We start from the raw sequence: 72,089 nt of genomic DNA, 5'->3' as shown, positions 1-72,089 counted from the left end.
GTTTATAAACACAGTTACACTTAAGCCCTCGTCCACTCTGCTTAAACTGGAGCAGAAATAGACCAGGGAACCAAAAACACACGGATTGAAGAGACAATCTACCACCAGGCCAAATCCTTCCAGATTGGGAAGGACTTTAGACATCATCTGGACCAGAGGCTTCACCCTGGAGGTCCATGGGCTGATTTCAGCACACAGATGTGTTGAGTTTGGCTCATTTTGTGTTTCTGAAAAATTTTGTGCCAACATTTAAGAATTGGAAGCTTTCACATAAAAATCCAGATTTTCCACATCTTTTGGAAAAAAGCCCTCATTCCCATATAATAATCAGCTGGAGGGACTTCCCTGGTGGTCCAGTGGTTAAGACTGAGCTCCCAGTGCAGGGGGCCCAGGTTCAATCTTTGGTCAGGGAACTAGATCCCACATGCCACAAAAAAAAAAATTCCTTAAAACAAAAATCAACTGAAGATGAATTATAGCTTCTTTCTCTGTCTCAGGGACCCTTCCGTATTGGCCATTATGGTCACTACTCCTGATTGTCTTACAGCAAATACCTGCATCACTTACTTTCTGTACTTGTCTAACCCTTGAAGAAATTTGTCTGCCATCCTTCCCTAAATCAAAACATCCACTTACAGGAGAAGAAATTGAGTCTCATAATCCAGATGTGACTTGTCTAAAATTTCCAGACATTCCAGAGACAGCTTTAGACTTCCTTGGCCCATGAAGTAGAATGTGGGGAGGGTGGGGAGGGTGAGCAATGTTGCCTATATTCTGAGTGCCTGAGAGACTTGGGATTAGATGAGAGGGTGACATATTTGACTCTTGGCCTATAACAAATTGCAAATGTCCATTCATTCATGCAGCAAACTTTTACTGCTCTCACCAACTACTCTAGGCTCTGGAGATACCAAGATACTAAATCTTGATTCTGGGCCTCAAGAGCTTTCAGTCAAGCAGAGAAAAACAGACATGTAAGCACAGGAATTCCGACAGCCGTCCTCCTAGCCTCTTAGTCAGATCTGCAGGTGGAAAGCAGTACAGTGCAGTTAAGTGTGAGACAGTAGAAAGTATGTGTTGGTCTCTGCCCCTGGCTGCTGGCACAGAGCTCCTGAAACTCTTGTAATTTCCTAAGTGATAAATGCACTAGGAACATCCTTTGTTCTAATGTTTGTCTCTGACCGCAGTTCCTGAAACAGCACTCTTGAAACCCTTGTAATCTGCTGGGTGATAAGGTCATCTTTTGTTCAAATGAGGTGACTTTTGGGTCCACTCCTGGATGAGGGCTGGTCACAAGCAACAGCAAGCCACCATTAGAAGCTTGGAATTTTCAGCCACATCTTCCATTCTCTTGATAAAGGAGAAGGGCTGAAAATGGAGTTAATGATTGATCATATGTATGTGATGAGTCTTCCATAAAATTTCAGCCATATGGGGTTCTGAGAGCAGCCAGGTTGTTGAACAGGTGGAGGTGCAAGGAGAGTGGTACACCCGAGAGGTCATGGGAGCTCCACCCACCTCCGCTCACACCTTGCCCCATACATCTCTTCCATCTGGTTGTTCATCTGTTTCCTTTATCATATCCTTTTGGAATAAACTGGTAAGCCTAAATAAATGTTTCCCTGAGTTCTGTGAGCCACTCTAGCAAATTAGTCAGATCTAAGGAAGAAGAAGTCATGAGATTTCACGGGCTTCCCTGGTGGCTTCCCAGGCTTCCATGATGGCTCAGACAGTAAAGAATCCACCTGCAATGTGGGAGACCTGGGTTCGATCCCTGGGTTGGGAAGACCCCCTAAAGGAGGGCATGGCAATCCACTCCAGTATTCTTGGCTAGAGAATGCCCATGAACAGAGGAGCCTGGCGGGCTGCAGTCCACAGGGTAAAAAAGAGTTGGAAATGATTGAGTGACTAAGCACAGCACAGCACAGCACAGCACAAGGGGGAAGAAGTCATGAGAACCTCTGATTTGTAGCCAAACAGGACAGAGGTTGTAGGTGACGTGGAGACCTACTACTTGAGGTTGGCATCTGAAGTGGGTGTCGGTCTCAGAGAGCTGAACCCTGAACCTGTGGGATCTGACACTCTCCAGGTAGGCAGTGTCGGAACTGAATTAAATTAGAGGATATCCAGCCAATGTCAGAGAATTGCTTGGTGCAGGAAATACCCACACACGTTTGGTGACCAGAGTGTTAGAGATGCAGAAATCCATGTGCGTGATAAAGAAAGACACGTGAGAGATGGACAGGACTGGGTTGTTTTGTTTTGTGAGGGTATGGAGGGTTTGTTTTTTGTTTTTAACACATTAAGGTGACAGGCTGACTTGCCAACTTGGATTCCAATACTGGTCCTGTTCCTTCTTTTTTTAAAAAAAAAATTATTTATTTTTTAATTGAAGGATAATTGCTTAACAGAATTTTGTTGTCTTCTGTCAAACATCAACATGAATCAGCCATAGGTATACCCATGTTGCCTCCTCCCTCCTGAACCTCCCTCCCATCCCACCCTTCTAGATTGTCACAGAACCCCTGTTTGAGTTCCCTGAGCCATACAGCTAATTCCCATTGGCTATCTATTTTACATGTAACTTGAACAAGATGGTTTCCATCTCAGTCTTGGTTTTCACACTGATATAAAGTAATTAAATGCCTATCACCTGCAGTTCTTGTGCAAAACATTTAAAAACCTCCTTGAACAGCATTCAGTGATTTGTGAATTCAATAGTTCTAGAAAGCTTTTTCCTCCTCCTTTGTTACTTATTCTTCTTTTCCCCCCACTTTGATCTCTTTCAGTCTAGCTTGTTCTGGATGTTGCTTTAAATTTTTAAGATCTCCAAATATTTTCTGGCATCACAAGTCACTGGGTGATGGACAGAACTTATAATGAGAAGTGCCAGCACTTATTAAAATGAACTCACGTGAACCCACATGGCCTTGATGCTCAGAAGCAGCACACTGTTTGTGTTACTTCTTTGAAGGGCAGAAAATTACTAAGGAGTGAATCCTTAATTATTTGGTCTCTCACTTGCAAAGGATCTTTTGATGGTCCTGCTCTGGGGTTCTCACACACACAAAAAATTCTTCTGGGCCTTGAACATTCCAGACTCAAAAGTGAAACAAAGGACCAAGAACAAGAAAATCATACCTTTTAATCCCAGGACAGATGCTGTTTCCCTTGTTGGCCATGGGTGAATTACTTCCCCCCACTACTTTCCCATCAGCAATGCAGAAATCAATTATTTCCTTGTCTCACTTGAGGGCTGAGAGACTTAATTAAGCTTTTGGAAGATGGTTGTTAGTTAACCTAATTCTCTCTGTAAACTAACAATCCTTTGCTTTCCTAATTGTACCTCCCAAAATTTTCATAAATTAGTCCCCTTTTCTTAAAGTAGAATCTAGGATGACTGTTATTTTTACACCTGGTCACTTCTATACTCGTGTGTGGGGGCTGCGTGCTCAGTCATGCCCAACTCTTTGTTACCCTGTGGACTGTAGCCTCCCAGGTCCCTCAGTCCCCAGAATTTTCCAGGCAAGAATACTGGAGTGGGTTGCCATTTCCTCCTCCAGGAGATCTTCCCCGCCCAGGGACTGAACCTCTGTCCCTTGCATTTCCTGCACTGGCAAGCAGATTCTTTACCACTGCGCCACCTGGGAAGCCCATTAACTTCTATAAATGGTTTTCAATGATGTTATTATCTCTTTCCCGTAATAGGCCCAAGATAGGAAAAATCTATGGAGAGAGAGCATCTCAGGCATGACCAAGACCAAAGGTGCTAGTGAGAGAAGTACCCTTCTCCAGAAGGGAAACGCCCTCTGGTCCTTGTGGGCCAAACAGAGAATTGCATAGAGAGGAGATTAAACTTGCTTCTTTTGCAGTAGCTTGAATCATGAGTCCTTCCTGGCATAAGGAAAAGTCTCTGAGAGTTTTGGAGGTATGATTAGGAAAGCTGTTTCAGACACAGGTTCAACCTTGGCTCCAACACCTCCTAGTTGAGAAATGCTGAGCCTTGATTTGCGTAATTTACAACCTCTTTATCTGTAAATAACAAAAGATAAAATCTTCTCCACAGGCTTATTGTAAGGAAGAAGTGAAGCCACGTGAATTTCCCTCTTCATATTTCCTTGTACATCTGATCAGTTTCTACAACTAGATTATAATAAACCCCTTGAGGACAAGGATTGCTCAAGTGTATGCAGCCTGTCTCAAAAGAGGTTCCACAAGAGAACTAAACTCCATGGAACATTGTGTGAGTGACTATTCTCTCAATTCTCCTAAGGAAGATGTAGAACTTGTACCAGTTTAGATGCACAAGAGAGATTAATTCATTCCCTACAATGGATGCCTTAGGGCATTAGGTCTCAATTCTTTCCTACAACCTGGTTAAGAAGTGCTGATAACACTAATCTGCGTAAAAGGTAAACTCCAAACTTCCAGTGGTATAATGTAATAGAAATACATGTCTAAGGGTGTTCCAAACTGGCAGGAATAAAATAATTCAGAGCTTTCAAGCTCTCCATGCTTATCTGCATTAAAGGGAAAGAGCAGGAAGCAAAAGGTTTTCTAGTCACATTCCATTAGCTAGACCACAGGCATGGAGTACAAGGCAGGTTGGGAAATGTAGTCCAGCCGTGGAGCCAGGGAGAAGAATGCTAGTAGGTCTCGGCCAAATACAAGGATTCTCCTCCTGTATTTAGGCTTTCTTGTAGTATCACACAATAGGTGATACTGTTCAGTAAAAGACTGTGAAATTTAAGTGTGAATGAGTGAGTCAGTCATTCACATTTAATCAGTCCTCACCTGCTGGATTCCTTCCTTTACCCTACATCCTCCTTCCCTCTGTACCCTTTCTCCAGTCAGATGCCACAGTAAGACCCAGATAAATTGATCTGCAGTGTTAAACAGTGTTTGGAAGCATCACTTGGCCTCAACTTCCAAAGCCTTGGACTTGAGTCTCAGTTGGATCAATTACCAGCTGGGTGACCTGGGACCAGTTGCAGTTTACCTATCAATACAGACAGACATTACATGCTCCTTTGTCTGTAGTGGAAACAATGGCTCATGGCCCAACTCATGGTTTTGGAGGAAACCATAGGGCTTAATATAAGCTAAGGTACTTTGGGAAATGCCATATAAATATAAATGCTATTGATATTCATTCATCTATGTTGTTATTAACTGGAAATCCTCCAGGCATTTCTCCTAAAAGGGCACCTGTATTAGAAGAGAAAACTGATGAGACTTCTAATGGTGAAATATCAGGCACTTCCCTGAAAAGCCATGCTTCCCACCCAATGGTCCTGAGTCCCAGTAGTGGCATAAGACTCTCCATAATTGCCATCTCAGGGGAACCAGAGTATGGGGCTATTGTTTGGATCTTTAATGATGGTGTGCTCCAGGACAAGGAGGGATGTGAAAACTTGAGACAGTTATGTCAATTTAATTCAAATCAGCATGGGACATGGAAAGAAGAAAAGAAGGGAGGGAGGCGAGGAGCAGGCAGAGATGGGGTACCACCCCCACCGTTGTTGCATCTCTGGCAACACAAGTGAGCATCGGTTGGCTCAACTGGATTATTTCTGCCAAAGGAAAGGATTATAGAGAATCAAGGGAAAAGTCGAGGTTCATAGACTCTTTGAAATGGGGCAAAAGAAAAAAATCCTTTGTCATTTGCCTGGAAACAGGTCTAGGTAGGTAAATTCTATATTAAGTTATTCATCATCTGTGGAATAAGGGTTTGAGGGCAACCTGCTGTCAGAGACCTCTTCTCAGGAGGGGGAGGGATATGGTGTTATAGAAAAGATACAGATTAGAGAGCAAAGTAGAGCTGGGTTCAGATTTTTGCTCTGCCGTTATTTCTAGTATGACTTTGGGAAAACCTCTCTGCCTTTCTGAAAAACGGTAATTCCTATGCCAAAGGTTTGCCATAAAGACTAGATACAACAAAATGTTGTCAGCCTGCCTACCACAAAGTAGGCTTTCAATACATGTAGGTTGTTATTCGGAGAAGGCAATGGCACCCCGCTCCAGTACTCTTGCCTGGAAAATCCCATAGACGGAGGAGCCTGGTAGGCTGTAGTCCATGGGATCGTGAAGAGTCCAACATGACTGAGCGACTTCACTTTCACTTTTCACTTTCATGCATTGGAGAAGGAAATGGCAACCCACTCCAGTGTTCTTGCCTGGAGAATCCCAGGAACGGGTGAACCTGGTGGGCTGCCGTCTATGGGGTCGCACAGAGTCGGACACGACTGAAGTGACTTAGCAGCAGCAGGTTGTTATTATTATTAAAACAGACCAAAGCATCCACTGCCTCAGTGATGTAGTGATTGACATGCTCATTTCTGGACATCCAAGAAATCACAAAGATTGAAAGGGGGCTAAGTATCACTGCCTCTGGGGGAGAGGGGTCTTTCCTGACCATTCTACCCAGAGTAAATTCTCTCAGCGACTCCATAACTGGGCAAGCATTTGTGTACTTGGGTTTTGTCTATCTTTTCATCCAAAGGTAAGCTCAAAGAGGGCAGAGAGCTTGTCTGTCTTGTCCATGGTGCTTCAGTGTAGGATACATTCTGGAATGCCATGCGCTCAATAATGGCTGCTGGAGGGAAAGCAGGGAAGGAAGCAGGGCCGCCTGAATGATTAGTGAACATTTTAACACTGACAACCCTCGCATCCCACAGAGAGTGCTGCATCCTGAAATGCAGATACCCCTGGGAAAGGCAGCAGTTGGCTGAAATGCATCCTAATGTGTAAAGGACTCCTAGGAGATCCCTGCCTGGGAAAGAGTCTCCAGAAAAGGTGGCAGGGGAGATGGGGGCAGGCAAAGAGCTTGTCTGGCTGTCACCTGGGCACCTGAATCCAGGTGTGCATGTGGGTCAGGAGGAAGCCCTCCCCAACCCAACCTGCCCATGCAGAACCCAATTTGCATGCATCACCCACACTCTTGGTGTACCATCCATCTTCCTTTTCATCAGTGCTTGTGGGGCAAGGGAAAAAAATACCTTTCAAGACCAGACATGAATCTTGCAAGTAAACAAGCTTTACTCTGCCCTGTTGTGTGGGTTTTAACCTTTGATAATACCCAAAGGGCAGGTGGAAATGCTGAAGAAACGCACTGTAAAGCTTCTGTGCTGGGTGCGGGAAACTCTAGCCGTGAAAAATAAACAAAGGAAAAAGCATGAAAGCTACCATGAAGTCTTTTCTTCCAAAAAGAGGCATGCAGACACACGTTCTGTGTTTGGTAGACCCCTTCTCCGTTCTCTTAATCCCCGCTTCCCGCCCATCTCTGCTCTTCCCTCTCTCCTTCCTCCTTTCCTCCATCTCCTCCTTCCCTTTCATCTCCTTCATCCCTCTTCTCTTCCTACTCTCTCTTATCTCTCTCTCTCTCTGTCTGTGAATGAGACTGAGTTTCATACTAGGTGGGGCAAGGGAGGCAATGACTTGCCATTTATGAAACACCTGCTACGCGCCGGTCACTGTGCTGGCAACACCTACACGTGTTATTTCATTGAACCGTCCTCACAGCCACAGGGCAGCCACTCTCCCCACCGTGTGACCCTCAGCAGTTAGCTTGTCTGAGACCACACAGCTAATCAGATCTCTGTCGGACTTCACCAGATACACTACTTAGATATTTTGAATTTCATTCAAACTGAGGAATGTTTCTCGTAAATGCACACGCTATGCTCTTTCGTCCATCAGTATCATTTCCTGTGGAAATAAAAGATGTAGACAAAGAGGCAACAATGAGACCATTGACTATAACATTGCTTTGGGTGGAAAAAAATTATCCAATAGTTGGGGTTGGTCAACTAAATTATGGGATACCTGTGTATAAGAAGGCTCATAGATACTGTGATTTTTCATTTATTGCCCTAGAAACATGATGTTGCTGATTTATTATTACGAGGAAGGGACTCTTTCGTGGCACCTTGGAGGCAGTCCGCTGCCTCAGAATAAAGCTGAACATCTCTTCCCTGGCCACTGGCTGCTGGAAGCTCATTGAAGTGGACAATGAACAAAAACTTCACATCTTCTATAAGAAGCATATGGCCACAGAAGTTGCCGCTGATCCTCTGGGTGAAGAATGGAAGGGATATGTGTATCTGAATTAGCGGCAGTAACAACAAACAGGGCTTCCCCAGGAAGCAGTGTGTCTTGACCCATGGCCAAGTCCACTTGCTGCTGAGTAAGGGGCATTCCTATTACAGACCAAGAAGGACAGGAGAAAGAAAGACCTAATCTGTTCAGGGTTGCATTGTGGATACCAATCTGAGTGTTGACAATTTGGTCATCCTCAAAAAAGGGGATAAGGATATTCCTGGACTCACTAATACTACTATGCCTCATCACCTGGGGTCCAAAAGAGCTTCCAGAATCCATAAACCTTTCAGTCTCTCTAAAGAAGATGGCATCCACCTAGATGTTGTAAGAAAGCCCCTAAACAAAGAAGGTAAGAAACCCAGGACCAGAGCGTCCAAGATTCAGTGTCTTGTTACTGCAGGTGTTCTGGGCATATTGTGCTGAAGAAACAGCATACTGAGAAAAATAATGAAGAGGCTGCAGAACATGCTAAACTTTTGGCCAAGAGAATAAAGAGGCAAAAGAAAAATGCCAGGAGTAAATCGCCAAGAGACGAAGGCTGTCCTCTCTAAGAGCTTCTACTTCTAAGTCTCAGTTTAGTTCAGTTCAATCACTCAGTCATGTCCGACTCTTGGCGACCCCATGAACTGCAGCACTCCAGGCCTCCCTGTCCATCATCAACTCCCAGAGTTCACTCAGACTCATGTCCATCGAGTTGGTGATGCCATCCAGCCATCTCATCCTCTGTCGTCCCCTTCTCCTCCTGCCACCAATCCCTCCCAGCATCAGAGTCTTTTCCAATGAGTCAACTCTTCGCATGAGGTGGCCAAAGTACTGGAGTTTCAGCTTTAGCATCAGTCCTTATAAACAAGATCAGACCTCAAAAAAAAAAAAAAAAAAGAGAGAGAGAAGGGTAAAGACAGGTTTCAAACAATATGTAAAATACCATCTGGGGCACTTACCTGGAGATCCAGTAGTTAAGACTCGGCCCTTCCAATGCAGATCCCTAGTTGGGGAACAAAGATCCTACATGCTGTGCTACAGCAAAAAGAAAGAAAGAAAACAAAAAACAAACAAAAATTTTTAAATAAAATATTATTTGGGGAAAAATATATATAAGTAAACATATGCAATAAAAATTCAAAAAGAATGTAAACAAAGTAACACTTTATCTTTGAATAGAAGGATTTTAGGTAATTTTTATCTTATTTTGCTTCTGTGTAGTCTTTACATGCTTTTTTTTATGATCAGCCTGCATCTCTTGAGCAATTAGTTTGTTCTAGTTTTTTCTTCTTAAGAGTAATTTTTAGAATGATTAGAAAGCTGCTTTCTAAAGCATTTTGCTGGAGGGCCCAGAATTTGGAAATGTCTCTATATCTTTTGTTGCTACTACTAAAAGGAGAAATAAAAACCCTAGCCAAATCCTGACATTTGGCCAATATAGTTTCTTTTTTTAATTACATTGTCAGCCGCTGATTAAAATGTAAGTGCCTGAAAACAGAAAACATGTCCTTTTTTCCTCTTTAATCCATGTCCCTTTGTGATGTTCAGTGACTATTCATGGTTCTTTGATTTATTCCAGTTACTTCTTTGGTTTTAGGTTGGGTTTTTTTTTTTTTTTTTCCTATTTTATACCAGAAGCTTATTCATTTGGACTCTTTTAAAATCTAGTTTTTGAAAAATGAAAATGAAGACAAGATTGAAACTTACTTTTTTTCTTTGAATAAAATTCAAGATTGTTGATTGAAGTATCCACATAAGCAAATGAGGCAGGAGGGGTATATTTAACCTACATGGGAAAACACTTCTGAACTCTTTACAACATCCTTTGTGCCCAGCTAATTAATGGACTGATTATGAATGATTATAACTCATTGAGTCGATTTGGCAGAATTTTCTCCTGGCAGCACTGCATCTCCTATTAGTTTGTGTTACTTGTCAGTATTGAAAATGAGACATCTACCTTCCTGACAAATGGCACGGATATTCACTCACTCAGAACCTGTTTAGTAACCTGAGTGGGTCTTCATATTCTAATTTTTCAGAGTTTACTGCGTTATGGAACTGAGCAGATCCCTCTTTAAAATAAAACTGTGCTTTTAAAAATGGAAAAGTTTTTCCTTCTTGAAAAATACAGCTATAGCATCCAGGGTATATATGGAAGTGTTCATTACACTCATGGAATAAAAAAATAAGGTAAACTGGGACTTCCTCGGTGGTCCAGTGGTTAAGATTACAATCTTCCAATGCAGGAGGCTCTGGTCTGTGGTCCAGGAACTAAGCTCCCTGGTTGAGGAACTAAAATCTCGCATCCCACATCATCTTCCCAACCCAGGGATGAAACCCACGTCTCTTGAGTCTCCTGCATTGGCAGGTGGATTTTTTACCACTAGTGCCGTGAGGGAAGCCCAGATACCTTTTATTCTGGTTCCTATTGCTATGAAACCAGTCCTCCCATACTTAGTGTCTTAAAGCAACAACAATCATTGTTACCTCTTTAGATTGCGGAGGCTGGGCTGGGTGAGGTGGTTCTTGGGTCTGTGTTGGCTGCAATGGTGGCCAGGCCTGCAATCAGCCTCCTTTCTCCAGTATTGGCAGCTGATGTGACTGTCAGCTGGGACCCGTCCTGGAGGAAACAGTAATACCTCTCACTTCTCAGAAGCTGGCCTGGGAAGCTGCATCAATCATCACATTCCCTCCATTACTCAAGAGGAGAAAGAACAGACAGCCCCTCCAATCAGAAGGATAGCCCGCCTCACATTTGGAAGGCATGGGATGGGTCAGCTTGGGAATTACCATCTGCTGCACCTTCTCAGGGCAGACCAAGGGTCCACTGTCAGGTCCCTACCCTCCTGGTCACTGGGTCACAGGTGGAAGCACCAGCTGGGAATTGATCATGTTAAAGAATAACTAATTGCATAACTTCCACAGTGCTTTTTTTCTACCAAAGCACAAATTCTAAATCTATATTGTGCCATGGATCCCTTCGGCAATGGGGTGAAATCTTTGGACTCCTCAGGGTAATGTCTCCAAAGTGCATAAAATGAAAACATAGGATGTCAAAGGAAATCAGTTATATGGAAACACAGTTACCAAAATAGTTAAATAACCATTTAGTAATAGCTATCAGCAGGTCTAGTACTGTAGTGTCAAAGTTCTGGTGAATCTTAATGATATTTTGAGATATCTGTAACAATTATATACATGTGATATGGAAATATCTATGAGTTCTGTTAATGACACTTTCACAAGTTCTGCTGAAACTTTTGTGGTTGGTTACCTACATTCATAATTAAAGGAAATGCTAAATCTGCATTAAAGGCTAGTGACAATAAGGATATGATCTTCTTTCTCATCCAGCTTTGCCAGTCCCTGACTCTGCCCTGCTGAAGAGCCACAGGAGGGAGGCTACAGCAAGGCAAGAGGAAGAGCTATGAGTACAGACTTGGCTCAGGGTGGGCAGAGGGTGAGAAAGCAGGGGCTGAACTGCTCAGGGAGAGAAAGGAACAGGAATTTGGGTAGAGAAGAAAAAGTTTCTGGAAGGACAGAAAGCGAGAGAGGATGCTCAAAGGCAGGCCTGAGGAAAAAAATTCCCCTAGTGAGGAAATTTTCTCTGGCTAGGATGACCAAGGACATGTTTGCCCTTCCCCACCCAACAAATTGGAACTCCCTCCCCTGGATAGCAGTGATGCAAAATGGAATTCCATGCTGGAGTGATTGCATCTGAGGATGGAGAGGGCTGTCTGGACTAAGCCGTTTATATCAGGGACTTGGGCATCGGGATTCTGGCATTCACAGAAAGCAAATCCCCCAGGGATACTGAGGGTCAACTGTACTTGATCTTGCCTGCCCAGCCAGCCCCAGCCAAAGACATGAAATGACTTACTGTGGCCACATTGAGCTACCTCCTTTCCCTGCCAGGCTAGGCTTTCTTCCAACACATCCAAGCAGGTTGTTGCCACGACATCTTCCTGGAGGTACTGGTCCAGTCCCTTCTGTGTGGGCCGAGGGAACTAATTAACTACACTGCTCTCCACTCTCTCCAATTCTCAATCAAATGAGAGAGCCAGGAATGAGGAGATGGATATCAAAACATCTGCTTTGTTGCTACTAAAATCTGGATTGCAGGGTAGGACTTAAATGTGGGATTCCTCCTTCTGCTGCCTCTACTCCTGCACACCCCATTTTAAAGCTGGGTATGGGCAGGGGGAGGGTGAGTCTATAGAACAGATGTCTGGTGAAGGATGGCTGCCTGGCATTGGTCTAGGGCAGGATGGTGAAGGGTGAGGAGGGCAGAGAGAGCTGCAAACACACACGTGTGTGTGTTAGTCACTCAGCTGTGTCTGACCCTTTGTGATCCCATGGACTATAGCCTGCCAAACGCTGTCCATGGGATTCTGCAGACAAGAATACTAGAGTGGGTTGACATTCCCTTCTCCAGGGGTTCTTCCCAACCCTGGGATCGAACCTAGGTCTCCTGCATTGCAGGCAGATTCTTTTCCAGCTGAGCCACTAGGGAAGCCCTGCATAGCATTGGTCCATGTTTTTTGGTGGAGTGGAACCAACCCAATGAGAAAACTAGAGGCACACACGTACACACCTCTAGTTTCCTCATTGAGTTTGTTCCTCCCCATCGAAAAACATGGACCAATGACTATCACTCACGAGCCAGGTGAATCACTCCACCTCCAAGGGGAAGATTGAGGGGTGTGGCAAGAGACCAGGAGCACTCAAAGAAAACTCTTAGTGGAATCCGAGAGCTGGAGAAGTAGCCCCCTCAGCACCTACATCCCAAACTGTCTTCTCCAAGTATAAATAATAATTTTATTTTATTTTATTATCATTGTTGTTATTTTTTATTATTATAAAAAGAGTAGGTCAAGAGGACTCCCTACCTTGTGACAGGGTCTAGACATTTTGATGTTTGGCAAAACTAATACAATTATGTAAAGTTTAAAAATAAAATAAAATTAATTTAAAAAAGAAAAATTTTAATACATAATCTCATATAATTCTCACAACAACCTTCTATCAGAGGTGGTCAACTCATCTGAAATTGTCAACTTGGGGCTTACGAAAGTGGTAATTTTGGGTGCTTTGACCTCAGGGCTCCTCCATTTGATAGATGACATCACTATTTATTTACAGAAGTAAAGTGACTTGCCAAGCTTGCAAGTGAACCATCGGGAAATTGCATTCAAGCCTGACTCAGGAGCCCATGGCTTTAACCTCTGCAGTAAGACAGAGGTGAGCCGTGAATGTGGAGATGCTCCTGGAGGGTTCTGAGACTCATTTCATAGTACAGCAACACCCAGCTTCTCTCTCTCAGGCCTGTGCCAGAGACTGAGCATAGACAGACAAATAATGTACAGGTTGTGCCTCTGGTGGTGCCTTACATAGCATAGGTGTTCAGTAATACATTTTTAAAAAACTTTTTGTTTGTGCCACCTGGCATGTGAGCTCTTAGCTTACTCACACAGGGATCAAAGCCACACCCCTTGCACTGGCAGCACAGAGTTTTAACCACAGGACTTCCAGGGAAGTCCTCCATCATATATTTTTAATAGGCTAAATACTGAAGCTCACTTTCTTACACACATGTGAGAGGAAGGCCTTATCTAGCTGGGAGAAGCCTCCAGCCCTATTTCGTCCAGCCCTTGACTGTGTACAAAGCTCATTCACACACATCCTCAGAGCTGAGGTGCTGCTTCATTAAGCACCTGATGAAGGCTGCATCTGAAACCAATGGCTGGGCCTGCATAAGGAGAAGATTCTCCCTGCTCAGAATAAAAGGGGCTGATGACAGAAATCAAGGTCAGAGTGGGACCAGCTTAGAGATCAGGGTGGTCAGCATGGGCCAACTTAGAGTTCAGCTGCCGAGCAATCTAAGATTCTGTTTTGCATTTATCCTGAGCAAGAATCCGCCCTGGAGATCTCATCCTCATTTCAAGTCACTCCTGGGAAACAAGTCCTTCATTAAGGACAATCCAATAGGTGATTGAGCTCCACGGGGACTCGCAGCAGCAGGACCCCAGCCCCTCACTCCCGATTCCTCAGTACTAGGGTCCAGCTGGAAGACCACCCCAGCCTGGACGTGCTGCCTGCTAACCACCTTTGAAGGACATCTGCTTCTTCGGCTGCTGTTACCACATGAGTCCAAGTAGCAATAATCTCTTGCCCAGATTATTGATCTGTTAAAAACAAAAATCTGATTGTGTTATCATATTACTCCAGACCTTTCAAAATGGCTCCTCACTGACCCCATAACAAAGCCCAGACCGCTCCTCTTGCACCTGCCTGACTCCTCAGTTCACCTGCCTCCATCCCTTCCCTTCTCTCACACTTGGGGCTCCAGCCAACTGGACTTCTCCACAAATACCTCATTCTCAAGAGAGCCTTTCTCCAGGCTTTTGTGCACACTGTTCCTCTACCTGGAACATTTTCTTCATCTCCATTCCTCTTAGACATAGTTTCCTCTGATATATTCCCTGCTTCTCCTTTGCTGCTGCTGCTAAGTCGCTTCAGTCGTGTCCGACTCTGTGCGACCCCATAAACGGCAGCCCACCAGGCTCCCCATCCCTGGGATTCTCCAGGCAAGAACACTGGAGTGGGTTGCCATTTGCTTCTCCAAAGCATGAAAGTGAAAAGTGAAAGTGAAGTCGCTCAGTCATGTCCGACCCTCAATGACCCCATGGACTGCAGCCTTCCAGGCTCCTCCATCCATGGGATTTTCCAGGCAAGAGTACTGGAGTGGGGTGCCATTGCCTTCTCCGGCTTCTCCTTTGGGCTCCTCTATTACCCCACGTGTCCTTCATTCTAATACTTTTCACACTCCTTTCTCTTTTCCCATTCAGTTCTTCACCAACCTCACTAGATGTGCCTGAGTCATAGTAAGGTTTCAATAAATAGTTTTAGAATGAATAGATGAGAAAATAAACAAAAAACAAAATTAAGACCGGCCTGGAGCGGCGCTCAGCCCGCCACCACGCGCCTCCTTCCTGTTCCCTGGCTGGCCCTCCTTCCTCCAACTGTGACTCCAAGGTGTTGCCACGGCAACTCCAGCTTTTGCTGCGGCGGCCTTCCCGCTATTTCCTGCATAGAATCTTCTAAATGTTTCCTTAAACAAAAGATCAAATTAAAGATCCATGTTCCAGAGCATGGAAGGGTATTCATGTAGCCTGTTACGGATCTGAGAGAATTTTAGCTCTACTCTGAGAAAGACACTCGTTTCTGAGTCTAGTGGCACATGTATATCTGGGTGGATCCAGAAACCCATGGCAGCCTCAGTACCCACTAAGCCAGAGCATGTCAGGAGCAGATTCCCAAAAGCCCAGTCTGTAGCAGTGGCTATAAATTAGAATTCACTCTTCATTTTACAATTTGAATCTCACTCAACTGCACCAGGTTTGAGTCCCATCAAAACACATCATACAGGTGGATACGTATGTATGTATGATTGATTCACTTTGCTGTACACCTGAAACACAACATTACAAATCAACTCTATTTCAAAAGAAAATTTATCATACGACGTCTTCATTTGCTTTTAATATTCATCTCAAACATGATGAGGGCTTCCTGGTGGCTCAGTGGTAAAGAACCCATCTGCCAGTGCAGGAGACACGAGTTCCAATTTTTGATCTGGGAAGACCCCACATGTCACAAGGCAACAAAGCCCATGTGCCGTAACTACTGAGCCTGTGCCTGGTGCCCAGGAGCCTCAACTACTGAACCAACATGCCACATCTACTGAGGCCCTCACCCTAGGGCCCGTGTTCTGCAACAAGAGAAGCCATCGCAATGAGAAGCCCAAGCACTGCAACTGGAGAGTAATCCCCCTACTTGCCACAACTAGAGAAAGCCTGTGCAGCAACGAAGACCCAGCACAGCCAAAACTAAATTTAAAAATGATGAAAGCAAGTTTTTCCCAGACTTAAATGGACGAAGACTTCAATTTCTTAGCTGCCTCAGTGAACACTGAGTTGGTGACCACACTTTTTCAAAGACAGTTTTGCTTTAAGAATGTTGTTGTTGCTATCTCCTCAAGGACAGAGGCTAAGATCACCTGTCACCCTCCAGAGACCAGTACTGCCCACCCTACGAGACCAGGGGACCTGAAGAAGTTGTTGTTCATACCAAAGGGTCTGGATGTTAGTATTTTCAAAGCAGAATCAATAAGCAATGGCTGAAAATATTTAGTTATGCCTTAAGGACTGCAACAGTGCTTTTAAGACCTATATTTAATGTATTAACTAAATCTAGGAAATAAAAGTGCATTACATAAAAGTTCACACAAGTAGGGCTTATAAAGAATGCTTCCAACTGCCTAAAGATATCTTTGTTGAGCCAAAAGAGGGCTTCCCTGGTGGCTCAGACGCTAAAGCATCTGCCTGCAATGCGGAAGACCCAGGTTCAATCCCTGAGTCGGGAAGATCTCTGGGAGAAGGAAATGGCAACCCACTCCAGTACTCTTGCCTGGAAAATCCCATGGACTGAAAAGCCTGGTAGTCTACAGTCCATGGGGTTGCAAAGAGTTGGACACGACTGAGCGACTTCACTCGCTCACTGAGCCAAAAAAGAGCATTCCAAGGTGAAGACATCACATTAAAGACCCCAGAATAATCCTGCTGATCTCATCCATTAGCCTTGATGTCATAGAATAAGAGTCAATGTCAGTGAGACTGGATACCAAACACTAAGTGTTGAGAGAATATAATAAACTTACAGTATATGTGTGTTCATACTTGGCCTTGTTCCACAAAGCTCAGAGAAGCTTTCAGAGATACATCAAAATAGTAAGACATAAACGAATGCTAAAATATAAGAATCAGGGAAACTGCACATTAGGAAGAGATATCAACTAGTTTGAGGGTAGGAGGCAGAGAGCATAGTCGTGAAGCTCCCAAAGTTCTATGCATTAATGTAGATGAGGTGCCAATTACGTGTGCATTTTCTAGCATCCAAAGAAGGAAATTAACAAGTAGCTTTCAATACAGTACCACGAGTTGTCTTGGAACTACACATCGTAGGGGTAGACCTTGCTCAGGATTGCCTCCATTGCCCAGGAACCTTAAGAAATTCCAGATACTAGAGAGGCAGAAAAGAATGGAGTTTTATTTTACCTTGGGTGAACTCATCTCAACATGAAGAAAACTTAGATCATGGCATCTGGTCCCATCACTTCACATCACTTCATGGCAAATAGATGGGGAAACAATAGAAACAGTGAGAGACTTTATTTTGGGGGGCTCCAAAATCACTGCAGATGGTGACTGTAGCCATGAAATTAAAAGATGCTTGCTCCTTGGAAGAAAAGCTATGACCAAACTAGACAGCATGTTAAAAAGCAGAGACATTACTTTACCAACAAAGGTCTGTCTAGTCAAAGCTATGGTTTTTCCAGTAGTCATGTATGGATGTGAAAGTTGGAGTATAAAGAAAGCTGAGCGCCAAAGAATTGATGCTTTTGAATTGTGGTGTTGGAGAAGACTCTTGAGAGTCCCTTGGACTGCAAGGAGATCCAACCAGTCAATCCTAACTGAAACCAGTCCTGAATGTTCATTGCAACGACTCATGCTGAAGCTGAAACTCCAAAACTTTGGCCGCCTGATGCAAAGAACTGACTCATTGAAAAAGACCCGGATGCTGAGAAAGATTGAAGATGGGAGGAGAAGGGAAATACAGAGGATAAGATGGTTGGATGGCATCACCGATGCGATGGACATGAGTTTGAGCAAGCTCCGGGAGCTGGTGATGGACAGGGAAGCCTAGTGTGCTGCAGTCCATGGGGTTGCAAAGAGTCAGACACGACTGAGCAACTGAACTGAACTGAACTCTTCTCCTCTTGTACCCCTAAAGCACACTGTAAAGGTGACAGACCATTCCATCCTTGCAGTTCTGTTCTGAGCCTCTAGGTGGGTTCATCCATCCAACAGACATTTCCTGATGGCTCACTCCGTACCAGACTCTGTCCTGGTGTGATGGGCACTGTGATGTGCTGCCAACAGCTCCTTTAGGCACGGAGGGCTCTCCCTGGATTCTGAGAATGCTATTGCACCTAGCCCTCAGCTATCAGCTCGCTTTAGGAACCACTTGAACAGAAGGGAACCACCTCACCTGCAGTGACTCACATCTAATGACCAGCCAATGTGGACTATAAAGGCCCCGTCCCCTTCTCTAAGCTTGGGACAATCTGAAGGGACACCCTGGCTTCTGAATGTTCCAAAGAGTTATCTGGAGGCTTCCTGGAGGCATCATGGCTCATCTTCTTCCTCCGTCTTTCCCTTATACAGGTTCTTCTTTCCCTTTATGATAATCCTTCCTAATAAACCACATACACATTGTTTACATCTCAGAGAAAACCTGAAGGACAGAAGCAGAGAAGCTACACCTGGTTAGGAGGTACACCCCCTGCTTCCTCTCCAGGAAGTCACTGCAGAAGAGAGGAGGGAGGCAGGATGCTCAGGAGCCAGAGTGGTCCAGCGTCCACTGATCTTCACCTCTCTCCCCCATTTCCCTCCTTGCTAGGTGTCCAGGGTGCTTGGCTCACACCCTATTCTCTCTCTCTCATTAGCAAAAATTAATCTTGGACTAAATTTTCCTACACTTTAAATGAGGGAAATGAACTAAAGGATTTGTAAGCTCTATAATTATGAGTCTTTGAACATTTAAAAACATACCATGTTCTTTTAAATCTCAACCACTTATTTCAGAGAGTGCCAATTTATGCAAATGCAAGCTAAAGGACATCACAATATACTATTTATTTTTTCAATACACTATATTTTAGTAAATACATTTGCGTCACCATCATTGAAAAGCATTCAACGAGCGCCCACCAGATGCATAGTATAGCACTTGAAAAATCAGCAATTGTTGAGATGTTGACATGTTTAAATTTGGCTCATATTACATGAGAGTGCATAACTCAAATTGGGAATTACATTCATGCTACATGGCTGCTGTTTCTTCTTTCTCTTCTGCTTTTTCTTCTTCTTACAAGCTGCCAGATGGTGTGGATCAAATTATTCTAGAAGGCAGAGAGCCTGAGTTTCTGCAGATAAGCATAGCAGTTGGTGCTGATTTTTGCCTCCATTATGGCCACTCACTGGAGAAGGTGATGGCTCCCCACTCCAGTACTCTTGCCTAGAAAGTTCCATGGACGGAGGAGCCTGGTAGGCTGCAGTCCATGGGGTCGCGAAGAGTCGGACACAACTGAGCTACTTCACTTTCACTTTTCACTTTCATGCATTGGAGAAGGAAATGGCAACCCACTCCAGTGTTCTTGCCTGGAGAATCCCAGGGACAGGGGAGCCTGGTGGGCTGCCGTCTATGGGGTCACACAGAGTTGGACACGACTGAAGTGACTCAGCAGCAGCAGCAGCAGCATGGCCACTCACAGTGGTGTCATCTGCTCTCACCATCTAGCCCAGCCATCTGTGCTGTGCAGGTATGAGGGTGGTTCCAGCCACATTTTCAAGTGCACTTTGAGAATTTCTGAAATACAACTTGTGATTTATCTCTTTCACTTATTTTCTTAGAGCCTTAGACGTATAAATGTTATTTTTATTTTAAAAAATGAACTGGTCTAGTGGGATACAGGAAAATACAGTGACAAAAAATTCCAGCTTGAAGAGTCAGACAGATGTTCTTCAAAATTTACTGAGCATTTTCTGTCTTTTAACTCATCTAATCTTCACAACAGTGTCTCCATTTCACAGAAGAAGAAACTGAAGGAACAGAGAGGAAGGGCAACTTGTCTACAGCTCCCCAGCTAAAAGGAACACAAGCCAGGATTTAAACTGGGGCAGTTTGGGTTACAGAGACCATAATTTGAACTGCTTCCCTCTACTGATACAGGGTCAATTGCTATCTCTGTGACTCAGTCTCCTTTTAGAAAAACCAAAAAAACAGGCATAAGAGCATGATCATCAACAAAGCTTGCGAAGTGGCAACTGGACACAACGAAGACATGTGACTCTCTGCCAGGCACGTAGTGCTCCAAACGCATTTGAATTTATTACATTTTAAGGGGGTGCTGTCACAGGAAATGCATATGTTCTCTCAGTGTCTTATTATTGAATCTGACTTAGAAACCTCACTAAGCATGGGAATTATGGTGTGTGTGTGTGTCTGTGTGTCTGTGCATTTTTATGTGTGCATGTGAGCATCACACTTTCAGATGCACTACCTGTGTGCTGCCAGGCTGCATTCATTCACCTGTGATTTCACAGTCTGGGTGTTCCAAGCTCATGTCCTCCTCTAATGTACAGAATAGAGAAAAACGCTTTGGGCAGTGACTAAAGCATGGACAAGGGTTGTACTAACATTTGGCTCCATCTTTTCAGCACTGAGTTCCTACTCTTCCACTTTGTTAATGAGAAGATAAAAATTGGTATAGGCTTTATGGAGAAAAAGTTGCCAATGTCGATCAAAATTTTAAATGCACATGCCACATGGCCCAGCAGTTCCCTGGAAGAGATTATATCAAATATATGATAGTCACTTCAGCACCATTTATAAAAACAGAAGATTAAAAACTATCCAGATGTCCATACATTATGATACAATGAAATACAAATGCTTCCAATAAAAGTATGAGATAGCTCTCTATGCTAACAAGGAACATGATGCATAATTAAGCGAAAAGGCAAGATGAAGAATATCATTATCCGTGTAAATATATATATATATATTTATATGTATGTATGTGTGAGAACTTTGCTGGTGGCTCAGCAGTAAGAGTCCCTTTGCAATGCAGAAGATGCAGGAGACCCAGGTTCTATCCCTGGGTTGGGAAGATCCCCTGGAGGAGGGCATGAAAACCCATTCCAGTATTCTTGCCTGGAGAATCCCATGCACAGAAGAGCCTGACAGGCTATGTGGATCTGCTGCTGCTGCTGCTGCTAAGTCGCTTCAATCATGTCTGACTCTATGCGACCCCATAGATGGCAGCCCACCAGGCTCCTCCGTCCCTGGGATTCTCCAGGCTAGAACACTGGAGTGGGTTGCCATTTCCTTCTCCAATGCATGCATGCATGCTAAGTTGCTTCAGTTGTGTCCGACTCTGTGCAACTCTATGGACAGCAGCCCACCAGGCTCCTCTGTCCCTAGGATTCTCTAGGCAAGAACACTGGAGTGGGTTGCCTTTACCTTCTTCCTATGTGGGTCTATAGGGTTACAAAGAGTTGGGTGTGACTGAAGCGACTGAGCGCTCACACACATACATCCATAGGTATGTCTATTTATGTATATATGTATGTATGTATACACACATATTGTCTTGGTCTATTCAGACTGCTGCAACAAACATAACCATAGGCTGGGTGGCTTATGTACAACAGAAATTTATTTCTCACAGTTCTGGGGGCTGGAAATCCTAGATCAGGGTGCCAGCATGTGCGGGTTCTGATGTGGGCCCTCTTCTCACTTGCTGACTTCTTGTACCTTTACATTGTGGAAAGAGGCTGCAAGGGCTCTCTAGGGTCTCTTTTATAAGGGCATTAATCCCATTTGTATGGGCTCCACTCTTATGACCTAATCACCTCCCAAAGACCCCACCTCCTAATACCATCACAGTGGGGGTTTTCAACATATAAATATGAGAAGGACACAAATATTTAGTGTGTATAATGTAATATATACATGTACATATATGTGTGCATACATCATATCATGTGTATATGATAAATTTAATGTGTAGTATGTTTGCATATGATATGCATGTGCAATGTAATATATAATATACATATATGTAGTGGACTTCCCAGGTGGCTCAGTGGTGAAAGAATCTGTCTGCCAATGCAGGAGATACAGGTGCTGTGGGTTGATCCCTGAATCAGGAAGACTACCCTGGAGAAAGAAATGGGAACTCACTCCAGTAATCTTGCCTGGAAAATCTCATGGACAGAGGAGCCTGGCGGGCTACAATCCAAGGGGTTGCAAAGAGATGGACATAACTGAGCACACAGCTTGAATGTGCACAATAGGCAATGTATAATATATATATATTACATATGTATATTACATATATGTTTATGTATACATATTTACAGCCATCTTAATTTGTGTTCCTCCGGAGTCATACTTTAAGAGAGGAATATAAGTATATGTCATTTTCTAGGATCCCAGGAAACTCCAACAGGAAGTAGAAAGGCAAGGAATGTCTGGGTAGGCAGAGAAGGAAAGGGAGTCAGTTAAGAACATCATCACTAGTTCCCACTGAAGAACAGGAGTGCAGTCCTACTGGGAGGGTCCAGAAAAGGGCAGTAATTTCACCTCACAATGATCTCACCGGCGGGGTCAGGGGTCGGGCTATGTATCTGCCAATGTTCCATCTGTCTTTGGTTGAGGGCTACTTCCAGGACAGTCACTCTAGCTTGCTAAATCTGCTCCCAGGCCCAGACTAAATAGTCCCTGAGGGAAAACTTAGGGGTCACAGAGAGCAACTTCTGGGGGGTCTAGGAGAGCAGTTGGAGAAGGCAATGGCAACCCCACTCCAGTACTCTTTCCTGGAGAATCCCATGGATGGAGGAGCCTGGTAGGCTGCAGTCCATGGGGTCACTAAGAGTTGGGCACGACTGAGCGACTTCACTTTCACTTTTCACTTTCATGCATTGGAGAAGGAAATGGCAACCCGCTCCAGTGTTCTTGCCTGGAGAATCCCAGGGACGGGGGAACCTAGTGGGCTGCCGTCTATGGGGTCGCACAGAGTCGGACATGACTGAAGCGACTCAGCAGCAGCAGCAGGAGAGCAGAGTGGGGACTTTAGGAGGAGGCTGACAGAGTCTGTTCAAAGACCCCAGAGGCTGTCTGGAAGGGGCTGCATAAGGAAGCAGGCTGAGTGGTGGGGAAGAGCAGGGGGCACACTTTTACCATGGACCCTACTGTACTCTCTGAGTTTTGTGATGTGCATGTATCTCCCTGCCTCAAGGTGGTATCTAGACAGTAAATCAAGTCCTTGCAGAAATGACTGTAAGGCCAACAAGCATTTCTCTTGCGCCTGTGGGCGCTAGGGACATTCTGAGCCAGATAATTCTGTCCTGTGGGTTGCAGGGTGTTTAGCTGCATCCATGGCCCTTACACATTAGGGGCAAGTAGCACTCCCTCTCCAAACTGGGCATCAGAAATGCCTCCAGACATTGCCAAGTGTCCCCTGGAGGCAAAATCACCCCTGTCCCCACAGAGAACCTTGGCTTTAGAAAACAGGCAAGGTTGGATTCTCTCAGGTGGCACACCCGTTTTTCTGCATGAAGCTGTTGCTTGCAGAGGGATGTCAGACCACCCAGTCTGCCCCATAGAAGGAGTGGCGGGAGCTGCTATGGTTCTCCTTCCCACCTGTTTCTGTGTCCCCCGCCTCTTCACATCCCCCATCCCTCATCTCCTTCACATGTTATCCGCAGGACCATACAAGGCATGGGGAGTCAGGAGGTCTTGCTGACAAAGACACCACATGAGCGTGTGCTGAATCGAATGTGGCCTCTGACTGAAGTAGAGCAGTTTACAGGTTCATGGAACCAGCCTGTGAAAAGGGTTCCCCTAGTAAGGGGCTAATCTGGTACCAAGCGGCCTGGAGCTCCCTCCTCTCCTGTCCTTCCTTTTCTCTGCTCCCCTCTCCACCCTGTCTGTCCTGAGGAGCACCCTGCCCCTCCGCAGTGACCACCTTCATTTTATTTACTTGTTTGTTACCTGTCTGCTCCTGCTAGACCTTAAGCTCCACAAAAATGGGGATCAGACCAGTCCTGTTCTCCTCTTATCTCCAGCATCATGAATAGTGCTTGCTGTAAAAAAAGGTGTCAATTAATGCCTATTGATGAAGTGATACAGTGACTGAATCTTCCAGAATGTTGGAGAAGGAGGAAGGAAAACCTAAATGATGATAAGGGGAGAAGAGAGATGAGGCAGGAACCAGGGCAGGAGATGCTGGGGAAGGCCCTGGGTATAGCTTCCACCGCTCCAAACTGGAATGAGATGAGAGCTCTTCCCTGAAAAAGGAACTGGGATATCTTCCCACCGACTCCTCCCCACCTTCTGCCAGTGGCCTCCCGGAAGCTGGAGATGGACCACAATTTGCCGGGCTTAACATCATCGGAGGGCGATGACAGCTCTGAAATGAACTGATTTTAGATGAGTTTGGATGGCTTTGGGCCCCATTTTCCAGGTCCGTGCACCACGTGTCGGTGTTGCAAATAGGCAACTGGAACAAAAGGAGTCCTTGTTTCATCACAATAAGGCAGCTTCTCCTAGCACAGTACCGCATAATTGCCATTGTTTGAATCGTCACTGAGCAGTACTTACTCTCCCTCCCGCTGGGGGCTCAGCCTGTGTTCCTGCTCCTTCCATATTGGACTTGGTTTCAAAACATATTTTGGCCAATGGAATGCCAGTCATGACACTGCTAGAGGCCTTCCATGTACAGGCCATTTGGCTTAGTTCTTAATTCTGGTGTCCCCCGCTGCAAGGCCACTGCTCTTTCACCTGGGCCCCGGGATCCACACACTTGGAGTCAACCTGAACCTGACTCCCAACCTGGAGTCTGTCCCGCCAAACCCACAGCCTGAAGTAGACCCCCCCACGGTCAACCCACAAACCTGGAAGCATGAGAATAAAGTGTGAAAGTTGCTCAGTTGTGTCTGACTCTTTCTGACCCCATGGACTATACAGTCCATGGAATTCTCCAGGCCAGAATACTGCACTGGGTAGCCTTTCCCTTCTCTAGGGGATCTTCCCAACCCAGGGGTCAAACCCAGGTCTCCTACATTGCAGGTGGATTCTTTACCAGCTGAATCACAAGGGAAATTCAAGAATACTCGAGTGGGTAGCCTATCCCTTTTCCAGCAGATCTTCCTGACCCAGGAATCGAACCACGGTCTCCAGCATTGCAGGTGGATTCTTTACCAACTGAGCTATCAGGGAAGCCAGGAAGCATGAGAATAGAGGCTGAGTGTACTCCAATCGAGTGTGGGGCAATTCATTAAGCAACATACCATGGTAACAGACAATTGATTCAATAGCTATTACCAATGCCTGCTCCAAAGATAGATCTGAGCTTTCATCATGGTTCTTTCTCTTCTAGCTCTATAGCCTTGGATAAGTTAACCTCTGAGTCTCAGTTTCCTCATTTATAAAACGGAAGCAAAAATAGCATCACTATCAACATTATTGTAAAGATTAAATGAGATAATCTGTATAGCCTGTTTGGCATCATACTTGACCCAGAACAAATACTCTATAAATCAGAGGTCACAAAACTGAAATTGTATATTCAAATAATTCAATTAATTCTCTCTATTTGGGATCTAGTCCCAACCACCAACTGGGAAATTACATTTAGACTTACAATCTAGAATTACATCTTCTTCAAATCTGACCACACTGGACCATCATTCCTATATGGCAACAATGGACAGAGTTAGGGGACAGTGTATCAATGTGTGAATAAAAGAAAATCTGCCCACCAGGGCTTAATCAAGTAAGGGTTTAGTTTTTCTCATGCAGCAAGATGTTTAGGAGTCAGAAGTCCAAGGCTGACACTGAGGCTGAGCGATGCTGTCAGGAACCTGGGCTCCTCTGTCTGACTGCTTTGTCATCTTTAGCATGTGGTGTTTGGTCCTCACAATCTCAAGATGGCTGCTGCACATCCAGCCAGAGCACATGTGTTTCAGACAAGAAAAGAGGATGGAGGACACAAAGGGGCAAAGGACAAAATCTCTTCAGGCAAAGGACTGTCCTTTCAGCTGAAAAAGGAAGACTCCCCATGGTCTTCCACTAATATCTTAAAGGTCAGAAGTGAATTGTATCAGCCATACCTTGCTCCAAGTTTGGCTGGGAAATGGAACATTCATTACTGCTGCTATTACTAAGAAAGAAGGCAGTGGAAAATGTGTTGTATAATGCAAGTTAGAGTATTTCCATTCAGAACAGACCCTTCCCAGTCTGGTTTATCATTTACCTGCCCTCCATGGCCCCATATCTGTATTTGTGTTTGCAACTCCCTTTTATTATTCTCAGCCAAGTCACGGCATAGATTTTGGAGTATGTTCTGGCCTTTCTAAGCTCAGGACAAAACTGAATTTTCAAGGCTCCACCCTCCTCAGCTTCATTCTTCATCTTTAGCTTCTCATCAAGGGCAGGGCTAATAGACAATATGCTCAAAGAAGCAAGGGAAAGTTTTGGGCCAAGCTCTTAAAAGTAGCTCTGACTGTACTGACCATATTCTTGCCGTGGCCTTGGCTGAAAGTGAGAAAATATTCTTTCCCCTCTACTCCATTTGTCCTATTTTTCCTTTTGATGGACTTTGATAGTTTCATACCATTTTTCAAGGCAGGCTATTGAAGTTCCAGGAGGTGACCTCTATTTACTACAATAAAATTAGTGATTTATAGAAAGTCAGAATTCCACAATCCCCCAAACTCTCCTTTTATCCCTAACTACTATGTCAACAAAGCACCCAGCATCCAGCGTGGTTCAAAGGTCTGAATTGTGTAGCAAAATAAATCATTTTTTAAATCCCAATAGTAATGTATGGTAGGAGCATTCTTAACTTGAATTGAGTAGGGGGGAAGAGAGCAGATGCAGCCAACCTTGGCTGTAGTATATTACTCAAGTTGATGTGGGGCTGAGGAGATTGGATATTTAATGTCAATAATACCGTGAGAGGAGGGTGAAAAAAGTCCGAGTTCCGCTAGAAAATAAGAAGGTAAAATTTAGGTCCCATAAGCCCTGGCCTATTTTTTCTTCCCTTCTCCTCCCACTCTGTCATTCTCCTGGTTTCTTACCATCCTCCTCCTCCTTCTCCCTTCCTTCCTGCCTGCTAATCTATTTCTATGTCCACTGCTGAAAGTCTAGCAAGTTTTTCCACTAGGACCCTAATTTAGTTCAGTGTTGACATTCTAATATATGCAGGATGCTGGTCCCAAACTTGCTTATTCAAAGGCACTTGATGTGGTGATTCACATCTCAGTGTTCCAACCTAAATCTCTGGTGTGTGCAGAGCTGGCCCAGAGCCCATGCAGAGTTTACTTTGGGCAAATTAGCACACTCAAGGTGACGTCCACTCCAGGAGACTTGACTTCCTGCAGAGAAAAGGTCCATCTGTAAGTAGTGGAGTAAGCTGGAGGGCTCTGACTGCCCAGGGACATCAACGCACTTCAGTTCAGTAAATCTGTTTTGAGCTCCTGTATATTCAGGCCTTCCCAGGTAGCTCAGATGGTAAAGAATCTGCCTGCAATGCAGGAGACCTGGGTTCGACCCCTAGGTGGGAAGATCCCTTGGAGAAGGGAATGGCAACCCACTCCAGTATTCTTGCCTGGACAGAGGAACCTAATAGGCTACAGTCCGTGGGGTCGCAAAGAGTCAGATACGACTGAGCAACTCACACACACACGTACACACACATACACATACACACCTACTATATTTAAACACAGTATGAGGTGCTGGGGATACAAAGATTCAGAAGATATGACTCTGTTTTCAAGAAGCCCACCGCTGGGACTTCCCTGGTGGTCAAGTGGGTAAGACTGCGCTTCCAGGGCAGGGGGGCCTGGGTCCAATCCTTGGTCAGGGAACTAGATCCAGCCAGCCACAACTAAGACCCAGTACAGCCTAAATAAATCAAATTCAAAAAAAAAAAAAAAGAAGAAGACCACCATGTAGAAGAGGCAGCTGACCCCAAAAGAAATTACTTACTCCTTTTGGAAAGTGTGAAATTCCACAGGGCAGGGCTTCTCACACTTTAACGTGCATATGGGACCCTTGGGGTTCTTGAAAAAATGTCAATATAAATTCAGTGGATCTGGGAGGGGCCCAGGATTCTGCCTAAGAGGCTCATGCCTTCCCTGCTGTTCCTAGCAAGGTCCTAGGGTGGGGCATCAGTCGTGAAGAGGAAGACTTAGAGGGGCCCTGGTGGAGAAAGGACCCAGGGAGAAATTAGAGACTGCTTCTTCCGCCTTTTAGAAGCCTATGTCTTCCCCTCAGGAAGTCTGAACAGCAGCAACAGAGCTTCACCAGGCTTGACCCATCCCACTCAGGCCACCTATCACTACTAGGGTGCCAGAAACCAAACGAACATTTTTCTACCATAGGCTGAATATTGGGGCCGTTTCAGGAGGTAAATATTTAAAAAGATGCAAGAAAGCATTGTTTAGGATTGAGGGGGAGTAAGCGCACTCTTGTTCTTCTTGGGACAGCCTTCATTTCTCTTTTCCGTCTTCACTGGAAAAAGGAGTCTGTCAGTGCACTGCAGATTCTGTAGCTCGCAGAGCCCCTCCCTGCATAAAAGTGACTATACTTGTCAGAGTTCGTGTGACGTGCCACACATAGTACCTGTGCCTGCTTTAACCATCTTGAGCTGAAAACACATGGAAGTCGGATTCTGGTTTCTGCTTTTTAAAGCCTGAAGCCAGATGCTAGGATCTATTTTGTACTTCTGCATCTCTACTTAGAAAACTTTTTCTTCTCCTTTCTTATAAAAAATGGTGTTGAGAGCACCCTATGTAGAAAACCACTAAGTGGTCAGTGCGTTTTCCAGGCCATGAGACTCCCCATGTCTGCTTCTGTATTAGCTATCTATTAACACAGTTACTGCTGTATAACAACAAACCACAAAACTTCCTAAGCAATATACTTGTTGTCCACGCATCTGGCAGCAGGAAGGAGGTTCTGCTGACCTAACCCTGGGCCCATATGCATATCTGGAGGTCACCAGTTGTCCTGACTGTACAACTGGGGAGACTGGGCTCTTGTCTCTGTGTCCTATATTCCAACAGGCTGTCCCGGGCCTGTTTTCACTGCAGTTATGGAAGGTGTAAGAATGCAGGCAGAGAGATGCAAGTGACTGTTTTCAAGTCAATGACTGCATTATGTCTGCTAAAATCCCTTCTGTCAGAGGAAGTCACATGGCTGGGTCAGAATTAGATTGGAAGGGGACTCTGGCAGGGTTACATAGGGAGGGCATGGACGCAGGAAAGGGGGAAAAACTGAGGTTAGAAATGCAATCCATTAGCACAGTCTTTACAAGTAACAGAGCATCTTTCTAGTTTATAGTTAAGCTGATCCAAGCAACATCTTTGCAGACAGCAACCATCTACCCTTCTCTGCTGTGGTAAAGACAGAACAGCTGCAGAAAGTCCTGGGGAAACAAAGGCTTCTGAGAGGAGAGAGAGCAACCAAGTATTTACTGACAATGCTCTATTCATAATCCAACATTTCATTCAAACTCAGAAAGATGTGTTGACACTCTGCCTGGTTTTATAAACCCCACCTTAAAGTGGCATCTCTGCAGCAGTAGAAATATCAAGTTTTCTGCCTCTTTGAGAAGCAAGGGCCTGGGCTCATGGGGTAAACAAAGGGTAATGAAACAGCAAATGGCAGGGTGTCAAGTCGTTGGAAGGTGTCTAGCAGGATGCCACGGGGACACGGTTTCATTCTGGTCTCATTTAACATCTTCATTAATGATCTGGAAGAGGGAGTAAACAGCACATTAATTATAATCACAAGTGATGCTAAATTGGGATTTGTTGCCTGCACCAGAGGAAGGGACTCTGAAAGACCAGGCAGGAGATGGATCCCACTTAGAAAAGGCCAACAGCACCTAGGAAAACGCTACTACACACGTCAGGGGAGGGAGCAAGTCATGTGGAAGCAACGGAGTTAAAGGCAAGGAAGCTGGCAACTGCTTATGTAAAATAGTCTTTAAATATCTAAAAATACCAGTGATATCATGTCCAGAGGTATACTTTCAAGTAAATAGTATTCTAATTAAAAAGAAAAAAAGGAAGCTGCCTAAAGTCTTTTCTGGGACTTCCTTAGGTATTCACACATAAACCAAAAGGGGGAAAAGTTTATATCAAGAAATTAGAGACAAGCAAGCTAGAGCAGGTGAGGGGAGAAAGACAATATCATCTGGATTATAAACTTGAAATTTTCCCCTTCACAGCTTCTTTCTCCCACTGGGATATTAGCTCCTGAGGGCAGGGATTCATATTGATTTGTTTTCTGCTGTATCTCCAGCACCTGGAATTATGCCTGGGACAGAGAAGCCACTTAATAAATATGTGTTAAATGAATGAATGAATAAGAAATGGAGTGGAACTCCTAAGCAAAGAATCAAAAGAGGTTTTCTCTCTATAAGGTGCAAACCAGTCAAAGATGGGTTTAAAAGAAAAACAAACAAGCAAAATTAACAGTGGGGATTGGAGGAAATGAATAAAGTGGACATCAGCAAAGGTTCCCAGAGAACTGAGACCCTCCTGGCTTTATCATACAGTACAAATAGTAGTCACGGTAGTAGTAACCATTAGAGTGATGATAAGTATCTGGCACTGTTCTAGGTGCTCTGCATGCATTACCTTATTGAATCATCACAGTAACACCCCGAGACATGTCCTATCATTTATGTGTGAGGTATAGAAAGACTAAGTAACTTTTGCAAGGTCCCATAGTGACAGCGTACTGCTGTGTGCTGTGCTTAAGTCACTCAGTCCTGTCTGACTCTTTGTGACCTCAGGAACTGTAGCCCACCAGGATCCTCTGTCTATGGAATTCTCCAGGCAAGAATATGGAGTGGGTAGCCATGCCCTTCTCCAGGGGATCTTCCCGATCCAGGGGTCGAACCCGGGCCTCCTACATTGCAGGCAGATTGTTAACCATCTAAGCCACCAGGGAAGCCCCCCATAGTGACTGTGGTCATAATTAAATAAATGCAGCAGTAGCTTACGTTCTTTACTACTAGATTACATTGCCTGCTACACTGGCTTAAGAGAAAGGGGGATAGATGGAAGGGAGAGAGAGAGGGCTAAGGGGAGGGGAAAGAAGGAAGAAAACCAAAGGAAAGGTAAGCAGACTCAAAACGGGGCAGATGACTCTTCCCCATCTTCCCTCAGGAGCCAAGTTCAGTGTGAGCATGAGACTGAAGACAATGCAGCGGTACTCCCTGTGTTTCATGGCCTCTGCCCTATCAGCTAGTATTTAAAGATTCTATTTTTTGGTACAAAATACCCCTTAATTCTAGGGCTTCCCCCATGGCTCAGTGGTAAAGAATGCGCCTGCAATGCAGGAAATACAGGAACCACAGGTCCAACCTCTTGGTTAGGAAGATCCCCTGGAGGAGAGCATGGCAACCCACTCCAGTATTCTTGCCTGGATAATCCCAAGGACAGAGAAGCCTGGTGGGTCCATGGGGTCACAAAGAGTCAGACATGACTGAGCACAGCACAGAAAAGCACATCCCTTAATTCTAAACTGAGCACTTGCTCCATTGAAGAAACCACCTGTAGTTTTTCTTTATTTTCTTCTTTATTCTTCCATTTCTCAGCTCCCTTTTATAAAAGTAAAAAGTCTGGAAGTTTCGTTTTGCATATGTACTATTTTTCTGTACATTATTCATTTTCTGCACATTACTACATGCCTCTGTCATTTGTACATATCAAGAGTTGAGGATGTAAAACCATATATATTATACTTTATCTGGGATTCAAGGGATTTCCAAGGTAATTATTTACAAGAACTGATTTTTGTCCTACATTTTGACCTTACAATATTGTCTTGAGCTTCTTCTCCTTTGAAATCACTCTACATTGCTTAACGTTTTTTTCTCATGGTTCTAATTTTTGAATGATTGTTTTGTCTGATGTTTATTATGTAAATACATGTAGGTCATAAATTAGTCTTCTCTAATCACCAGCATCCACAGAGGCAGCATGGTCTCAGGGGGGACAGATTGACACTAAGGCAGAGACAAACCATAATTGGAGAAAGAAACCTGGAAACAGCCAGGAAATGGTCCAGCCCCCAAGGGACACAAAGGTGTTCTGGTTCCTGAATTTTGTCCTCTGCTTCTAGAAGTTTCTTCCCTAAATTTATTATGTTGTTTTTGGCTGTTCTGTTGGAGTTTCTGTATCTTACAAACAAACAATGCCTTAATAATGCAGTGACCTTAGGGTCCGTCTAATTTTAAAAAGTCTGTGCTTTGATTCTGGGATTCTAATGCTAAGATTGATTGGAGGGGTCAATTTAGTGTTCTAAATTGTGTTCTGGAGGGACAATAGGAAATGATTGCTCCCAATAATTTTTACACTATGCTCATCTGTAGAGAACTAAGCATTTAAGTTTGATACCCAAGTAGTGAAAAATATTCCAGCAGAGAAGAAATATAAAGGCTGATATAAAAGGATATATAAAGTTGTTCTCTCCATATAAAGATGGCAATAGAAAGGGATTTCCAAAGCGTGTTTCTGTTAGAATAGGGTGACCATAGAATTTACTCTCCAAACTGGTACACTTTGGGGAATGGAAGTAGATGCCTATAGCAATTATGCAATTATAGCAATTATGCAATTCAACAGGTGTGAAACAGGACTGGTCATCCTGTGTAAAATATGTCTCAACAAAGGGGGCTCCTTGACCCCAAAAGTTTGGAAAGTCTACATACTGTATAGTTTGTTCTTAAAAATCACACCACACTCATTCCATTAAAAGCTATGATTCTTACAGTAAAGGAACCCACTAAATGTTGTCTACACCAGAATTTCCCAACTGACTTGACTATGGAATCTTTATTTTCAATAATACCCTCTACCATCCTAGGGACTCAGTGTTCCTTAGAATATATCTCAAAATATGTCGACCTTGAACGTGCCTTATTCAGTTACAGTGTAGCCTGCTACCTGTATATGAAAGTGAAAGTCACTCAGTCGTGTCCGACTCTTTGTGACCCCATGGACTATACAGTCCATGGAATTCTCCAGGCCAGAATACTGGAGTGGGTAGCCTTTCCCTGACCCAAATCTGGAGGACACCAAAACAAAAATATCGTCCCACCGAGCTCCCATTTGCTTGAAATTTCTGCCGTTATTTCCTCCTTTAAGGACATTTTAAACGATACGCACATTGTAATGAGGTTGGGCATTGTGTCATCTGGAAAGAATAACTCATTAGCTACCTAAACATTAGCAATAATTAGTTTATCTGAATAGCCACTTACCACCCATAGATTCTGAGCAAGAACAGGTCCCCCAGGAATTGTCCTCATTGGAGGAATTGGGGAAAAGGGCCTGAAATGGGGAACACTAGCCTGGCTTGTGCAGCATTTTAGTGAAAGATTTTGTATTTAATACGTTTCCCAGTCTTTACTCCACCAAAGTCCACTTGTCTTTACTGGCTTCCCCATAGCCCTAGTTTTAAAAGATATTGCCTCCCAAATAAACTGAACTTCCTCAACAGTAGCATTTGTAACTTTATGGGCATTTCCCCTCCTGCCCTTTACTCTCCTACCTCTGAGAAAGCTCCTTCCCAACTTCATGAAGTTCTAGAAAGCGTTTCTCTGTCTTCTAAAATCCCATCTCTCTGGACCTACTGACTAGTCTAGGGTGAGCCTCTGCACAAAGCTGGGCCAATCAGGGAGCTTCCCTGGGAATACTGACACTTGGATCAGCAGGAACAAGTGTTAGTCCCCCTTGGATTGCCAAAGCTGTTGGATGTGGGCCTGGCAGCTGCCAGCAGCCAGTTTCAACTATACAGAGGAAGCTGGTCTTCGACCAGGGTTTCCCAACTACTATTGACATTTTGGGTCAGATAATCTTTTATTTTTTTTTGGTGGGGGGGGGGGGGGCTCTGTTTTGTGCATTGTAGAATGTTTAGCAGCATCCTTGGCACCTACCCACTAGACGCCAGTAGCATGTCCACCCAGATATTGCCAAGTGTCCCCTGGTGCAGGGGATTGGGGAGGGGTGGGTAGGGTAAAGTCACTCTCCATCACTGGTCGAGAACCACTGACCCAGAGAAGGAATCCCATATTTAGGGGAGGGCACAGGTGAGAGCTGGGGACATGCAAGAATGTCCTGGTGACATTTAAGGCACTGGTCCCAGCTGTCCCCGAGGCTCAGCACACCCCAGTTCTTCCTGTATATTGATTTCATGAGCTAATTAATTCCGCTTTTTTTTACCCCTAAGCTGGCTTAAGTTAAATTTCTCTAGATCCACACAAGGGTGCTGTGTTCATCTATAATTTCCATTTGGATTCTTGACAAACTGAAAATAGCTCACTTCCTTTCTCTCCTCCTCCTGTCCTTCCCCTCGCCCCCAGCCAAGTCAGTGATTCCACCCAAAGATCAAGGTTCCTCTACCTCTGTCCTGATGCATGCAACTAAAACAGTGCCTTTCCTTGCTCTAGCAAGCTGCAGAACTGAGTTTGCCTTAAAAAAAAAAAAATGTTTTCATGGGGATGAGAGCTGTAAGGAAGGGGAAGTCTTGTTTCTTCAATAGTAGGAATCAGCAAGGCAAAAAACAGAATAAAACACTGATGTCTTAGTGTCACAGGAAGCCTTTCCCTGGAGCTGTTATAGGCCACAGGAAATTGGGTACCGAAGACTGTGACCATGCCTGCTGGGCCTAAGGAAAGGCTGTGGCCTGTCCCGCCAGCTCAGGGCTACACAGACACTGCCTCTTTTTTCTTTTTTTTTTTAACGTTTTATTTATTTATTTATGGCTGTGCTGGGTCTTCACTGCTACTCAAGCTTTCTCTGGTTGTGGTGAGTGGGGCCTACTTTTTAGTTGTGGCACACAGGTTTCTCATTGCAGTGACTTCTCTTGTTGCAGAGCACAGGCTCTCGGGCACATGAGCTTCAGTCGTGGTGTGTGGGTCAATAATTGCGGCTCCTGGGCTCTAGAGCACAGGCTCAGTGGTTGTGGTGTATGGGCTTTGTTGCTCTGCGGCATGTGGGATCTCCCTGGATCAGGGATCAAACCTGAGTCTTCTGCATTGGCAGGGGATTCTTTACCAGCGCACCATCAGGGAAGCCCCCAGACACTGCCTTTTGAGCCACCAAGCCCTGGTCATCTTCAGGATGACCCTCACACCTTCCCTAGGACTGAGCCCACTGACAACTCCTCCCCTATCAAAGTGCACAGGCCAGTGAGAGGTAGAACTGTCATTGGCCCAGCTTCACCCCAGCTTTGGGTCCGAAAGCAGAGTACCTGGAAAGGGGCAGGGGCTGGTACTCAGGCAGGACACACCAGGATAGCCATAAAGTTGTTAAAATATTGGAATGCTTCTGGAACTGAGCAGAACCCTACTGGGCCTTCCCAGGACAGGTCTTCCACCATATCCTCTGCTTTAGCTCCTCTCTGAAGTACCTAGATAATATCTGATGCAAATTTCCTGGGTTGTTTTGGAGATGTGAACCCCCTGACCACCATCAAATGGGAAAACTATCTAATGATCCTGAGCACATAGCCTCAGGCCTCCAGGAGTCTAATGACTGATAATGTTAACCACTATAACTCCATCATGCTGTGCATCAGGCACACATACTTATGTCAACATTTCCATGTTGGTGGATAAATGGATGCTATTCTGAGCTAACTAGGCAAATCTTGCCTTGTCCTGTCTCTCCCTTGGAACTTGATGCTCCAGGAACTTGTTGCTGGGCCGGTGGCCCAAGACCCAGTTTCAGAACAAGCTTGCTTCTATTCTGATTGGTTGGTGTTGGTGCCTTCCTGGTTGTTACATATTGTAATATTACCACTGAAAGGGAAAACAGAATCCTGGAGGAAAGGAATATTTGCACATTCTGCTTTGGAATGATCCTGCATTGCTGCCTCTTCTTTATGATCGAGCTTATTCTGGAAGCATTTTGGATTTGCTCTTGAAGATGAAGCAGCCTTGGCTCCCGCTGAAGACGCTCACAAGCCAGCAGGGGAGAGCAGATATGTGCAGTAGGCAGAGTGCACACAGGTGATGGAAAAGGTCCGCAAGCGGGAAGGCTGCCGGGGACTCAGCTGGTGATGCCTTCATGTCCTCTGGAGGTGCGTGCAGCTTTCTGTGGTTTCCCAGGAGCTGGGATGATTGGCAGTGTGCATCCACAGCTCTCATTTGATCTTTCCTAATGTGCAAAGTGGTTGGCAAGTCCACTGGTAGGAATTTGGCTTACCTCCTCCCACGGAGGAAGCACACCCATCATCCGGGCCACATCCAGTCTTTGCTGCCACCCACCAGCCCCCAAGCCACATGTCTGCCATGGCACTGATGCCATCAAACAGAGCTAAATTTAAACTGGAAGGGGGCACTGTTTTAGCTATTTCTTTGGATTACTTTTACTCTTTCTTATTCAGGCATGACAGACGAGAGAGGCTCCAGCATCCCTCCTTAATTCAACTTACACTCAGGTCAAGGGGAAAACAATCAACCATTTAAAAATGGCTCCTTTTGAGAAGGTAAAGGAAAAGACTATGGATAAGTGTGAGCAGAGTTCATTCTGGTCAAAATATAAGTCCCCAAATGACCCCTTTGATAAATATTCTCTCCCCTTCTTTCTGAATCTATTCGTCCTTCCACAAAATCACCACATTCCTCTGCTATCCTGGCCCCATTAAAGCAGGATCCTATGCTTATGCAAGAGTCAACTATTAACTGATAAGGCTTAACAACTCCCAGTAGGTATTTGCATTTTAATAGAGAATTATTGAAGCCCAAAAAGCTTTCAGAGTCCAAAAGAACAAAGCACAGAATTAGAGGTTGTGAGGTGGATATTCGGGAGAGCAGAACATAGTCCAGATTATTCTCAAACTTGCCATGTTTATTTTGTCCCCTTCACAAGGGACACCTCTTGTCAAACTCCCTTCCTGTGTTCTCCCCTCCCAGTCCCACTCCCATCCCATCTCTACAAACACATTAGTTGTGGGGTACCTGAGAGAGAGAACTGTCTTATTTAGTGAAAATTTTGATAAGCCATTCTGGTTATGGAAGGCTAGCACTCAGGGTGGGGCCTGCCTGGAGACAGTAGCCAGGGGAGTGAACTGCTTGACTTGGAAAATATAAAGGGAGATGGCTGGATTTGGAGACTATCCTCTAAAATGGAGGAAATAAGAAAAAAGAGATTAAAAAAAAAAAAAAGAAGAATGGAGAATATGGGGGTAGATCATGTTTTTAAATGGAAGATTGTGTGTGTGTTAGTCGCTCAGTCATGTCCAACTCTTTGCAACCCCATGGACTGTGGCCCACCAGGCTCCTTTGTCCATGGAATTCTCCAGGCAAGAATAGGAGTGAGTTGCCATTCCCTTCTCCAGGGGATCTTCCCAATCCATGGATAGAATCTGAGTCCCCTGCATTGCAGGCAGATTCTTTACCATCTGAGCCACCAGAGAATCTGATATGCAAGATTGACCAAGAACTTCATGGTACAATAAAGGCTAATGGACATAATAGAGATGTTTAGTGTTTAAGCTGTGATGTGTAGGTAGGTATATGCACTTGCCTGGGCTACATTGAGTTAACAGCAACCCTCAAACACTCAAAATTTCAATAAAAGTTTGCTATGCCTGTGTCAACATGGAATTTTAGGAAAGCTCATGTTCTTGAGTAAGCAATTCTGGCTGCAAATGCAGTTGAACCTAAACCCCATGGGCCTTCATTTCTCACTCTAGCCACAACGAGGATGTGGAATTTGAAACATGGCCTCCAAGGTCAAGGACCTGCCTGATGTTAAGAATAGACAGCAACTGGATGATGTGGAAAAGAAACAGCACAGAGGACGTACAATGGAGATTGAGAATCAAATTGCAACAGGAGACTGAAGCCTGAGGTGACTGGGAGGCACTTAAAGCCACAGAGAATAGAGCTGTTGGTTTGGAGGAATGTTGAATTCCAGCAAAAGTAAGATAGAAAATTGAGTTGATCTTTAAATCTTTAAAGACATGGTGAGTGCAGGCTAAGAGAACTGAATTGGGGACTTCTAGATTGCTGACACTTAATCACTCTGAGACAGGGTGTTTATCTGCCCCTCCCCAGTGCTGTTTGGAAGAAAAGTTATGACCAACCTAGACAGCATGGTAAAAAACAGAGACATTACTTTGCCAACAAAGGTCTGTCTAGTCAAGGCTATGGTCTTCCAGTAGTCATGTATGGATGTGAGAGTTGAACTGTAAAGAAAGCTGAGGGCCGAAGAATTGATGCTTTTGAACTGTGGTGTTGGAAAAGACTCTTGAGAGTCCCTTGGACTGCAAGGAGGTCCAACCAGTCCATTCTAAAGGAGATCAGGCCTGGGTGTTCATTGGAAGGACTGATGTTGAAGCTGAAACTCCAATACTTTGGCCACCTGATGCAAAGAGCTGACTCATTTGAGAAGACCATGATACTGGGAAAAATTGAAGGCAGGAGGAGAAGGGGACGACAGAGGATGAGATGGTTGGATGGCATCATCGACTCAATGGACATGAGTTTGGGTGAACTCCAGGAGTTGGTGATGGACAGGGAAGCCTGGTATGGTGCAGTCCATGGGGTTGCAAAGAGCTGGACATGACTGAGTGACTGAACTAAACTGAACTGTGTGTGGACATGGAAGAAATAAATTAATTTTCCAGGAAAAATTGGAGCCAAGTCCCATCATTTCCACTCTTAGACACTGGACCACGAGAAATCACAGGCTATCAAGCTGTTGAGCTTGATGTGATCATAGCAGCAACATCTTTGAGTGGTGATGTCAGGGCTGTTTTCAGTAATAGTATCCAGGTCATGTTATAGCACCACCCAACAGGGAACTCTGCTTTCAGGCCAGATCCCAAGTGAAAAGAGACTCTTCCCACCCAAGAAGGTTAAACTCCTGCTCACACTATTATAGGCAGTGGTTGGGAAACAGCAACTAAACCAGAGAGAGGGTGAGAAGTCATGATTAGCATCCTCAAAGGTACATTCATGATATAAACATTAATGCAGAAACCATGCAGGTCTTCAAGGGAATCTGCTCGGCTGCAGAAACCACGGCTGACCCAGGTCAGCTTGAAAGGAATCATGGCCAACAGAGAGCTCAGAATAGAGACATAGCCATGGGCCCAAGAATCTAGACCAAAAATTTACGAAAAGGACAGGAGAGAGGCCAAGCCTCCCTAGACATAATACATAGAGGGAATTTTGAACATTGTAGATGCAAATACCAAGATCTTGCTGCAGATAGCTATAAGGGCATAGCAGTGGCTGTCCTAAGATCCGTTTTTCATCCTTTCCCTGCTCGGCTGTACATCCCTCAAGTTGTATGTGTTAAGAGAATGAGAGATCGGCTGACCCTGGGTTCAGCCACAGAGAGACGGTCCTGGGTGACAGTAGCTGAAGGAAGGGAGAGACAGGGGCTGTACTTGAGGCCAGCTCTTGTCAGACGTGGTTCCTGTGTCCGTCAGGAACCCCAGCCTCTGGACTCCAGCAACATTGCCTTCCCTTTTGTCCCTCCAGCTCAGAAGTGGCTGTGACTTTCTGCCATTGCAAATCTCTGGGCGGTCTCAATCTCCCATTTATCTTCTCAACTCTTCCATCACCCAGGTAACCAATTCCCCACATTAAGCTCCCTCTGTTTTAAATACCCAGAAGGTTTCCATTATCCTAGGTGGAACCTGGCTAACATAGCCATGAAACAAGAAATATCACCAGGCAGAATAGGGTGATGAGACGTTATAGGCATAACCAGGAAGTGGGGCACAGGCAGAGGACCTTCCCGCCCCCACTGGTTAAGGACCTCATCCCAGTCTAGAGACAGGGTATCAGAAGGTGATGCTTGAAGGCTGGCTATGCTTGAGCACATGTTTAGTAAGGTGTTTGAACATAGTTTTCATTCCAGTGTGTGGACTCTTATGATTCTACCTCAATCTTCTTGTAATCTTAATGAATGTGGGCTCTATGAGATCAAAATTTTTATTTGGAAAATAATTGTAAACTCAGAAAAGTGGTAAACATAAGAACAGGACAGAGAATCCCCATGACCCCATCCCCAGGTTGACCTATCATTAGCATTTTATCCAGATGCATTATGATTTACTCCCTCCCTCTCACATATAAAACATATATGATTATTTTAATTATACAACCATACTATGTGATTATATAATACTTTTCTGAACATTTGAGAGTAGATTGCCTGCATCATGCTCTATTATACCTAATTATTTCAGTATGTATTTCCTAAGAATTGGGATATTATAAATCACTCTAATATAGTTACCAAGTTCAGCAATTTTGACTTTAATAAAATGCTCTAATGTGCCTAGGGTATTCTAATTGATAAGTGACACAATAATGTCAATAGACCTAGCACTGTTCTATAAAGCTTGTATTCTCCAAGTCAGCCTTTCTTTGTATTTTATGACATAGACTCTTCTGAAGGCTATAGTGTTTTTTCTCACCCCCTGCCTCTCTCTCAATAAAACTTTCCTCATTTGGGAATGATTGGTCTGATTATTTCTTCACAGTTATATCCATGTTAGGTATTCTTAACCAGAGTACATCATTAATGACATGTGTCCTTTTCAATGAGTGGCATTTGGAAGCACACACTGGTGTCTCTCGTGGGCAATACCAGTTTTTATCATCTGGTCAAGATGTTGTTCAGTTTCTGCACTGAACAGTTACTGTTCTTTCCTTCGCAACTGATGACCAGTCTCTAGAGGGACACCTAAGACCATGAAGATGTCCTGTTCCCTATGAAAATTAACTCCTAGATGTATAACCTATTGATGATTCTTGCCTAAGCCAATCTTTATTATGATAGTAATAAAATGGTAGTTTCCAACTGTAGCATTTGCAGCCCACTGACCAACAGGAACTTGGCATTTTACTATAAGCATTAGCTTTCCCTTCTCCCTTGTGCGTTTGTTTATCTACCTATCATTACAGTGGATTCATCCATTTCTATTTCTTTAATAATTTATAATTCACTATTTTCTTTCATTATTTGGTATTCACATTACCCCAGATTTTGCTGGTGGGAACCCTTTCAAGCAGGCTCTTGGGTCCTCGTGACATGAACTCATCATTTTTTTAAGCATGTCCTTACCCTATAGTATTCATTAGAAAATGTCTGAGGCTCTCTTTTACTCACCCAGGGTAGGGATTTGTGTGTGTTTTGTTCACTGGTGTCTCTAGTACCGAGAACCATACCCAATCATAACAGGTGTTCAATAAATACACATTGCTTCTATGAATAAGGTTTTGAAAAAAAACCCCTTCAGGTATTAAGATATATATCTGTACTGGGCAAAATCTAAATGTTAAAGTTAAAATTTTGGTGGCCAGAAGCCTGTGAAAATGCTTAAACCCTGTAACCTACTAATTGTATTTCTAGAAATCTATTCCTCAAAGGAATAATTTGAAATTAACATAAAATGTGATTACACAGTGATGTAAATATAGTATTATTTGCACAAAGAAAATTTAAACACAGTGTCCAGAACTGGGGGAATGATTAGGTAAAACTATGCCACATTCACGAGCTATAATATAATGCAGTCATTAGAATTCAGATTTCTGGAGAGGTATTAATAATGCTTACAATGCTTTTGTTCTGATAACATCTGGAAAAGAAGAATACAAAAACTGAAGAAAATAGTATACATGAAACATTAAAATATGCATAGAAGAAAAATCAAAAGAAAATACAGAAAAAAAATTAGGAAGGAGTTGCCTATATGTAGGATGATGTGTCTTTCTTCTTTTTACTTCTTTTTGTATTTCCAGTTTTTCTACAATGTGCCTGCATTTCCTTTATGACTCAGAAAGCTAATTTTTTGAGAAATAAAAAAAATTTAAGGTGGCTAATGAGTAACTAGGTCATCGGTATCCCTCATGTTTGCTTTGTGCACTACATGTTACAAAATCAGCCTGGGTTCTGAAAAGCACTTCTGGACAAACAAAATAGATGAGCTCAAAACAGCTTCAAGACCTTATCAAATGAAATCTTCTGCCTGGAACACTGCACAGGCCTTCCCCTATCTGTCAATATCTTGTCCGTCCTTCAAAGTGTCTTCCTTTGATTTCCTACAAAAGCAGATCCTAAGACAAGGGCTTGGGTGCAGGTGGCTTCTTTGAAAGAGGAGAGTGATATGGTGTGTGTTAATGAGTAGGTTACTACTGAGAGTAACCTGGGGCAAGGTCCCCGGGGGGATCATCTCAGGAACTGTGTAAGATATGCCATGGAATTATTCCACCCAGGATGGGGAAGCTGGGTTGTTGACTCCTCAGCTCCTACCCAACACTGGCTGAGGGTTGCCCCTGAGAGGGCATTAACTCTGATACTCGCTGGCTCCCCTGCAAGGAGAAGAGCAAACTTTGTTGACCTTGGAGAAAGCCTCAAGCTAAGAGGAGCTAAGAGTCCTTTGAGGTGAGAAGCCGATCCGCTACTCCCAACAGCTGCTGGTGTGCTCAGAGGTGGTCCTGGTGTGTATTGGGGTGAGGCATCAGCAGCATCTGTTACAGTGCCCCAGTTCTGATTCATCCCCATACCAAAAAAGATTTCAAGTCTTTCTTAAAAGCGTCAATCTCTTTCTTCATCAGTGCTTCCATGGCCCTTTTGTGTAAGATGCCACTACTTTCTGCGGTGGCTCTAGCTTTAAAGAACGCACCTGCCAATACAGGAGACATAAGAGATGTGGGTTCCATCCCTAGGTCTGGAAGATCCCCTGGAGGAGGGCATGGCAACCCACTCCGGTATTCTTGCCTAAAGAATCCCATAGACGGAGGAGCCTGGTGGGCTACAGTCCATGGGGATCACACAGAGTCAGATATGACTGAAGCAACTTAGCCTGCATGCACTTTCTGTGGGAACTTAGGTACCTCTTTATGCATCAGTTTCTTCATCTGTAAAATGGGGATGATAGTAGTCCCTATGGTAGATTACAGAAGTGTCTACTGCAATTCTTCACTGCTCTGGCACCCATGCTCTTTACAGAGTAACTGCAGAGCTCCTCTCATTAAGAGATGGAGCCTCCCCTCCATTCCCTGAATCTAGGTTACCCTTGTAAATTTACTTTGGCCAAGTGCAAGTACAGCAGAACTGACTGTGGGCCAGTTTCAAGTTTCAGCCTCTAGAGGTTTGTGAGTTTCCATGTTCTTGAAATCCTGCCTTTGCCATAAGGATAAGCCAGAGCTGCCCTGGTGAAGGAGGAAAGGCAGAGTAAAACGGAGGCAAAGCATCTCATCTGAGAGTTTCTCAGAGCAGCCAACCCCCAGATGCACGAGAGCACTCAGCCAAAATGCTGCCTTGGCCAACAGCCGGCTGCCCCAGAAGCAGAAGCTCCCAGCCAATGCTCAGATTTGTGAGCAAAAATAAATGTTGCTGCATGTCACTGAGGTTTTATGGTCGTTACACAGCCTTACTAAGATAGTAGATAACTGCTACATCACTGATTTCACTAAGGATTAAAGATATATAGAAACACGTGTTGGATTTAGCACAGTGCCAGGACCATGATACCCTCTCCTTAAATGTAATCATTGTGGTTATAATACTATTGCCCTATCACAGGGTGCTATGTTTTCAAATTATGTATATATATGTCAGTTTCTCCTACTAAACTAGAGACTCCTGGATGACAGAAAATCAGATCCAATTCATTCATGATGACTTATTTCCCTACACTCAGGAACCCATAATTCAGCAGGGGGACAGATGGGTACAGAAAGTGGGCTGTGGGGACCGGAGATAGCAAGCATCCAAAAGTGCTGAATGCAGAGCTGAGCTCGGAGAAGATGCCCAGTGACAACAGAATAATGAAAACCAAGCATCCTCCACGTCAGGGCATTTTTGTGCAAGGTGAGATTTGTAAGGACTGGACCGGCCCTCACCTCCACTTCACAGAAGCACAGCCAAGGCAGTGACGAGTTTATTTGGTGCTTTTATAGCCATGGCTGCTGCTTATGCTTTCAAAAACTCTCTCTTCCTCCAGAGACCAACCGCCACATGATGAAAAAACTAATTAGAGCAAGCATGATGCTAGAATAAGCAGCTATTAAGGAAATTTGAGTCAAATGAATACAAGAAGATATCTATCGTAAATATATCCTCAAAAAATATTTATTTGTGTGTATGTGTTTTCCCCAACTTTTCTAGGAGAGTTTATTATTTGAGAAAAGCCCTGGTAAAAATCAGAATATTTTTACAACTGGCTTCCTGATCCCCAGAGAGGAACTCTCAGTGGTCAGCAGGTTGCAAGGAGCCAGGTCCTAGCAGGAATGTGCAGGTAGCATGCACTGAGCCTGGACAGCAGGTTAACACAGCCTCAGACAGATTCATCTTCATTTCATGTCCTCGACAGCCTCTCAACTCAGGTCAAGTCCAAGGCAAACCAAAGGATTTTACAAGAGGCAGGGAGGGGTGGTGGAGACCCTGTGAACTAACTCAGATTCCATTCCCAGCTCTGTGACCCACCAGCAGGGGGGCCTCGACCTAGTTACTTAATTTCTCTGAGTCTCAATTCCCTCATCTGTAAAATAGGGATAACAAGAGTCACCTTGTGGGGCATTATGAAGGCCAGAGAAGACACGTCACATGCCTGGCTCTTCATGGCAGGAGTTTCGGGGTAGGGAAGCCTCATGGGTAAGCAAATAAGCTTGAGAGCCAGATGGCCTGCCTGTGTTTATTCCGGCTCTGCCACTTACGGATGGTCTTCAACCTCTCTGTGCCTCAGATTCTACAAAATCTGTAAAGTGGGGGAAATTACCACTAGTTCTTAAGGTTGTCATGAGGATTAATTGAGTTCGGATATGTAAAGTCCTTAGAATAGTATCTGGTACATGGCAAGCTCTTGGTGTTAGCTATTATTGTTCTTCAGATCGAATTATTAACAGAAATCTCTGATGACCAGAGACCTCCTAATCATCTCACCTTAGTCCAGCTATCAGCTGCAATACATTAGCTCCTACACACAAATGGCAAGAGTGTGGATTTAAGCAAATCATAATTCAGAGAGTCACAATTCCCATTTATAAGCAGAGAAACACAATTCAATTTTATAGGCAGCTGGGCTGCTAATTAAGAAGAAGCCCTTAATTACAGCACCTGATGTAGGAGATGTGTCTTGTGCTCGCTCCTTTATTTTGCCCATCTCTGTTCCCTCCATCTATCAACCACCTATATATTTCTCTGCATTCAATTTACTTACCTGTCTCCTCAGGGGGTAGGTCAGTTGTCTACAGACCTAAATTCTAAAACTGCTTCCTTACTCTGGAACTCGCACATCCCTACTTGAAGTGAGAATGGTGCTCAGCCCCTCCAAACTGGGGCTTTGAGGATTATGCAGGCAGGCATGAAGCAGCCACAGGCATTTGGGGTGCTGAGAAAATGGCACACAGGACTGACCCAAGGGAGATGAAAACCTACGTTCATACAGAAATCTGTATGCGGATATTTACAGTGGCTTGATTCATAATCACCCAAACCTGGAAACAACCCAAATGTCCTGCAACTGTGAATGGATAAACAAGCTGCGGTACATGCACACAATGCAACAGTGTTCAGCAAAAACAAAGAACAAGCCACCGGTACAACTTCGTGGGTGCATCTCGAATGCATTCACTGAGTGAAAGGAGCCAGACTCAAAAGGCTATGTAGTATAATGTTTCATTAACACGCCTTTCTGAAAAAGACAAAACTTTAGAGGCTGTAAACCAATCTGTGATTGCCAGGGCCTGGGGGTGGGAGAGGGGAGTTGGCATCACAGGGCCCTAGGGAATTTGGAGGAGGCCTGGGGCTGTTTTACACCTTGATTGTGGTGATTACATAGAACACATGTTTGTCAGAAATCATAGAACTCTACACCAAAAAAGGTACATTTTCCTGCATGTAAAAGGAAAATCCATGGACAGAGTAGCCTGGTAGGCTGCAGTCCACGGGGTCGCTAAGAGTCGGACGCGACTGAGCAACTTCACTTTCACTTTTCTCTTTCATGCATTGGAGAAGGAAATGGCAACCCACTCCAGTATTCTTGCCTGGAGAATCCCAGGGACAGCAGAGCCTGGTGGGCTGCCGTCTATGGGGTCGCACAGAGTCGGACACAACTGAAGTGACTTAGCATAGCATAGCAAACCTAACTTTAAATTTAAACAGTACACTGGGACCATGAAGCAGCAAATAAAAGGACCTTGACACTTTCTAAAGTCAAACAAACAACTGCTATTTTCCCCTGCTTTATATTTTTACTTCATGTATTTCTTGACATACTTGTTGGCCGTCAAAATATGCATTTTTAAAGCTTGGGGGCAATTAATCTCATCAAACGTAATAACCCTAGGATTTTTTTTTTTAAATGTCTTTTCCAAATGAAATTAGCCTTGCAGGAAGAAGCAGCTATGAATTCCATTGGGCAAAACATGTTAACAGCCACTACCCATGTCAGAGGATGTGTAGGATGGCACGTGTGTGTTTCAGACCCTGGAGAAGAGGGGACAACATGCTTTGCCCAAATGATTCATATCTGACCTCAATGCACAATGACCTCAACACAAAGGGAAGCTGGTCCTACAAAATTAGGGCACAGTTGAATATAGACACGTGCCAGATGGGTATTTCAGAAAAACAGCTTTGTCCAAGTGGAAGAATGACAATATGGATAACAATCCAAGAATTCACATTCCGAATCCCCTCAAAATGCCCAGGGTTTAGCATTGCAGAACAAGACCTGGTTTTCACAGTTCATCACAGAAGTACAAACGAATGTGGATTGTTGCGAGCTTTTCCCACCAGTATAAAGATTTTCATCAGCTTAAAACATACTTCACTGATGAGTCACTAGTGCCAGCTTTTCATAGAACAAGAGAGCTCCAAAAACTGTCACTGGATAAAGGAGAAACCCGAGTCTGAAAGGGGTGGGGACCAGCAGAGAGATAAGAGCCAATGAGTATCTAGTGTTTGCCAAGCCTAGACTGGCATGACCCAGTCTTGTCCCATCACGACTTGGAGGAAGATGTTATCACCACTTTACAGACAGGGCTTAGAGAACGTGAAGCCACTTGGTCTTAACAATTTTATATTTTTAAATGCAAATGTTTTGTGACTCCATAGCGAGTGGAAATAGTGATTTCTGAATTAAATTCAGACAGAGGTAAGAAAATAAAATCATTTAATAAATGAGCAATCATGTGCTGGTAAGTATTTAACAACAGTTCTGGTATAGGGAGGGGTGGTTTATAGTCACTCTATCATGGCCAAGTTGAAACCATCTATGTGAAATCAACCAGCTGGCAAATTTCCTGACAATTCAACAATTTACTATTCTGAGAGTTACTGGTGGGGAACTCTGGGGTAAAAAATATCAGTTCAGAGAAAGCCTTAAGAAAACCCTGAATGAACTGGAACATGAAGATGGGAACAGAAGGGTAACTGGAATAGGAAAGAGACAGAGGATATGGAAGAAATAATAAAGGTAAGACAGAATTCAGGGCATACATATAAAAGATCTGCTGATGAAGATGGAAGTCCTTCTGGGTGTTCAAAGAAGCCAGAGAAGCCCCAGATCTGTCCATGGCCCTCTGCCTGTGGCCCCCAAGATTAAGCTAGTCAGGGATCAAGGAACTCAACAGAAGCCTTTGTCTAAGGAAAGGCCGGAAAACAGTGATCCCTGGTCAAGGTTTAAAAAAGGGATCTGTGGAACAGAAAAAGGACTGAGTTGTCAACAAGAGGAAATGCTGATTTCCAGTGACCACACTGTCAAGCTTGCTCAGATGTCTGAGCATAAAACAGCAACTATCTGGTCATGAGTTCCTCTGATGGCCACTATCAGGGATATCACACACTATTAAACTCCAGCATCTCTTGCTGCTCATAGATCTTACTTCAGAATACGTGATGCCAACAGTTCCTCCTATCAAGTGGTGTCTGACTCTGCTGCTTTGATTCTGACCTTATTCCTCATCCTTCCACTTGCAGCCTCACCATGCCTTTCAGGCTTGATGGGCACAAAGTCTTTTCCCCTACACACTGGGCTTCCTGTTGGAGTCTCCCAACGCCACACTCATGACAGTTTTAAAACAAGGTTGCAAAATCTTTGAAACTCCTTCCTTCCAGAGGCAGGACCTATGTTTTCTGCCTCTTGAATCTGGGTAGGCTGGTGCTTAACTGTTCAGTTGTGTCCGACTCTTTGTGACCCCATGTACTATAGCCCACCAGGCTCTTCTATACAGGGGATTTCCCAGGCAAGAATACTGGAGTTGATTGCCATTTCCTTCTCCAGGAGGTAGGCTTGAACCAAGAGAATAGGGTGGAAGTGCCACCATATAGCTGTGGGCTGTCAAGTAAGAAGACCAGTAATCCTGAGGCCACCTTGAGTAGGAAAAGGAGTACTTCAAGGCTGTATATTGTCACCCTGCTTATTTAACTTCTATGCAGAGTACATCATGAGAAATGCTGGGCTGGAGGAAGCACAAGCTGGAATGAAGATTGCCGGGAGAAAGATCAATAACCTCAGATATGCAGATGACACCACCCTTATGGCAGAAAGTGAAAAAGAACTAAAGAGCCTCTTGATGAAAGTGAAAGAGGAGAGTGAAAAAGTTGGTTTAAAGCTCAACATTCAGAAAACTAAGATCGTGGCATCCAGTCCCATCACTTCATGGCAAATAGATGGGGAAACAGTGGAAACACAGTGGCTGACTTTATTTTTTTGGGCTCCAAAATCACTGCAGATGGTGATTGCAGCCATGAAATTAAAAGATGCTTACTCCTTGGAAGGAAAGTTCTGACCAATCTAGATAGCATATTGAAAAGCAGAGACATTACTTTGTCAACAAAGGTCCATCTAGTCAAGGCTATGGTTTTTCCAGTGGTCATGTATGGATGTGAGAGTTGGACTATAAAGAAAGATGAGTGCCAAAGAATGGATGCTTTTGAACTGTGGTGTTGAAGAAGACTCTTGAGAGTGTGTTGGACTGCAAGGAGATCCAACCAGTCCGTCCTAAAGGAGATCAGTCCTGAGTGTTCATTGGAAGCACTGATGTTGAAGCTGAAACTCCAGTACTTTGGCCACCTGATGCAAAGAGCTGATTCATTTGAAAAGATCCTGATGCTGGGAAAGATTGAGGGCAGGAGGAGAAGGGGACGACTGAGGATGAGATGGTTGGATGGGATCACCAACTTGATGGACATGGGTTTTGGTGGACTCTGGGAGTTGGTGATGTACAGGGAGGCCTGGCATGCTGTGGTTCATGGGGTCGCAAAGAGTTGGACACGATTGAGAGACTGAACTGAACTGAACCTTGATAGAAAAACCACACATAGGCACTTCAATGGATAGTCATAGCTGAGTTGAGCCTTTTATCTGACTCATCAAGCCACCAGACAAGTGAACAAAGCCAACTGGTACCTTCCTGGCCAGCCCAGCTCCAGCCAAATATTGTCAAGGGATCTTACATGATGCCACATGGAGCACTGTTGCTGACTTCGGCCTAAATTCTTCATGCACAAAATCGTGAGATATAATTAGATGATTAATGATTAAAGCTTGTTAGAGCAATGTACAACTAGAACACCCTGCTTGCTCCCAGGCTTATTATGCCTCCCTCTTTGGAGAGCTTTTGGGTCGACAGTGTATCTAGTCCTAAAAGCTGAACAGTTGAGAAAGTTCTTTGGATAGCATCATGAAATATTGGTTTATTTAATTCCATTATATGAACCAAAAAAACAGTTTAACCATCCTAGATACGACATGAGTACCCATGTGCAATAAAAAAAAAAAAAAACAGACTTCAGCACATATTTCCTTGAAAAATCACCTCTGGACCTAATGATATCAGATATTTCTAAAATGTCCTATTAATATTGGTTTGCTACTTGGTTATTTGCTTGTTTGTGAACCATTCCCTATCAGAGAAATAGAAGCAGATTCCAAAGAGTCAGAAACAATCTAAATGAGGAAATTCTACACATTTATGTGACTTTTTATTCTTGCACTGGAGAAAAACATTCTTCAAATTGAGGAACAAAACATTTCTATCACAAGTCACAAAATAAAGAAGGATAGATTGAGAATCACCCCTTTCAAACCTGTCAGTGCAACTAAATAACTGATACATGAACACATACTATTAGTTATCTGACTGGTTTATAGTTTGCATTTTCCCATTCATTCCACGGTATTTATTGAGAACATAATACATACCAAGTACCATACTGGACACTAGGAGCACAGATAAGAAGGAGAAGAATAGCAGGACTAAGGGGTTCATAGTTTTGTGAAGGACACAAACACATAAACAACCTTAATTTTGTGATGATAGATGCAAATGTGTGTTAAGTTTTGCTATTTCTGGAATTGAAATGTGCCTTTATAATCAGTGCCAATCCCTGTTCTCCTACCAGCCGCCAGGTAGAAGAGTGAGTTGCCCCTTCCTGGGATAATACAATGAGAAGGCCTGAACACAGGAGCATTTAGTGCAGCACGGTGAGAATATTACTTTTTTCTCACCGTTATTTGTATTGGCGATAAAATTTTAACTGAACTTCAAATTCCCAACTGTTGCTTAAGTGTCTTCCAAAAAATTATGTTATGATGAAGTAGTAAAATAAACAAACAAAACAACAACAAAAAATTCCTCTCTTCAGTAAGCAATGCAATTAAGGACTGTAGAAACAGCCAAGTCTCTCAGGAATAGCTGATAGAACTTTCAAACCTAGGAGAGACAGGTGTAACCAGTTCACACAGCACTCAGGATTTAGAAGTCTCTGTTCAAAGCTTCTTTTCACTTAAAAAGAAATCATTTAACTTCCAGCAATATATTATTTAATTAATGTCAACCAAGACTCTGAGTTTAACCAACTAAGAAACAATGACAAAACTTTGATAATCTTTAATATACTTTCATACTTAATGATCTTACCTAAGGATGCTAAAGAGGTCACTATCACCAGCACAGATTACAAAATGATCATGATACACCCACGATGCCATGCAAACTGTGTGTGATAAGATGTGATTCAGATTCTCTCATTATGTTGAAGACATACACTCAGATTCTGTAACACTAAACAAAAAAAGTAAAATGTAATTATCTGGATAAATTTGTTTAAAAAATGTAGATTGATGTAGATTAATAGCCTTTTTAAAAATGTATTACTAAGTACATATAACATCTTAAAATCAACAGTGTCTTAAAATCAAGATAACATTATACCATCAAGTGTGCTTACGGAGGGCATGATTTAAGAATATTTGAATATGTTGTAATTACAATATATTGTCAAATGTGCTATGTCATCTTAATTTAAAGTATTTTGTCTGATTGTCCTCATTAGTATAATTAAATTTATCAGAAAATGTGCTAACTTGGTGATTAAGAAGATAAGGTCACAGGTGAAAGGGTAAAGGACTATGGGACATGACAAAGGGAGTGAGACATTTTCTGTGAAACAAGAGAGGGAGGAAAGTAATTGGCTTTCTGAAGTGGTGACTTTTTTAAAGTTTGTCTTTAAAAATAGGTACATTTTTGTCATAGGAGTAATGCAGGTTAAAATTAGAGGAAAATTACATGAGTGAACAAAAACACTTGACTTCTTCAGGAAATTCTGAGTAGTTCAACGGCTAGAGTTTGGTGTTATGAGGATGGAGATAGAAGTACACTGGTTGGAGTGACTGGGCCTGTGAAGGGTCTTGTGTTTTACTTTATACATGAGGGGATTACAAAAGGCTTTAAACAGGGAAGTCTCATAAGAAAATGTGTGTATTTTTAAAAACTGTAATAGATGTATAGAAAATGAATGGGAAGAGAATGAGGCTGGAGGCAGGGAGGCCAATTGGAGGCTGTGACCATATCTCCAGGGAGAGATGACGAGGGCCTCAACCAGGTAGGTGGCTGTACAGACGGCTGACGGAAGTGACTCCCTTGGGTTCCTGTTGTCATTCCATTTCCTCACCATAACCCTGAATTCTGTGTGTAGGGCCAGAACAGACAAGAAGGGGAAATGTTACCATTTGAGATAAAGAAGATAAAGCAGAAAAAGTATATGAATCCAGAGATTTATTCTTTGGAGAGAAAATTCCCCTTTTTGATTCATTTTGATTTCTTCTACAGGCAAAAGAAAGTTACCAGAAATTGATAAGAATTTATTATAGCTACTGAAGCCATTTCCTCAAGGATGGTGTAGATGGGAAAGTGCCTTTTTTATTACACAATTGTGTTAAGTTGCAAAAGTCCAGTCATATTTCTGCTATATTTTGGAATGGTAAAATAATTACTAAAGTTTAAAAAAAAAAAAACTAAATTCACTTACTTTTGAAACATTACTATAAAAGTATTAAAAATATTTTAGTTAAGAAAAAAGTTACCTATAATCTAAACTCTCTCATAAAATTTTCATAATTTTACACAATTAGCACAGTGCAGCATATATGTGAACATACTTTTTATCCCCTTCTGAATAATTTCCTCAGAATGACATTTCACAGGTGGGATGGTTGGGTTAAATGTAACTTTTTTATGGCTCATGTGCTTGGAGTAGGGTGAGGAAGTGAGTCACTCTCCCTGAGTGCAAAATATAAGGTGACACCAAAATCTCAGTAATCAAGAGAAATAATATTAAAATGCAATATTTAAAAAGATTACTAATGCAAAAAATCAAGGCAAGGAGAACACTGGTGCCCACAATTTATTCCAGAAAATATAAAAGAGTGCACACTTCCCAACTCATCCCATGAAGGTAGTATTATCCTCAAACCAAAACCAACCACAGTACCAAAAAAAAAAAAAAAAGAAGAAAACTGCAAAGATCTCTCATGAATATTGATGTAAATTTTTAAAATAAATATTAGCAAATAAAACACAGATATATGTAAGAAGGATTGCACATGATGAACAAGTGGAGCTATTAAGTGGCTAAAAGAGAAAAGTGATGCTGAAAAAACTTTCAACATAATTGAAAACTCATTCATGATAAAAACTCTCCTGAAATTGAGTATATAGGAGAACTTCCTCCATTGGATAAAGAATATCTACAAAAAACTTCAGCTAGCATCACACTTAGTAATGAAATACTAAATGTTTTCCCCCAAAAGATGAGGAAAAAGATAACACTATTTGACATAGCGCTGGATATTTTAGACTCTGTAATGGGGGGAAAGGAACAGTTGGACAGGAAGAAATAAAACTGCTATTATTTGCAAATCCTGTGATGATCTACAAAAAAAAAATCACAAGAATTCGACAAAAACTCCTAGAATTAATAAGCAATGTTAGCAAAGTTGAAGGATACAAGATCAGCATACCAAAATGAATTACATGCTAGTAGTGAGAAGGCAATGGCACCCCACTCCAGTACTCTTGCCTGGAAAATCCCATGGACAGAGGAGCCTGGTAGGCTGCAGTCCATGGGGTCACGAAGAGTCTGACAGGACTGAGCGACTTCACTTTCACTTTTCACTTTGATGCATTGGAGGAGGAAATGGCAACCCACTCCAGAATTCTTGCCTGGAGAATCGCAGAGACGGGGGAACCTGGTGAGCTGCTGTCTATGGGGTCACACAGAGTTGGACATGACTGAAGCGACTTAGCAGCAGCAGCAGCAGCAGAGATACTAGTAATTGTGTATAGTCTAGCAACAAACATGTGGAAACCAAAATTTAAAATACAACAATTGCACCCCAAAAGTGAAACACTTAGGTGTGATGTAGCAAAACATGTACAAGATCTGTCTACTGATAACTACAAAATTCTGATGAAAGAAATCAAAGACAAGTTAAGTAAACAGAGTCTCCATATACATCGATTGGAAGATTCAGTGTACCAAAGATATCAGTTCTGTCTAAACTGATATACAGCTTTTATGCAATTCCTAACAATCATTCTTGTAGATACACAAGATAATTCTAAAATTTATATATAAAGGTAAAGAAAGTTAAATAGCTAAAACCATCTGAAAAAGAATAAAATGAGAGAAATCACTCTATCCAATTTCAAGACTTATTATAGAGCTACAGTAATCAAGGTTGTGTGGTTTTGGCAGAGGGACAGACATATAGATCAGTGAAAGAATGAATATAGAGAACCCAAAAATAGCCCCACATAAGTACAGGCGAGTAATTTTTTACAGAGGTGAAATGCAATCCAATAGCAGAAAGATAGTCTTTTTAATCAATTATGCTGGAACAATTAGCTATCCATAATCAAAAAAAACAAAACCCTCAAAGATAAATATGAAACTTGACCAGAACCTCACACCTCATAAAAAAAATTAGCTCAAAATGGATCATAGAGTTAACTGTAAAATGTAAAGCTATAAAATTTTTAAAAGATAATACAGGAGAAAGTCTTTAGGACCTTGGACTTAATGAAGATTTCTTAGACATAACACCCAAAGCACAACCCATAAAAGAAAAATATGGATAAATTGAACTTCATCAAAATTAAAACTTCGCTCTGTGAAAGACCCTATTAAGAGGATGAAAAGGCAAGCTCTGGACTGGGAGAAAATATTTGCAAATCATGTATTTGATAAAGGTCTCATTTGTAGAATATCCAAAGACCACTTAAAAGTCAACATTATGAAAACAAGCAATCCAATTAGAAAGCAGGCAAAAGGCATGAAGAGACATTTTACCAAAAAGGATATACAAGTGGCAAGTAAGCACATGAGCAGATGTTCAACATCATTAGCCATTAGGAAAATGCAAATTAATGGTACAATGAGATGTCACTGCACACCTGTCAGACAGTTAAAATAAAAAATTGTGACAATACTGCATTAGTTTACTAAAACTGCCATCAAAAATACCACAGACTGGATGGTTGAAGACAGCAGCAATTTATTTCTCACAATTCTGGAGGCTAGAAGTTTAAGAGCAAAGCGTCAGCAGGGTTGATTTCATTCTGAAGCCTCTTTCGTTGACTTATAGATGGCTGAATTCTCCCTGTGTTTTCACATGGTCTTTTCTCTGTGTGTGGTTAGTCCTAATGTCTTCTCATAAGGACACCAGTCATATTGGATTACAGTCCACACCAATGACCTCATTTAACCTCTTTAAAGACACTATCTTCAAATATAATCACATTCTGATATACTGGGGGTTAGAGCTTCAACGTATAAGAAAGACATAATTCAGCCCATGCTGCCAAGTCGCATCAGTCATGTCCAACTCTGTGCGACCGCATAGATGGAAGCCCACCAGGCTCCTCTGTCCCTGGGATTCTCTAGGCAAGAACACTGGAGTGGGTTGCCATTTCCTTCAACAATGCATGAAAGTGAAAACTGAAAGTGAAGTCGCTCAGTTCTGTCCGACTCTTAGTGACCCCATGGACTGCAGCCTACCAGGCTCCTCCGTCCATGGGATTTTCCAGGCAAGAGTACTGGAGTGGGGTGCCATCGCCTTCTCCGAATTCAGCCCATTACATACACCGAATGCTAGGGAGGAAGCAGAGAAACTGGATCACTTGCTGGTGGAGATATAAAATGGTACAGTACAGCAGTCTGTACCAAAGAAACAGTTTGTCAGTTTCTTAGACAACTAACATACACTTCCAATATAACACAGCAGTAAATGAAAACATCTGCACAAAAGCCAATACATGATTTTTCATAGCAGTTGTAAAAGACCCAAACTGGAAACAACTGCAACTTCCCTCAACAGATGAATGTTTGAACAATGGCATGGTAACATCCATACTATGGAATGCTACTCCACAAAGAAAACAAACTACTGATGCATGTGACAATTCAGATGAATTTTAAAAGGTCATTATGCTGAATTAAAAAGCTAATCTCAAAAGGTCACATATTGTATGATTCTGTTTATATACTATTCTTAAAATAGCAAAGTTACAGATATGGGAATCCGATTAGTTTTGGCTAAAAATTAAGGATGGGGGAGGAGAAGGGATAAGCATGACTGTAAAGGACAGCAGGAGAGAAATCTTTCAAGGGATGGAATCATTTTGTATTTCAGTTGTAGTGGTGGTTACATCTGTCTACACCAGCTACAAAATGACACAGAAAAACATGCATTCATTGTACCAAATTCAAATTCTTGGTTTCAACAGACTGGTTCCAAATAGGAAAAGGAGTACGCCAAGGCTGTATATTGTCACCCTGCTTATTTAACTTATATGCAGAGTACATCATGAGAAACGCTGGGCTGGAAGAAGCACAAGCTGGAATCAAGATTGCCGGGAGAAATATCAATAACCTCAGATATGCAGATGACACCACCCTTATGGCAGAAAGTGAAGAGGAACTGAAAAGCCTCTTGATGAAAGTGAAAGAGGAGAGTGAAAAAATTGGCTTAAATCTCAACATTCAGAAAACGAAGATTATGGCATCTGGTCCCATCACTTCATGGGAAATAGATGGGGAAACAGTGGAAACAGTGTCAGGCTTTATATTTTGGGGCTCCAAAATCACTGCAGATGGTGATTGCAGCCATGAAATTAAAAGATGCTTACTCCTTGGAAGGAAAGTTATGACCAACCTAGATAGCATATTCAAAGCAGAGACATTACTTTGCCAACAAAGGTCCGTCTAGTAAGGGCTATGGTTTTTCCAGTGGTCATGTATGGATGTGAGAGTTGGACTGTGAAGAAAGCTGAGCGCTGAAGAATTGATGCCTTTGAACTGTGGTGTTGGAGAAGACCCTTGGAGTCCCTTGGACTGCAAGGAGATCCAACCAGTCCATTCTAAAGGAGATCAGTCCTGGGTGTTCATTGGAAGGACTGATGCTAAAGCTGAAACTCCAGTACTTTGGCCACCTCTTGCGAAGAGTTGACTCATTGGAAAAGACCCTGATCCTGGGAGGGATTGGGGGCAGGAGGAGAAGGGGACGACAGAGGATGAGATGGCTGGATGACATCACTGACTCGATGGACGTGAGTCTGAGTGAACTCTGGGAGTTGGTGATGGACAGGGAGGCCTATCGTGCTGTGATTCACGTGGTCGCGAAGGGTCAGACACGACTGAGCGACTGAACTGACTGACTGATGGTAATGTAAGATATAAGCATTGTAGGAAACTAAGTAAAGAACACACAGATTCTATCTTTGAAATTTCCTGTGAATGCATAATTATTTCAAAGTAAAAAGTTTTTCTTTAAAAAATCAATAATAAATAACAATAACATTTTTAAAAAAGACAGACTGCAAGAGGACCAGGATTGGGGGCGGTAAGTGAAGTGAGTCATGCGATTGCAGGACTTCATTTAATTTTTTGTTATTTCACTCATAATAGACTTTTTTACATTAACTTTGATTTATTAAAATAGTGCATTAATTAGAGGATGTGGCGAAAAAACCCTTCTACACAGTTGGTGGGAATATAAATTAGTCCAACCACTATGGAAAACAGTATGGAGGTTCCTTAAAACACTTAAAACTAGTGTTACCATATGATCCAGCAATCCAACTCCTGGACATATAACTAGAAAAGACAAAAACTGTAATTCAAAAGATTCATACAGCCCAATGTTCATAGCAGCACTAATTACAATAGCCAAAACATGAAAGCAATCTAAGTGTCCATCACCAGATGAATGGACAAAGAAGATGTGGTATATGTGGTATACATATAATAGAATATTGCTGCTGCTGCTGCTGCTAAGTCTCTTCAGTCGTGTCCAACTCTGTGTGACCCCATAGATATTACTTGGACATAAAAGAGAATGAAATGTCATTTGCTGCAAGATGGATGGACCTAGAGATTATTATACTGAAAGAAGTCAGATAGGGAAACACAAACATTATATGATATCCTATATATGAAATCTAAAAAATAATATAAACTAACTTATTTACAAACAGACTCACAGACAAAAAAAAAATTTATGGTTATCAGAGGGGAAAGAGGTGGGAAGAAGGATAACTTAGGAGTATGGGATCAACAGATAAACATCGTAATGTATAAAATAGATTGAAACAGGGATTTACTATATGAGCAGGGAACTATATTCAGTATCTTATAATAACCTATAATGGAAAAGAGTTAGTAAAAATATGTATTTATAACTGAATCATTTTGCTATACATCTAAAAAGACACAATACTGTAAATAAACTATAGTTCAATAAGATATATTTTTAAAATACTGCATTAAAATCTCACTCATCTTGATTTCTGGGTTTTTTGATATCCTGTTAGATTTTATGCCCAAAGGCTTGTCCCATTCAGTGGCTCAGCGCCTGTTGCCTAATTGTTTGTCCAAGGGTTTTGCCTTTAATGCCTGCTATATAAAAAAGTGAGCATTATTTTACAATGTTTTAAAATTTAATTACAAACATATAATACTTCATATTCATAAAAAGTAAAAGAAAGTTTAAAAAAAAGTTTCTCATAACTATCACCTCTCAATCCCATTTCCAGAAGTAGCCACCATTAATAAACTGTATGTCTTTTCAGATAGTTTTTATATAAACATGTGAAAAGTATGCATGCTATAAATATTCTTTAAAAAACAAATAGGATCCTATTCTAATTGTCCTCAACTTGCTTTTTTTTCTGATTAATGACATAAGACACACCTTTTCATATTCTATTCTAGTATATTCTCTTTGAGAATGTAGAGATCCATTATATGCATAGAATGCATAGAGATCCATTGTATTGCTCTGTGATAATGGAATTCCTTATTGATGGACATTCAGGTTGCATCTAGCATTTATTGTTTCAAACAACGCTACCACAAAAGCCCTTAAACATATTTTTGTTTGTTTGTTCTAATTTAAATATTATAATGTTGCCAAATTTCCCTCTCAAATATTTTAAATAATTTATGCATCTTCTCACCCTCCGCCAATTTTGGGGGAAGTATTTATCTCCTCTCTCTGTAGCCAAAAGTGTATGTCATAGATTGTTTTAAATTATTAATCCAATAGGTAAAAAAATGGAATTTCATTGTTTTACTTTGATACTATTTTATTACCTTTTTATAGATTTATTAGCCATTTACTATCCTCCTATGAATTTTGTGTTCCTATCCTTTGCCCATCTTTTTATTGGAATATTAATCATTTCTATATAGATTGGTATGAACTCTTTGCCTATTGAATAGATTAGTAATTCATGTATTACAAACATTATTCTTTCTGTTCCTTGCCTGTCTTTTTTTTAATCTATGGAGAGTTTTCTGTTTGTTTTGTATGCTTTTTTGCTGCATGGAGATTTAGAGAACTTAAAAAATTTAAACAATCAGTCTAACCTTTTGTGGTTTCATAATATCATGTCATGCTTAGTATAGCCTTCCTCATTCCAACTTTTTAAAAATTTATTCTCAGGTTCTTCTGGGGTTTTTGTTATTGTTGTCATTGTATTGGATTAAACGTTTAAGCCATTGAATTTTCTTTGGTGAAAGAAATGAGGTAGAGATTCAGATGACCTTTGCCAAATGTCTTTCCATTTCTCATAACATACATTATTGGAGAGATCACCTTTCCACCACTACTCTTCAAAGGCTAACTTTATTATAAAATAATTTTATACATTCTTCTGATAACCCCAGAATTTCTCAGTCTATTTATTTAATAGAATCTTTCTGTTTCCATAACAGTCCATAGCATGTTAATTAGTGTAATTTAGTGAAACATTTAAATATTTGATATGCCATTTCCCTTCATTATTTCTTTTTATCTGGCTCTTCTCTTACCTCTATTTCTCTAGATGGACTTCAGAATGAGTGCATTACATTTTTAAGAACCCTGTAAACTGACTGTCATTGTAATACTTGGATAAATTATTTCCAGGAGCACTCTTACCTTTTCATTTCTTTTAATAATATTCATATTTTTAAATTCCTAGATAAAAAGAACATATGTCCACCAACACATTAAAGTCTTTTTGAAAAAATAATATTGCATTATATATGTAGACCTTTGATTAAGAGCTTGAGAAGGAAGACCTTTCTGTAATTCTATAATTACTATTTACATTTATGTTAACGTGAATTAATTCATTCTATAAGCAATTCTGAAGCACCTACTGCATGTAGTATACAGCATGTTAGACAATGAAAAGATAATGAAGCAAAACATTGTCCCTTCTCTGACATCTTATGAAGATTTCCAGGAAGAAGACAGTCTTATAAATAATTGCAGAATAATATTGTGACTATTACAACATATGCAGTAGAGTGTGTCACAGAATATAGGATCACAGGTTTGAAGAAGAGCTTGCTTTCTTTTGAAGCTTCTTGAAGACTGCCAAGATATGACATGTCAACTAGCTTTTGAGGAAAAGTGACTGTTGGCTAATAAGAATATTGTCTATTCATGATTCATGTATCTACCGGAGTCTTGCTTGATGTTACTCAAAAAGATGGTTTTAAATGAAAATAACCAAAATATTTTTAAATGAACACACTTATTAATTAAAAATTGGATCTTATATATAAGCAGATTTTTCGTAAAAGTAAATTCTTCATATTGTATAGACATGAATTTTTTCTTACTATTTTAATGTGATGCAAATACTTTCCTAGCCAACTTTATTAATTTTCATGGAATTGAAATTGAAAATTTTTAGACAGTTAAATCTGTCATTTCCTGTTTAATTTCTCCTATTGTTTCAATCTTTCAAAATCTACCATCTCTACAAAGATCTGGTAAATGGGGTCCCATTTTGGCCACATTTCAGTAATCACATGCAATTGCTGAACAGCATCCAAAAATGATGAGAAATGAAAAGTAAGCTTCCATTTTTTCACAAGTAACAATTAGAATAGGGCAAAAAGATCTTGTGCATTGTCTCTTAGGATAATACAGAGGATGATGAGCAATGATTTTCCATGGCCAATAATTTTAATTAAGAGAAAATGAGTTGACAGTAAAGGAAAACATTCTAGATGAGCACAGGAAAGAACTTTTTTACTATCAGGGGGCTAGAATATTGGAATAAACTCCAAAATAAGATGAGGGGCTCCATTCCCATAGGTTTTCTCAAGATAATAGAAACCATTTATACCAATGGTTTACAAGCCAGAATTCTTAATTGGTGTACCTTGGAGAAAGTAGGGGAAAAGGATAAAACTATTAACAGGAGGCCAAGGACATAGATCTATTGAACAGAAAGATCTCAGAAAACTGGTTTATCCACATGTTCACCCATAGATGATTCATGTTGATGTATGGCAAAAACCACCACAATATTGTAAAGTAATTAGCCTCCAATTAAAATAAAATAATTAATTGAAAAAAAAAACTGGTCTATCCAGTTGACAGTTGGGATGTTGACAGGTGGGGCGCTGATTTGGCTGACAGCTCAAGCTCTCTTCTCAATCTTGGCTGAAATTAGTAGTCAAAGGGCAAGTCACATTTCTAAAAATAGTAATTTTTAATTACTTCCCTGGCAGTATGAAGAACAGGATGAATGCATGGAAGATGAAAGAGCGTGGTCCTGCTCACTTCCACTGCAGGGGCCACGGGTTCCACCCTAGGTCAGGTAACTAAAATTCTGCATGTCTTGTGGCTCTGTTAAACAAATAAGTAGATAATTTCCATTACAGTTTTGTGATTATTTATCTATGTTAATTCATATTTAGTCTTGGAAAAAATGGGTTCACAGTGAACACTTTTCCTCCAAATCTAACATAGTCATCAGTTCAGTTCAGTTCAGTCTCTCAGTCGTGTCCGATTCTTTGTGACCCCATGAATTGCAGCACACCAGGCCTCCTTGTCCATCACCAATTCCCGGAATTCACTCAAACTCACGTCCATCGAGTCAGTGATGCCATCTAGCCATCTCATCCTCCATCGTCCCCTTTTCCTCCTACCCCCAATCCCTCCCAGCATCAGAGTCTTTTCCAATGAGTCAACTCTTCGCATGAGGTGGCCAAAGTACTGGAGTTTCAGCTTTAGCATCATTCCTTTCAAAGAATGCCCAGGGTTGATCTCCTTTAGAATGGACTGGTTGGATCTCCTTGCAGTCCAGGGGATTCTCAAGAGTCTTCTCCAATACCACAGTTCAAAAGCATCAATTCTTCGGCACTCAGCTTCACAGTCCAATTCTCACATCCATACATGACCACAGGAAAAACCATAGCCTTGACTAGACGGACCTTTGTTGGCAAAGTAATGTCTCTGCTTTTGAATATGCTATCTAGGTTGGTCATAACTTTCCTTCCAAGGAGTAAGCGTCTTTTAATTTCATGGCCATCAAATTACATAAAACTAAAAAAACTGAACCAAGAGTTCCAGAAAAAATATCTACTTCTGTTTTATTGACTACGCCAAAGCCTTTGACTTTGTGGACCACAACAAACTGGAAAATTCTTCAAGAGATGGAAATACCAGACCACCTGACCTGCCTCCTGAAAAATCTATATACAGGTCAAGAAGTAACAGTTAGAACTGGATATGGAACAACAGACTGATTCCAAATTGGGAAAGGAGTACTTCAAGGCTGTATATTGTCACCCTGTTTATTTAACTTATATGTGGAGTACGTCATGCAAAATGCCAGACTGGATGAAGCACAAGAGGATTCAATATTGCCGGGAGAAATATCAATAACCTCAGATACGCAGATGACACCACCCTTATTGCAGAAAGTGAAGAACTAAAGGGCCTTTTGATGAAAGTGAAAGAGGAGAGTGAAAAAGTTGGCTTAAAACTCAATATTCAGAAAACTAAGATCATGGCATCCAGTCCCATAACTTCAGGGCAAATAGGTGGGGAAAAAATAGAAACAGTGAGAGACTTTATTTTGGGGGCTCCAAAATCACTGCAGATGGTGGCTGCAGTCATGAAATTAAAAGACGGTTGTTCCTTGTGAAAGGTTGTTTTTGAATCACATGAATACACCGGGATTCTTGGTCCCTGGAGGAGAAGAATTCAATCCGGGGCCAGAGACGAGGCTTGATTGCTCAGAGCTTTTGTGTAATAAAGTTTTATTAAAGTATAAAGGAGATAGAGAAAGCTTCTGACATAGGCATCAGAAGAGGGCAGAAAGAGTAACCGCTTGCTAGTGTTAACAATGAAGTTATATACTCTCCAATGAATCCAAAGAATGTCTGGAGGTTGTAAAGACCTCATCAGACCTATTCCCATAATTTACATTTTAAGATAACAGAATTAGCCAGAAGGTTTAATCCAAAGACAGTCCTTAATCCAGAGACTGTCCTCAGGCAGGATACATTATTGTTATATAATCCTAAGGAATGTAGAGAAAGAAAAAAAAGTTTGTCCTTTCTTCCTCCTTGAGAATTCCAGAACCCTCTCTCCTTGGGGACCCCTAGACTCCTTACCAACCTGCCTAGGAAATGACTCTCTCACTTGGAAGAAAAGTTATGACCAACCTAGACAGCATATTAAAAAGCAGAGACATTACTTTGCCAACAAAGGTCCACAAAGTCAAAGCTATGGTTTTTCCAGTAGTCATGTATGGATGTGAGACTTGGTCTATAAAGAAATATGAGCGCAGAAGAATTAATGGTTTTGAACGGTGGTGTTGGAGAAGACTCTTGAGAGTCTCTTGGACTGCAAGGAGATCCAACCACTCCATCCTAAAGGAAATCAGTTCTAAATATTCATTGGAAGGACTGATGTTGAAGCTGAAGCTCCAATACTTTGGCCACCTGATACAAAGAACTGACTCTTTGGAAAAGACCCTGATGCTGGGAAAGATTGAAGGCAGGAGGAGAAGGGGATGACAGAGGATAAGATGGCTTGATGGCATCACTGATATGATGGACATGAGTTTGAGCAAGCTCCGGGAGTTGGTGATGGACAGGGAAGCCTGGTGTGCTGCAGTCGATGGGTCGCAAAGAGTTGAACATGACTGAGCAAATGAGCTGAACTGAAAAATACCTAGAGCGTTGAAAACATAAAATTTTTTTAAATGAGGGACTAAAAAGCACATTTTTATGTGGTTTTTAAATGCTATGCTGGTAGGAAAGTTAGATTAAAAATAGTTTTGCACACTCCTAGAACTCCCAAATTAACCAAATTTCTTTTCATAGGGTAGGCATATTCAGCATATAAATCAATGGTCAAAATCTGGTCTTTAGTGACTTTGAAAATAGACATAAAAATGCATATTTTACATTTTGAAAAGTCTTTAATTGACTAGTAGAGCCATGCAAAAGGAGATTAGAAATTTTTCAGCTGCATAAGATTTTCAATGAGTTCCCTAAGGATGTGGGTGGATATCTTTGATTTTAAGATTGAGCCGATCAGTAAGAAGAAAAAGTGGTGTCAGACATTAGAACCTGATTTTTCTTATTTAGCTTTTATGCAATTTATTTCCTCTGTGAATTGAAAAAAAAATAATTATAATATCTTGGTTAATGAGAGCAGTGTTACTTTTGAAAGGCTAGAGCTGGAGATCTTAGAGGAAGAGCAGCTGGTGGCCTAGCCAGGCTTCATAAGGCTACTTTGTATTGATGGGGTCACTAGGGCCTGCAGTCCAGTAATTTCAGTTCATCAGATTCAATCAGACTCAGAGAGTTTGACGCAAACTAACAAACTCCTAATCCTCTGAGGTCGAGAATGGGAGGAGGGAGCACAAATATCTGCCTTTCCTTCCTCACCAAATTCTATGAAATCATCATAATGTTACTTTAAAAGGAAATAAATCTACAATAGTATGGGGAAACAATGAAAAAAAATTCTTCAATAATGAGCCAGAAATTTGGAATGATTCCTAAAAGAGTCATATTTAAGAGAAATTTAAAAACCTTATATAACATAACAGCTCAAAACACATATAAAAGAGGAATCATAGCATTGAAAGAACTGGTTTGAGGGGAGCTCCATGCTTAGAGCTAATATAATTTATGAATTCATTCTTTCATTCAACAAATATTAGGCATCTATCATGTGTCAGGCAGTGTTCTAGGCATCTTGTCACATCAGTAAACAAAATAAAGTTCTTGTCCTCTTGGATCTGTGTTCGAGAGGCGTGAGACAGACGATAAAAGATAAACGTTTCAGTATGGAGAAGAGGATGAATGCATGGAAGATGAAAAAGTAGATGGAGCAAGAGGGATATGTCTTGAGGGAGCAGGAGGTTGGATATTGAATAAAGTGGTCAAGGTAGGGCTTGTTGAGGGGAGGAGAGAGTTAGCTAAGCAGCTATCTGGGAGAAGGGCATTCAGAACAGAGGGGATGGGGAGTGTGAAGGCTCCAGGGTGGGAGCTGTATACCTACAATGTTCTAGGAATCTGGAGGGAGCTGAAAGTAGCAGATGAGGTCGAGAGGTCACAGGGCGCTTGACCCTGTAGCCCTTGTATGGACCTTGGGTTTTAAACTAAATGAATTGGGGGTAGTGTCAGGGGAAGTGTGTAGGCAGGGAAGGGAGAGTGCAGAGTTTTGAGCAAAGGAGTGATATGGTCTCATGAACCTCTAAATGACTTGACCCGCCCCCAGCATGTCCTGTTGAAGGTCAGGAACAGACACAGGAAGATCAGTAACGCAGGTGAGAGAACGTGGTGGTTCCAACCAGGAAGGAAGTATTGGTGGTAATGAAAGCAGTTAATTCTAATATATTCTGAAGGTAGAATGAGTGGAATTTCCTGATGCCTTGAGTGTAGAATGTGAAAGAGAACCATCACAAATGACACATTTTTTCTGGCCTGAGAACTAGTTAGCTGTGGTTGTCCTCACCTGATATAGGGACATCTGCATGTAGAATAAGTTTGGGGAGATTTGGGGGAGGAGGGGGAGGTGTTTGTGAGTTTCATTTTGGGCGTGTTAAGTTTGAGATGTCTTTAGACATTCAAGAGGAGATGTCCCATGGCTGATTCATGTCAATGTATGACAAAAACCACTACAATGTTGTAAAGTAATTAGCCTCCAATTAAAATAAATAAATTAAAAATAATAATAAGAAAAGAGATATCAACAGGCAGTTTTTCAGGATCTGGAGTTTGGAAGAGAAGTCTGGGCTGGAGACGTGTATTTGGGGATAGTTAGCACATGTAACAGAGAAGGCAATGGCACCCCACTCCAGTACTCTTGCCTGGAAAATCCCATGGATGGAGGAGCCTGGTAGGCTGCAGTACATGGGGTCGAGAAGAGTCAGATAGACTGAGCGACTTCACTTTCACTTTTCACTTTCCTGCATTGGAGAAGGAAATGGCAACCCACTCCAGTGTTCTTGCCTGGAGAATCCCAGGGATGGGGGAGCCTGGTGGCTGCTGTCTCTAGGGTCACACAGAGTCGGACACAACTAAAGTGACTTAGCAGCAGCAGCAGCACATGTAATGATGTTTGAAGCCATGAAACTGAATATCAGATGGGAGAGTACAGATATTGAAGAGAAAATAGCATTATTTAATTAGAGGAGAAAAAATAGATGATCGTCTCAATAGATACCCCCCAAATATTTGATAAACCTGAAACACTCATTTCTGATTAAGAAAACAACAATTATCAAGAAACTTCAAGGGGAAAAAAAAACTTAAATATATAATGAAAGATAATATGTTCTCTCAATGAAAGACTACATTTTTTCTTTGTTCCTTCTGCTTGATGATCCTCAAGTTATCAAGTAATATGGCTTTATTGTAATAAGGAAACCAGTACGATGATGTGTAAAGAAAAAGTTAACCATCATTTCATCCCCATCTCAACCCCCTTTGAGGTAACAAATGTTAACAATTGGCATTTATCCCTTCACATCTTGTTCATGGCTCATTCAGTATTACGAGTTATACAGCCCACAGTTATAGTGGTTTGTTTATATATGCTTTGTTTTGACCAGACAGAATCATGCCATACACATTATTAGCTTTTAAAAATTTAACAACATATCAAGGACATCCCTGCAGATATATTGATATAGATTTAACTCCAGCTTTTGCTCTTAATATATAGACACACATATTATACTTGTATATAACTTGTGTATAAATAATGTATATACATACTAATGTGTGTAATTATATATACATATATATACACTTAATATCATCATATTAGTTTTAAAATTTTCTATAGCTTTTTCTTTCTTTAATCCTCTTCAACCTAAATCTAATCTCCCTACCCTCAACCCAGCATAGACCTTATTAACACTGTTTTTCAGAGCATTCCATGCTTTTTTCCAAAGCTCATGTAACCATAAGCGAACTGAAGTTTGTATAAATATATACATTTACATAAATATACACACACAAACATTTACTAGTTTATATATGGGAACCATAACATACACAGTTCCCAGCATTGTGCCTTCATGATCACTCAACATCAAGAAGAAATCCTTCTGATTTGTGGGCAGTAGTTCTAATTCCTTCCTCTTAGTAGCAGCATAGTATTTTATGATGCAGATACATGCACAATCTATTCAACCATTTCCTTATGGATGCATATTCACTTTGCTTTTAGATTTTTGCTACTATAATTCTGCAATAAACAAGTTATATATAGCCTTCCATACTGGTTCTTTTATTTCTACTGGCCACATTCCCAGTAGTACAATCATTGGGTGAAAATGTATGTGGATTCTTTAATAGATGCTATTAGATTTGTTTTTCCAAAAGGCAGTTAACAATTCACATTTTCACAAGTAATGCATGAGGCTGCAATAGATAATATTATTCTTTTAAATTTTTGCCAGTCTGATGGATGTAATGTCTCATTATTATTTTAATTTGCAGTTTCCTGACTGCTGTTGAGTTTGCGTGCTCAGTTGCTCAGTCGTGTCTGACTCTTTGCAACCCCACAGACTGTAACCCACTAGGCTCCTCTGTCCATGGGATTATCCCAGCAGGAATACTGGAGTGGGTTGCCATTTCATCCTCCAGGGGATCTCCCCTACCCAGGGATCGAACTCATGACTCCTGCGGCTCCTGCATTGACAGGTGGATTCTTCCTGCTGAGCCACCTGGGAAGCCTCCTGCATTATATGTATTTTTCTAAATGCCTATTTTTAATCTTGACTTCATTTATGGTATCTTTTGCTATATAAAAGTTTTCCATTTTTAGGTAATCAAATATGTCTATCTTTTATACTTCCCGTTTCTGGTTTTAGTTAAGAGGTGTTTTCTATCCCTTTGATTTCCATGTAGCCACCTAAATGTTCTTCTAAGATTTATTGTTTACCTTTAAGTTTTTAATCCACTTGGAATTTATTTTTGGATTTGTTGTGAAATTGGGATACAAGTTCATTTTGTTCTAGATGAATAGCCAGTTATGCCAGCACTATTTATTAAATAAACCATTCTTTCCCAAAGAATTGAAATACTACCTTTGTCACATATTAAATTATGATATATACTGAGATCTATTTTTGAATCCATTCTTCTGTTCCACTGATTTGTCTACTCTTACGCCAATATTGTGCTGGTTGTATTACAGTGATTTTTATTACAGTGGCTTTCAGTTGAAGGCAACTTTCTCATTATTTATCGTCTTTATAGTTTTCTTTGCTATTCAGGGATTTATATTTCCATCTATATTTTTAAATAATTTTACCACCTCTCAAAAAACCTTTTAGGATAATAAGTGGAATTCTGTTATATTTATTTTGGGGTAATATTGTTATTTTTTATCTATAAGAGTTTCAGTATTTATTTCTTTTAAAAAGAAATACCATTATCACATCTTAAAAATTAACAATTTCTTGATAATTAAATGTCTAGTCATTGTTTATAAATGAATACTGGAGTGAGTCATTGTTTAAATTTCCCCAATTTTCTCATGATTATTTAGTCTATTTGTTAGACTCAGGATCAAAATAAGGTCATAAATTTCAGTTGGTGGTAAAAGGTCTTTAAGTCTTTTTTGGATCTATAGATTCCTCCACACTTTTTTCTTGCAATTACTGAAGAAAATGGGTTGTTTTTTCCAGTAGCGTTTCCTAGCCTGCACTTTGATATTTGTATCTCTGTGGTGTCGTTTAATGTATTATTTTGTCTGCAGTAGTTTCTGCCTATTGGTGGTTAGATCTAGAAGTTTGATCAGATTCAGGTTCAATTTTCTGGGAAATCCTCTTCACAGAGGATGGCATAGGATGCCTTGTTGTCCCTTTGTTGTTCAGCACTCCTCTATCAATGGATTTGTTAGAATTTGCACAGTGGTAATGTTTTGACTCCATCACTCTTTCTGTATTGTTAACAGAAGCAGCTTTCAAAGTTTCTTCTACGAAAGTGTTTTCACTACTTAGGTACCTTGACATACATGTTATACAAAAAACTACAAGATAAATTATTGATTTTGGATGAGCTGACTTCCTAGAATCCTCTGAAAGTGACCACTAAGTTTTGTTTTTGTTTGCTCTGTTATGAACTGGTGGGCATAATCATATTGGATACATCAATCTGTTAAAGATATTACTTATGTTTCAGTGGACTGTGGGAGTCTCTTCAAGTTGGCTTGGAGGCCTTTGGACATAGCCCTGGGACTCTAAAGTCACACCAGAGAGCAAGAAGCTCAGTTATTCCAGGCAGGTGGTGTGTTTCCTACCCTAGATCTGTCAAGGCTGTAATCCAAGGGGCCCTTTGGCCTTCTAGGTGAAACTGAATTTGGGACCACCATCTGGGCACTTGATGTTAAAGGCTTAATCAGTTTTTCTGGACTTTGTCAGTGGATGGAGAAGAAAATGGCATTTGTTGGTAAGATTATATGTCATGAATTTATACTAACAGGTTCAATTCAAATTAAAGACTACAATGTTATTACTAAATTCATTGAAATCCTTTCTACAACAAAAAATTTCAGTTGTTAATCCCAGCAGAATTGCCCGTTTTCTTCAGGCCACTCTGCATACACTTCAGTCTAAAAATAATGGTCTCTATACTGCCACAAAAATGTGGGATTTCTCAGAGCAGCCTAAGATTTTTTTTGCAATTCTTTTTTTTGTCTGTGGGGCATATCCCACTAGGGATGGGCTATCAAACTAGCGTGCTTTAAAAGTCACTTTAAATTGGTTCTCTTTGGGTAGCTGTGCCACCAACCTGATTCTGGTTGGGTTGGGTTCATTTGTTTTATTTTGCTTTCAGTGTTTAGAGATTGCTTTTTAAAAATTTAAGTTTGACGTACAATTGTGTAAAACATACAGTTTTAAAGTCAGCTCTAAAAGCATGGTATGTTACTCTTTGCTTGTCCACTACTTCCCCACAGGAAGTCATTTAAAAATGGTTTTATAATTAATTAACTTTGTATTTTTAAATTTAAGTAGTTATGGATTTATGCACGTGTGTGTGTGTGTGTGTATATATATATATGTGTGTGTGTATTATGTGTATTTGTATCTCCTATCTCCTAAACATATATATATATATACACTATATATGCTTCTCTCCATGTTGTTTTCTCATTAAAAAGAAAACTATCTCAGAGATCACTCTGTCTCCTTACACTTTAGAATTTCAATGTTTTTTTTAAATTCTTATTTTATTTTATTAAATATAAATTTATTTATTTTAATTGGAGGCTAATTACTTTACAATATTGTATTGGTTTTGCCATACATCAACATGAATCTGCCACGGGTATACACGTGATCCCCATCCTGAACGCCCCACCCACCTCCCTGCCTGTACCATCCCTCTGGGTCACCCAGTGCACCAGCCCCAAGCATCCTGTATCATGCATCAAACCTGGACTGGTGATTCGTTTCATATATGATATTATACATGTTTCAATGCCATTCTCCCAAATCATCCCCCCCTCTCCCTCTCCCACAGAGTCCAAAAGACTGTTCTATACATATGTGTCTCTTTTGCTGTCTCTCATACAGGGTTATCATTACCATCTTTCTAAATTCCATATATATGCATTAGTATACTGTATTAGTATTTTTCTTTCTGGCTTACTTCACTCTGTATAATAGGCTCCAGTTTCATCCACCTCATTAGAACTGATTCAAAGGTATTCTTTTTAAAGGCTGAGTAATACTCCATTGTGTATATGTACCACAGCTTTCTTATCCATTCGTCTGCTGATGGACATCTAGGTTGCTTCCATGTCCTGGCTATTATAAACATTTTCATCCAGTAGAATTCCACTGCCTTCCAGCTTATTAACCTTGCATTGGCCAGAGTGTTCTCCATTGGGTCTTCAAATGCCCAGTCCAATTGTATCATGTGTCCTCCCTTTCCAGGCTATCAACAAGCATCCAGCAGCTGAGAAGTAGTATTTTATGATATTAATTTTTCCCACCCAAGGGCAAGGTATATGCAAGCATAAAGGTATCAGTTATATCTCATATTATTATACTGAATATAAATTTAATTCAATATCAATCCAAAATCGAATAGGATTTTCTAAGGGAATTGGGTAACCTAGCTATACAATTCCTGTGAAAGAGAAAGGATCCATATGGCCAAGAAAGTTTTGAAATAAAAAGAAAAATGAGGGAAGACTTTCCCTACTAGATACTGGAACACTGAATCTACAGTATAAACTTAGTTTACTAACATACTGTAAGGCTTGTGCTCCTGGCCATGATGAAACAACAGGGTCTGGATTTAGCCTCCTCTGTATGCAATGAAATCAGAAAACAAGAAAAAGTATGTAAAACATCAGTTTTCAGTCACTGAACAGACAACAGAAGGAAAACAAGCAAGGTGAACCCTAAGATTGTCCGAGCATACTGCCTAGAGAGAATTTCTCAGCTGCAGCCCAGGAAGGAGCACCTAAACAGAGTGGTCTCTGACCCCCAAGGAGGTCTAGGTGGCTGGAATTTGTGGGTCAGGCTAGAGAGTGAAGAGCCATGTGGAGAGAACTCGAAAGATCTGCTAAGAGTTTCTCTTAAGAAGTCAGCTTGGGACTCAGTACGTGTGTCTTAGTCAGCTCAACTGCTGCAACAAATTCCATAGACCGGGTGGCTTAAAAAACACTTATTTTTCTATAGCCATTAATTTGAAATAACTTTAAGTAGCGTATAATCTATAAAAATATTGAATAGATATGTTGTACACCTGAAATTAACATAATATTGTAAAGTAAAAAACACACACATTTATTCCTTACAATTCTGGAAGTTGGAAGTTTGAGATCAACGTGTCTGATTGGGTTCTTGGTGAGGGCTCTCTTCCTGTTTATACTGTCACATGGCCTTCCTTAGTGCCTAGGAGAGATTGAGATGCCCAGGATCGTCCTCCTTTTGTAAGGGCATTAATCCCATCATAAGGGCCCCACCCTCATGATCTCATCTAAACCTAATTACCTCCTGAAGACCCCCTCTAAATGCCATCACATTGGAGGTTAGGGTTTCAACATGTGAATTTGTGGGGACACAAGCACTGAATGTGAGAAAACTACATGAGGCTAGGAAAAGACCACCAGAAAAGATCAGGCAGAGAACAATCTCCAGAACTAGCCCTAGACTCAAAGCTGTCCTGAACACAATTAGCAAAGTA

At 41.7% G+C, this 72,089-nt stretch overlaps 1 long non-coding RNA gene across 1 annotated transcript; it reads right to left on the bottom strand.

The window, feature by feature from the left end:
* Positions 1-29,239: 29,239 nt before the first annotated feature.
* On the bottom strand, positions 29,240-71,809 carry LOC129657192 (uncharacterized). The gene is made up of 3 exons (XR_008716596.1): positions 71,701-71,809; positions 50,702-51,748; positions 29,240-29,536 (listed from the first exon to the last, which is right to left on the bottom strand). It is a non-coding gene; the product is annotated as an uncharacterized LOC129657192 (long non-coding RNA).
* Positions 71,810-72,089: the final 280 nt, after the last annotated feature.

The sequence above is a fragment of the Bubalus kerabau genome, chromosome 7 (assembly GCF_029407905.1).
Source record: "Bubalus kerabau isolate K-KA32 ecotype Philippines breed swamp buffalo chromosome 7, PCC_UOA_SB_1v2, whole genome shotgun sequence".
Lineage (NCBI taxonomy): Eukaryota > Metazoa > Chordata > Mammalia > Artiodactyla > Bovidae > Bubalus > Bubalus kerabau.
The sequence above is the reverse complement of the archived record's forward strand: the minus strand, read 5'-3'. Positions and strand labels throughout refer to the sequence as shown.